General features: G+C 38.8%; 2 protein-coding genes across 4 annotated transcripts; one reads left to right on the forward strand and one right to left on the reverse strand.

Moving 5' to 3' along the window:
* Positions 1-2,259: 2,259 nt before the first annotated feature.
* Positions 2,260-27,329, forward strand: GDA (guanine deaminase). 2 transcript variants are annotated; one of them, XM_062599750.1, is made up of 14 exons: positions 2,260-2,444; positions 7,857-7,945; positions 9,638-9,809; positions 12,923-13,010; positions 13,400-13,505; positions 16,359-16,386; positions 17,821-17,928; positions 18,989-19,096; positions 21,232-21,329; positions 22,031-22,098; positions 22,540-22,686; positions 24,946-25,064; positions 25,948-25,975; positions 26,778-27,329. In XM_062599750.1, the coding sequence occupies exons 1-14, from the start codon at positions 2,331-2,333 to the stop codon at positions 26,846-26,848; spliced, it is 1,344 nt and encodes a 447-aa protein (XP_062455734.1). In that variant the 5' UTR covers positions 2,260-2,330; the 3' UTR covers positions 26,849-27,329. The 2 variants fall into 2 exon arrangements, with proteins under 2 accessions (XP_062455734.1, XP_062455735.1); XM_062599751.1 differs by lacking the exons at positions 2,260-2,444; positions 7,857-7,945 and adding an exon at positions 8,825-8,880.
* A 28,725-nt stretch (positions 27,330-56,054) lies between these two features.
* ZFAND5 (zinc finger AN1-type containing 5) lies at positions 56,055-71,394 on the reverse strand. Of its 2 annotated transcripts, none has more exons than XM_062598966.1 (6): positions 71,232-71,394; positions 67,332-67,489; positions 66,849-66,960; positions 66,328-66,425; positions 57,890-58,015; positions 56,055-57,707 (listed from the first exon to the last, which is right to left on the reverse strand). In XM_062598966.1, exons 2-6 carry the CDS (start codon positions 67,480-67,482, stop codon positions 57,559-57,561), a joined length of 636 nt encoding a protein of 211 aa, XP_062454950.1. In that variant the 5' UTR covers positions 67,483-67,489; positions 71,232-71,394; the 3' UTR covers positions 56,055-57,558. The 2 variants fall into 2 exon arrangements, with proteins under 2 accessions (XP_062454950.1, XP_062454951.1); XM_062598967.1 differs by lacking the exon at positions 71,232-71,394 and adding an exon at positions 70,612-70,761.
* Positions 71,395-72,089: the final 695 nt, after the last annotated feature.

A 72,089-nucleotide genomic window follows, 5' to 3' on the forward strand; every position in this document is an offset into this window, starting at 1 on the left:
GCATAAGTGGTGAGTTTACTTCTTCAGGGCTCTGACTGTTTCTCAGCTTCAGTCCCTCTACCTTTCTGCATTCAATGGCAAAAACACCCTAGCTCTCACTCCTTATCCTTAAGGCAGCAAAATACCATTTCAGTTGCCTGGAGTCACAACTTTGAATACAGATGAAAGGTGTTTTCAGCTGCTGCTTTAATAAACATAGTAGCACTACCCTGAGAAATAGTTGTAAAGGGGCTTTTGTAAATGTTAATTTGAAAGATGCTTGCTGCTATTTTTTAGGAAATTATCCAGAGTTGTTTTATTTCTCTGTTGTTCAAGGAAGCAGGAAGTATCACAATCCTGTAAGCCAACAGAACTGACATGAGAACTGACATTCTCATGCCAATTTCTTCTCAAAACTAGATTAACCTGTAAGATTAATATTTGTTTTACTGGCTTCTCATATCAAAGAGAATAGAAATACAGTGAAAAATTGCAGTGTCTTTAAAAGAACTCCCCCAAATCATTATACTCTTTTTCAACTATGAGACCTCTCACAAGAAAGGAACAATCTCAGCATGTAAGCAAGTCACTGACTTGTCCATTTTATTCTAAACATTCTTTATGGCTTGACTGAACTGCTAGTGAAGTCAATACAAGAGTTTTCAGCAGGCTTCAGTAAGTCTACTTTTTTTTTAAAAAAAAAACTTACCTCACATGAACCTAGACATATTCCCATTCAAAGACAGTATGACAAAGATAGATGATATGCGTGGAGTAGATTAAAATTACCTTTGCTCTGTGCTTTCCCATTGCATCTTTCTTCTACCACTGATCTGGAAAACTTAGGGAAAAGATTATCTCTTGTTCTATGTTTGTATAGCGTCAGTAAAGCAGGACAGCAAAAGTCTTTAAAGGTAAACTACATAATAATAAACTTGGTAATCCATCTTTGAAAATGACAGTGCTTCGCTGCCAAGTTCATTCACCACTTTTCTATCTGATGAAGAAAGCTGACTTTCAGTGGGAGGACATTTGTAGTGTTACACTTGATGCTGGCTTTCTCACAGTAAGAAAGGGGTCCTACTATGTCCCACAAACTGTTATCTTAATATTCTCCCTAGATATTTCTTAGCCTGTGTTCATATATTATAGCATAATTATAAATAAACAATGTACATATAATATATGTACATATATAAATGGAACAGGAACTGCTGCCCCAAAACACACATTTAAGGATTTTAGTATTTTAAAGCTTCTTTTGTTCTTCTGAGACTGTCCAGTAACATGCAAGGCAAAGGGAAACAGCTGCAGTTACAAGCCTAACCAAAGGCACTTGGAAATGAAATGTTTAAAGCTGGTTATGATCTTTGGTTTAGTTGTAAAAATTAGTCACTGGATACGCTATTGTGATGCTGTTGTGGATATGCTATACTGTGAGCCATTTCGTGGTCTAGTAGGGTCTATTACCACTTTCCCCCCAAAGTTTTTTAAGTGCTCTGAAGGCAGCATTGATACTGTTTCTGTAGCTGGCAGTCTTCCTAAGAACTATTTCTTGTAAACTCCTTATTTTGTAAATGAAACAAATATATTAAAAATATGTGTTATGATTTGACCAGGTCCATGACAAGCTACCTTCTACTCTGAGAAAACACACACAATTTCTGTGTGGCTTATTGTGATAATACATTATCTTTCATGAGAAGAACACATGCAGAAGTGCTGCTTACAAGGTTACTGTTTTCCCTTTGCTACTTACTCTTTGCTAGTTGGTTAATTATTGCTACTTTGGCAAACAGTAGCTACTGGTCCTGACAGGAAAGTTTTAGTTTCAGTAAAACTGTGTGCTAAACAAGCCACAACAAAACTCGGGTCTTTGTTTGATCGAATATTGTGTTTCTAGAGGGCCTGGAAGGTTGTTTCACGTCCCACTCGGCCAGAGCACACCTCGGCTGCTGCGCAAAATCTAGAAGGAGGAGGAGGGGGAAAAAAAAGAAGACATGAAAATAAATAAGTCGTCGGCGTCCGTAACTGTGCGACCGAAGACCCCCGGGGAGGGTGCGGGTCCCGGTGCCGCCGGGGGACGAGCCCGGCCCCCGCCCCAGGCGCGGCGCGGCTGCCCGATCTGCCCTGGTCGCCGGCGCTGCCCGCCCGCTCCGCCGGCGCCCGAGGGCCGCGGGGCGGCGGGCGGAGCCCTGCCGCGGCGGGAAGCCCTCCCCGCGGGGAGAGCCGGCGGCGGCGGCGGGGAAGGGGTGGGCAGACGGTGACGGGTCCGGGAAGCTGCTGGCGGCGCCGAGAGGCAGCGGGAGGCGGCAGCCCGCTGGGTGGCCGCTGGCAGCCTCCCCGCCGCGATGGGCTCCCGGCCGCTCGCCCACGTCTTCAGGGGCAGCTTCGTGCACGCCACCCGCGCCGCGCCCATGGAGGTCCTCCACGGCCACCTGCTGGGGGTGGACGAGAGCGGGAAAGTGAGCGGCGGCGGCCGGGGCCGGCGGGGCGGGGCGGGGGACGCCGCGGGGCCGGGGCGAGTCCGCGCCGAGTCGCCGCGGCGGGAGAGGGGCGCAAAATGGCGGGCGGGAGGCGCGGGGCGCCCGCGCCCCTGCTCCGGGCCGCCACGCGCCTTCTCGGCCCCAGACCCGCGCCCGCCGGGGGACGGGGCTCGCCGCCTGCCGCAGCTCCGCGGCGGGAAGGGCGAAAATCCCCCGCGCTCAAGGCGCCGGGGGGCGCGGGGGAGGGGGAGCCGGGGGGCGGTAGGGGTTGGAGCTGGCGGCGCCGCGGCACCTCCTGGCCCCGCCGGGCCGCCGCGGAACCCGCACCTGGAGCCCCCCGAGCTACTTCCCGGGCGCCGGGGAAACCTCTCTGCTAGTCTGGGGGATTTTTTTTTTTTTTTTCTGTTCCTGGTAATACATGTCAAAATAGGACAAAATATTTTTAATCATTGCAGCATATCTGCTGCACGTGTATGCTGCCTTCTGGGTCTGCTGCTTCTCTTGTCGATTTATTTCCTTGTCACAAGAAAAAAAAAATGGAGTAAGCCTGTAAAGAGTTACGAAGATGAAACTTAGCTACGAGCTAAGTTTAAAGTGGGCGTTGACGTTGGTTTCGGATGGGGAAGCTGTATGGTTCTGCCGACGGTATCAAGAGTTTCTCAGGCACATCCTGTGAGTCGGTTGGTAATACCCTGGAGACTCAGTAAGAGATCCAGCTGCTCCGTGAATACTCCGTATGCAATCAAAAAAATCATTCTTTCTTTTTTCTTGTTTCTTCCTTTTTTCGGTGGCTAAACAGCTATGTCGGGCTTCGGTAGCATTTGGAAGATGTGTAAAGCGCACTTGGGCTTTTGGGCGCCTTCAGGTGTTTGCTTTCACCGTCCGCACAGGTCTGCACGGGCCTGCCTGCAGGTGGTTCGTGACTCGTGTGGCACGTGAGGAGTGTGGTACAACGCATTGCAAAGTCTACAAAAAGCTGTATCTTGACTTACAGGAGTGGGACAAAACCTTACAAAGCTATGTGTATTGGCTAGTTTTTCAACTAAAAAAAAAAAAAAAAAAAAGCCAGGGTTGAATGAATAAAGGGTTTGATTTCTGTAATTCCAGTACTGGAGGCATTCACACTGTCCAGCTCCCTAATGGAATTTTCTAGGAAAGTACCACTGCTCTGTGCCCTTGGAAGATCAAAATCTTTAAAAGATCTTCTTGAAAAACAAACACCTTAATATGCTGTAGCAATTTGTGCTCTCACTCAGCCACTCTCTCCCTTTCTTCTAGTGAACAAGGACTCACTGAATATTCTCTTCTCTGCATAAACTGATGCATTCCCACAGAGTAGTTTAAAAGTAATTTTCCAGTAGGACACTTGGCCAAAAATGAAATTCCCACCAGAAGGGAGTAACATGAAGTTTCTTCTCTTCTTAATACAAATTATTGTGATTTTACCATTCCAGTGCAATGAATTTTGGTATCATTTAGCCTCTTACTTGCATACATACCTCATACAGAGCTTCCATTAGAACCACTAAAGACTGGCGCTACAGGGATGTGATGGGTAGAAAATTGCTTTATTGTTGAAATATACACCCAAACTGTTTCAGTATTACTTCCAAAGAGCTAAATTTAACTTCACTGTTACTGTTCTGGTGCCTCATGTTGCTGACTCCATCATGGGGAAATATTGCATGGTCTCTTACAAGGTGAATAGTGAGCTTTTGTGAGCAGGCAGATGCTGTTCCCTAGTATCTGTCTTGGTCTCCCCTCAGAATGGCAAGGGCATATAATTAGTGCATTGTAACACTATAGTCCATATTACACTGCACAGTCCATATTTGCCTGGTAAAGGCCCAAGACCAAAGTATTGGTCCTCTCTGCTTTGCTGTAGTTGAAAGGCAATTTTAGGAAAGGAAATGTTGTCAGGTTTGAGACCCAAGTTACTATAAGCTAACAAAACCTTGGTTTTATTGAACAGTTGTGATGTGGTATGGTTCTTGAGGAATTGCTTTTAAAAAAAATAGTATTCTTCAGGGTAAAGAAAATAGATTTAAAATATCAGTTATCATTGAAATGTTGGAATAATTAGCAGAATAAAATATTAAGTAAATGGAATGAATATTAAGATAAAAGCTGCTGTTGTTGAAGACTTGGAAGGAGCAAGAATTACAGAATGAGTTTATATTGTTAAGTATTGCCAAGCATAGGTGTTTGACTTAAGCCAGCTGAAATAGCCTAGCTGAGACATATGTTGCACTTGGTTGCATTTATGGCTGTACAGAGGGAAGCAGCAAGGCAGCAGCATCCTTGTGGTGTTCATTGCTTCAGCTTCTCAGCAGGTTGTTGGGCTGTTCATCTGAAGGCATGTCTAATAAATGAGCCTGTCTTTTATCTCACGTTGTGTGTTTGGGAAATCACGCAAATGATGGTCATGTCTAATAGGAAAATTGGTGAATACGGTAAACTCATTAAATAGTGGCAGCAACCCAGTGAGACCAAAAACAGGACATCCATCATGATCAGTGACAGAAGAGAGCTCCATGTTACTGCTGGCAGCTAATCATTGCAGATTAGAGGGAGCAAGAAGGATGTGGAAGGGGAGAGCTGGATGAAGCATTTACTGACGTGGTTAAGATAAGTACAAGCACTGCTAGATCCAAAAAAGGCATGTTCCTTTGGCCAGTATTGTTCACTTTCCATTCTTAGGGTAGAAAAGTTGTTTATAGGCTGATGATTGAAGGCACTCAGATTTCACTGTAGTGTGTGCATATTTGACTAGGGAAGCCCCAGGTTGTGGCAGGGGTTTGAGCAACTCTTGGAATAAAAAAGGACTGAATTGGGACTAGGGTGGGGAGATCTCAACTTTCATCTTTGGATCTTTAGCCCCCATGACATGAGCACCCTGAAGTCCACGGCAGAACTGATCAAAGCATTTGGGCACTGGTGATAGCACCCATTGATCTGCCTGCTCTTTGTGATGTGCTTAGCCCCAAGTGCTGGTTGTTGCCCTTCTTCTGTTTCCTTTTTCATAAGATGGAGGTCTTAGCTTTGTCTGTGCACTTTCTCAGTCTTTGGTGACTCTGGCATAGAGTTTGCTCTTAATACCTTTATGGTATTATGCTCCAGAACTAGTTTGAAATAGCAGGGCAGTTATCCTTGAATATACTAGTAATCACTCAGGAAAATGTCCAAGTCTGGGACCTCAAAGACCTTAAAGTACTCAAAGTTAAAAAGAAGTAGCCAGGACAAACACTTCCTAAAGCAATGGACATTATCTCTTGGATGACCAAGCAGTTCTGTTGGGAACACTGTTAAGAACATATAACCCCAAGCTTGTTACATTTGAAAAGGGTGTGGATGTTTAGCTGATTCACCCACAGCTACGTTTGACAATAAAGGAACACGTCAGGTTTAGCATGTTTTATGTGCTCAGCTCCCCTGAAACATATTTCCTTAATTTCTCCGTGATTCAAATGTTTCATTTATTTGAGTCCTAAGAGTATATAATATCCAGTTCTTTTCCATGGCAACGTCTGTTTCCAGCTTTTGCCATCTGGTATTTCATGTTTCTCCCTCTCTCTCACACGCACACACTCTCTCTCTTTTCTTTGTTCAGCAACTCTAATATTAGTCATTCTGCATCCATTTTAACTTCAGTTTCTGAGTCACATTATCGCTCATCAAAAATTTCTGTAGGTCTGTAGTCTAATACATTCTAATACAGTCTAATACTAATTGAATTGGCTGAAGAGTCTATTTTTCTTTAAAGAAGAGATAGACTGTTTTATGTGAAGTATTAATAGATTACAATATTTTTGCAATTATTGCTAACACATACTTGCATAATATAGTTTAATTTTTTTCTGACTAAAAATTTGATAACATCTACTCTTAAGAGAATGTAGTACAATCAAGAAAAGTGTGTCTGTCCTTAAAAAAATATGCAGACAAAATCTTTTTATTGTCTGCAATTTAGTAAGTAGCCTTTATTTCTGTTCCCTTGTATATATATAAAAAAAGTAGAAAAAGTAGTATAATGCACATATAACAAAACAGCAGTATAAATAGCTGCTAAATATGCTAAATGGTGCTCTTCTCTTCCTCGTGACCTTCATCCTAAGTTCTTTCTTATTGTTTTTTACAACTAATTAATCTTACCTTTACATATTTTTTTAATTGCTACCTTAGAAGCTACAGTTGTGAAGGGGATACAGATCCCCAATCTGAGAATTTTTATAAAAGCAGAAGGATGCCTATAGCAGTAAGATTTTTCCCTTAAACTTAGAGGAACAAGGTCTTCATAGCTAGACTCAGAGAATTAGAAAACCCTAAGATGGTTTCAGGCAAAAATTGATTAGGCAAGAATTTGGAGTTTCCAAAGCCCAGAATATAGAGTCTTTGGTGAGGGGATCTTCCTGAACTCTATGAAATGTCATGGGAATCTGATCCTACTGTAGTCTCTGGCACACATTCTAATACAAATAAATAAAAATCGTGGTTGTTTGATTGTTTTTATGATATTTAATGATTACTCCTGCATTCTTAGATTCCCCGTTCTTTGCTTCTTGAACAATTGTCATGCCTAATGTTGCCAAATGAGATAGATAAAAAGTTTAGAATTCATCTACTGAGAATATAGATATAGATGATATATGATGTGATACATAAATACATGAGATGATGTAGATAAAAACACCATGAAATTAAAAAATGAACAACAAGCATACCAAAATTAAGAACTGGCAAAAGTTTAGCAGCTATAAAATTTATGCCTTCCAGAAGTCACATGGAAGCAAATTAGGCTTTAGTATTGTAGGTTTTTGAAATAAATAAAAATTGTAGGCATGCTTCTAGTCCGTTTGGTAAAGTTAAAAGGTTATTTGCTTTTTCTCACTCAATTTATTTCACCCTCCTCAGCAGTTAAAAAATAAAAAGCTGTATTAATAACATGAATGAAAAATTGGAAAATGCTTAGGTCAGTGCAAGACAGTCATAGGCAAAGCAATTCATTTGACCCCTCTGTTTTTAAATACTGTAATTACATTCCATTAAGGCTATCACATACTTACATCAAGAACTTAGAGCTAGCATCGTAGTACTTTACAGGAATGCCAGTGGATAGTGAAGTCTCCCTGTGCCGTTCTGCCAATGTATCAGTTCAGAGTGAATTAATTCTCTTTTTTACAAGAAATTATAAAGTGGATTGGGTTATTCACTGGTTTATAAATAGGTATTTCACAATCATACTTGATAGTCAGGTACAACAAGTATTTCAATACAAACCTAATTCTTTTGTAGCAAGTTTGTAAGATCTAGTGTAAGATAATGACTGTTACTTTGCTTTCATGTAAAGCTGGTGTAAAAATAGTATGTAACTATTCTTTTATTTTTTTTTAGATTGTGTTTTTGGAGCAAAATGATCAGCAAGAGCAACTGGCTAAGAAGTGGGGATTCAAAACATCTGACATAAGAGATCTGAGTAATCAGTATGTGTTTGGTTTGGATTATTTTCAGCAAATGCAGTTTGTTCCTTGAGTGAAGTAATGTGAGTTTATCTGAACAAATTTAGTCATAGAACATACTACAAATCCAATCTCATGGGCAAAACTCCCTTCAGTTCCATAAGAACTCTTTAATCCAAAATGCAAGTGTCTTGGATTAGGTTTGGAGTGTTAACAGTCCGTATGCTTTTGGCTTTCCCTGGGTTGGGACTACAGCCAATTGTGAGTGAACTGTGCTGGCCGATTGATACTGCACAGAGCAAATGCTACATTTTGTTTTCATATATGACCTCTTCTGTTCATACAAGAGTAAACAATATTCTTTCTTGAGATTACATTCCATGTCCACGTTGCTAGCAATGGGCTGGGACAATAGGTGCTGGCTGGAAACTCTACACTTAATAATTATGTGTGTAGCATTAATGTTGCAGATACAGGAGTAAATAGTTTGGGCCTTGGCACCTTCTGTAATAAAAACTAGTTAAAACTAGTTAAAAAATTAGAGGATTTAAATCCTCTAAACACAGAACCTTGTATTTCTACTTGTATTTTTTTTCCTGAGCTAATGAAATCCCCCACCCTTCACGGGAGATGAAGTGTTTTTGGATTGTGCCTGTTGTGCTTTACACACAGCAGTGCAGCTGTAAGCAACTAGTGGCTTAAAGTCTAGAGCTGCAACATCATTTTAGTGCTCAGTTGTTAAAACATCTGTAGGCTTTATTGGAACACTGATCATACAGAATATATGAATCATGAGATGTTTTCTTCTTTGTTTGAAATAGCCTGGGGAAAATGGAAGGCACTGGGAATGTGCATCAGACTGAGAAGGATCTTTCCGCATTTCTAGCACATAGGAAGAGGGAGATTTAAAAAAAGAAGAAACCACTGTTACCTCAGTAGCCAGGGAGAAAGCAGAACGAGTGAGAGAAATTTAATACTGTATAGAGTTCTAGCACACAACAAAATAATTATAATTATTCCCCAATATTGTTGATATTTTCATCGATGTTATTGCATGAGTACTGACAATAAGCTGTATTGCAGTTTCGTTGTTACTATATCTTTGCTATCAAAATACTGAACATATATTACTTTATCAACGTCTTCATCTGCATTTGTAGACACAGTGACTCTTCTTCCATTAAGCCTTATATTTCACTGATTGATTATATGTATAAACACATATATAATGCAGAGGAAAAATGGGATTTAGAAAGTTACGGTATTGTAAATGTAATCTGGCAACTAAAAGCATGCAAAATATCTATACTAGAAAGCAAGAGTGGGCCGGATTCTTCCCTTGTTCAAGTGTATTCTACTGTGGAATAAATTTAGTTATTGTGAAGTCAGTCTGGCTTTACTTTCTGATATTTATCCTTAGTAAATGTTGCAGTTAAGTGGATGCATCATGCTCCTATATTAACTTCTAGTCTCAGATTGTTTTCCTCTCTGCTATCTACATAGAAGTCTGTATGGAGTTATCAGTCAACTGCTTCATAAAGTTGGAGTTTAGAAATCAGTAGGAGTGGACACACAGATGTGGAAAGAATGAGATTTATCAATGCTTGCCATTTTCTTTGGTGATTTTCGTTCAAGCATACTATTAACAGCAAAATTATTAACTTAGAAAAGTTATTTGAAATTTTGGACTACTATGGTTTTCTTTTCTTTGCCTAGTGAATTCTTCATGCCAGGATTGGTTGATACACACATTCATGCACCTCAGTATTCATTTGCTGGTACAAGAGTAGATCTACCTCTTTTGCAGTGGTTAACTACCTATACATTCCCAACAGAAGCCAAATACAAAGATAGCGATTTTGCAGAAGAAGTCTACACCAGAGTTGTTGTAAGTATAGCAAATGTCATTTACTTGTTTGATTGCATTCATATTTGTGAAATATATATATATTTTCAGAAGGTTGAGAGAAATGAGAGAGCATATTTTAGTGTCATATAGCCGCTGTTCTAGTTGCTGGTTAAGACTGTCACTTATTTGTTCCCGTCTTATTCCTTGGTTGCTCATAGGACAATTCATTTAATCACATCACTAACAACTACCTTGTTTATCATCTTTTCTGATATCTAAGCACATTGACTAATATTTAAGATTGCTGTCAGAGCTAGTGCAGCTGGCTGGTGCAGACAACCTCAATTCAGAAATAATCAAATACAGTTAAAAAAATTTCCTTCTCTACGTGAAGGAAATATTATGAACATGTCTTTGGCAAAGACTACATGACAGAGAAGAGGCTTCTCACAGTTAACAGATCTGGGTTCTGGACAAGTTGAGGAAGCAGCTTTTACAGCTGAGGGCTCTGTAGCAGGAATTCTTTTCATCATAGGGGCTTTACTTGAAGTCTTTGGATGATATTTGTGGCATAAGTAGAGAAGGACTGTTTTGAACTAGGCTACTTCTAAGCGATATAAAGACTGAAAGGTCAAATTCCACATGAAGAACAATTAGCAGCTAGGTCAGATTGCTGAGTACTGATTCTGTCCTGTGACTGAAATACATCCTATAATAAGTTGTCTGATACACCTTCACATGATTAATTGACTTGACCAGCATAAGCTGCCTTGCATTTGTCTAACACTGTGAGAACATTTGTTGTCAATGTCACAGCATTCTAGGTCTGAAATAACTAGTTATACTCTCCTTGCCACACAGACTTTAAAAAATGACCTTCTGCAGTCTGATGTAGTAAGAACACTTAGAAGTAGCTAGATCTTGAACTCTAGCAATCAACACATATGACTTCAGTGATAGAAAGCATAGAGATTATCTCATCTTCCAGAAATGTTTGTCAGCATCCTGTTAACTATCTCCATCTGTTCAAATTGGGTGAGATCAGGTGGTCAGTGCTCATGGTGACACATATTTAATAATATTACCTGGAAAAGATATAAGTGAAAGCTGGAAGTTAATTGAAGGAGCTTGAACACAATGGTTAGCTTCTTCTACACATGTATCAAATAGAACAATATCAGGAAAGTGTCTTCACCTCCAGGTACTGCAGATTACTAGTAGACCCACAATACTTCATGGCCCCGTGTGTCAGAACTGGATCTAGCTGTCTGGATAGCTAGTATTTTCAGGCCAGCTTTTTGGTGAAAACTATTCTGAAAGCCACATTGTCAGAGTTTCTCCAGTCTTAGTTAGTTGGAAGACTGAACAACTTTAAATATGACTTAGACATAATTGCCATCAGTTTAGTAAAAGCTGTGAAACTATAGTCCAAGAAAGGCAAAAGACATTTGAATGTCTAAAAGAGTTTTATAAGTCAGTGCCGCAGTATTGCATTGAATATTTCCTACAGAGCTCAGAAAGGCTTGAAGAGCTCAGAAAGCAGTGGTGATGGAAAAGGATATTAAAGGAGAAACATAGGAAGAGAGACTGGAAAGAGGTGGTCTATTTAGCAGATGATGGCAGATGAGGAATAAGATAAAAGTATATAAAACAACTTGTCTGGGTGAGGTAGGTTAAAAGTTACACCATCTGGCTTACGATACAGAAACAAGGACATAGGCAATAAATTTTTAAAAAAAGATAAATAGAAGTAATATTTCACAAAATTTGGAATGGTACTGTAGATCTTGTTTTCACATAAATTGAGGCCAAAATTGAATAAGCTTTAAAGAAGATTAAAGAATTACATCAGTATGAAAAATATTCTCATATATTGCAAATAAAACAGTACATGTTTTTAAATTGTTATTTTATTTCCAATAAATTTTCTGTGCTTACTAAAAGTAAACAACCAGTTGAAACTTGGCAGAATTTTAGCAGAAACCTCCTCTTGTCCCTCAAATTTTAGAAGAGCCAATACTTTATGCTGACAAACATAAATGGAACAAAATATTTTTAGATTTCATTTGACAATGAAGTTATAAATACAGAAGAGGAGAATGTTGACTTTTAAATGCTAAAAATAACAAAAGTAATTTGTCTCAGTAGTGAAATTATTATTTTTGAGACTCGTTTTAGGCACACTTGAAGATGTATTTTTAATTAATAGCTTTAATTTGAACATTTTGGGGAAAGCACAGAGCTTGGCTTCGTGTTTATGAAGTAATTAGCTCTAGCTGTTTTCAAAAGGTGCATCGGATGGCTATGGGCTACTGCTATCTCATTAAAAAAAAACTTCGCAAATTACAGTGTAATCAGGATACAAAGAAGTAATTTAAACCTTCATGGTGGATAGGTAGTCAATGAGGTATACATTGGTCCCAAGATAAAATGAAGCTATAAATGATATTATGACTTAATATGACTTTAAATGGTTCTTCATCTTTTATGGATATTTGCTGTTTTGTCTTCCAAAAGTAGTGTGAACAGGTATCAGCCACCTTCTCCTTTCAAATTGTATGATTAAATAAGTAATTAGATTAAGCTCTAAGCAATTGTTCACAGTTTACTTTTATCTTGAATTGTGTTAAATTGCATTCAAGGGTTGAAGGTGAAGAAGGGTTTGTATACCTGAAAGCCTGTTATTTCTAGCCACATCAGATGGCCAAATGAAGGCCTTTACTTTTTCCCCCAAATCTTGCTTTACTGTTAGATAAACAATGCTTCACTGTGAAAAATCAGAGTGTCTTTCCAAATTATGGAGTAACTTAGATGACTGGTTATTTCTGTTTCTAAATTTAATCTGAGTTAAACATAAGTCAGAATTTGCTACCAGTTTGAGGAAACTAAAGATGTATTTCTGTGGGCTTAGCCATTGTTATAAACCTGTTTAGCTTTGGAAGAAAAGTTTTTGTATTTATTAACATTCACATTTTTAAAAGCTATCATAAAATTAAAAAGCTATAGTCTACCTTTCCACTTCACTACAACTTCTGTTGAATTTCACAATAACTACATGTTCTTGCAGCTTGAAATCACTGAGGGCCTGTTCTGGGTTTTGGCAGTGTGGCTACTTTTTTTTCCAGACAGTTGAAATTGGTTTCTTTTTATAGAGACGAACTCTGAAGAATGGCACAACAACAGCTTGCTACTTTGCAACAATTTACACAGATACTTCTCTTCTCCTAGCTGAAATTATAGGTAAGACTACAAGAATGAGTTTTGAAGGATGTTGTACGGACGACACTAGTTGAAGCCAACAGACCTTCGCCATTTTAGATTAGCTAAGGATTTGTCCCTCTATTCATTCTTTTTATTTGTTGTCTCTCTCACACCATGTCCCCGAAATCCAATCCAGTTACTGGATTTATCATTCATTTATCTATTTTTCTCTTTTCTTTCCTTTTTGGCTCTGAAAGTCTCATGAATGGTCCCAACTTAAAGATGAAGAAAAAAATGTAAATTCTGTTCATTCTTAAATGAAGCTGTCTGGATGGGGTGGAATTTGCTATTTTGATTTCAATACTGGCTGTGTCAGGAGTTTTTGTAGAGAATGAGGATGAGTTTTATTTTCTTAAAAATCTCAACAGATAAATTTGGTCAACGAGCATTTGTTGGCAAAGTCTGTATGGATATGAATGACAGTGTTCCACAATACAAAGAGACTACTGCTGAATCTATCCAAGAGACAGAAAGGTAAGATGATTAATTTGGTAGCACAGCCTTCAGCAGTAAGACATTTTAATACTTCTGCAAAGTGAATATGAAGCTGGTTGGGAATTTACAGGCCTAAATGTATTAGGAACTTTACTTTTTGTTCTTAAAGCATTGTTTCCTATGGTTCTGCCAATTCATACCTACCCAGCTGCTGCACAGCACATGCAGTTTCTCTCTAGCTCTTCACAAGGATTAAGGAAGCTTCAGTTCTAGACATTAGAAAGAATATGTGTATGTTCTGGCCTCCCCTTTTACCTTCACAGCTCTGTTTGTAGAAGCTATGTGACCTGATATGGGGGAACAGCTCCTTTGCCCCCATTAATGAGTGAGCTATTTCCTCCCCCAGTTAAGGTTTTATTCAAGTTGTAGGAGCCATCTTTTGTATACCCCATTTTACACAAACTCCAGTTCTTTCTTCCTCTAGCATAACACTAATTTTACAGTACAGTACGATTACTGTAATTTACAACTAAGTGAATGAAAGAAAACCAAATCGAGACAATGTACCTTGTGGGTTTATTGCAGGTCAGAGGTGAAGGCCAAGATTAGGATATGGAAGCCTGCTGTCTTAGACCTCATCTTTCTTGTCTGTGCTTGGAAGATGCTTAGACAGAAATATAAATTTGCTCATGGGAATATTTACATATTTATTTAAGTATTTCAGTGATTGTGCTCAAAAAGTAAATACATGCCACTAGATATTTGTATTACTGATACCTATGTGAAATAGTTACCTTATGTTTGCAAGTTATACTAGAAGAATGCCAGTAAAACTTATTTAAAGTTGGAAAGTGTTGTGAATTAATGGCATTTATTTTTACTGCTATTTTTAAAACATTTAAAATTGTTTATATTTTGCTAACTTTTGTTTTCCCTTTGCCTAAAAGCTATTTTTTTCTTAATACAGTGAGTCCTGCTGAATTGTCCTGAAGGTGTCAGAATTTCTAGTTCTGATTTTTTAAAAGCTTCAGAATGATCTGAATAGCTTTTCTTTAAATATTAGTCTTGTGTTGCAACTCCATTCTCTTGTGATTATGTTAACAAGTGTCCCAGAGCTTTGAAGGAGAATGTGCAACGGGTGCTCTGCGGCTATCATAGAGAAGAGAGCTGTGCATGTAGGCGGGACAATTCATTTCCATCGTGTCTGAATCTTGCCAATACATTGCTGAAGAATGAAAAAGCGCTTCCTTTTCCTTAAGAGGGACACTTTTTTCTTTTTCTTTAAGAACCTAAGAGATGTGATCTAACACAGTGTCTGCAAATTGATACACTGATTTCAGTGCTTCACAGTCAGCCTATGGAAATATTTGTATTTTATGTATGGAGATAGTATACAGTTTCAAGTATTCTGTATATTTAATCTAAATTCAAGTTAAGAATTTGAATCTACCCCTCTTTTGAGAGGATGATATTAAGTTAGATAATTGTGATCTAAAATACATTATATCCTGCTTATATTAGCAGTCATCTGGAAAGAGGAAGATCCATGTTCAAATCTGTTCTTACAGACAGCAGTGGTTTAAATCTGAGCATCCTTCTTTTTAGAGTAGTGTATGAACCAACAAGGTGTAGAGTATACACCTTGCATTTATATGGATGTATTGAGCTAGGTCTTCCAGTTTCAAAACAGTGCTGATACTTGTAATGAATGAGAAGAAGAATGAAAATAACCAGTTTGAGGTTCTGGATTATCATCTGAGAGAGCAATGCTTATGTTCTAGTTTCTGTTCCAGTGAACAGAACTAATTACTGTATCAGGTGAATCATTAAGAGGAGAGACAGTTAAGCAGAAACCTAATTTACATTGCCTTTTGACTTTCAAAATTAGGCAATGGTGGGTTCAAATTCCATTGGTCATAGGCAGAAATTGAACTTAGGTCTCTCATTTCCAGCAGGTGATCTGGTAGCAGCTTCAATATTGTGAATCTAGCATTAGTTTCTTTCCACTTGAAGTTATTTAATAATGATCAGTACTTTATCCAATGTTTGTTATGACCAAAATTACGTTTTTTAAAATAAACTGTGACATAAAAAAAAAAAAAAATCACAGAAATCTTGTCCAGAGGCCTTCTCATGCTAGGTTTTGAGAGTTCTTCATATACATGGCACATACAAGTTTTCAGGACATTGCTTCTCTTCAAAGTCAGAGAAAGTTTTGTTTGCTTGTGTATATTACCCATATTGACTGAGAGTTTTTGTAGAGAGTCTCTGGGGTAGCTTCTTTTATTTAACAAAGTATGTGAAACTCTACTTTCCATGAGGTAGATAGTTTATGCACTAACATTAATATAAGCACTTCTAGAAAATCAGCAATCCTTTAGGTAAATGAGGAGTAGATACGTATAAGTTTAAATCTCAATGTATGCAACTACTGTATAGGAGGTATGAAATATTTCAGCATTTTTTAAAAATAGGACTTTAAATGACAGAATATGTTTAATGCTGTGATTTAAATTAATGTACAGATAAAGTGTTTTTCATTAATTTTGCTGCTGTAGCAAACAATTATTTCAGTGATTTTAATATAACATGTATTTGGTTTCCGCTGAGAACTCAGAGTAATTACCACATCTGTAAGATTAATTATTACAAATAAAAAAATTCTGCATATTTAGGGCCAAATTCACAATTGGCATAATTTAATACAGTTATGCTAACTTAACTGTATTTTATATTTTTATTTTATCTGAGAATCTGGCCCAGCTTTCTGTATAAGATTGATGTATGTCAAAATACTTAATAAAATGCCTAAGTAAATATTTTCTATATTTTTCTTAATTTATAACATAGGTGACAATTATAACATTATTTTTTTTTTCTATCTGTTTTCAGATTTGTTAAAGAGTTACTGGAGAAGAAAGTAAGTAGAGTTTTCCTTTATATTCACTTCTGTGTTCAGAAAATGCCACGTGGATATATGGAATCAGCAATCCCACTGACAAGCTCTATTGTCTCAGTGACAAATCAATAAAAATAAGCCTTTCTAAGAGCAGTTCTCAGTCTGCACAAACTTCTGCTAGCCAGGTTGTGGAGAAATGGTCTTGTAGCTGTATAAATTCAGTTTTGTGCAGTTAGAGCACAGCAGAATAATGTTCTATGAATAGTCTTTATTCACTTTAAAGTACTCAGCTTCCTACGAAGGACAGTTTTCTATTAAAGAAAGGTGGAAGTCAATACATCACTCTGTGGTATATCTAAATACACTAATAAAAGAACGTCTTTTCACCAACAGAAAGATGTCTTTACAATTCAGTTACTAATTCATTACCAAATAAGTATTTTGGGTCAGCCCATGCATAAGTATGTTTCTAAAGAAATTCTACAGATACAGGTTGACACTCCTATATTAACACTCCTATATTAAAAGTAGGGATTCTTTTCTCATCAGCCTTTGTTTTCGGTGGCTTAATTTGTTAACATTTTATCTCAAGGTTTTCAAGAGTAAAAGCCTAAAGTCTAGTGCCTAAATTGGAGTAATTAGTGGAGTAATATCCTGAAATCCTGTATCTAGGAGGTGGAATAAGAAACTACGAACCAAGTTATCACATACTTTCTTCTAGTAGTGCCAGATACACAGTGATGAGAAGTATAGCCTCTGTGTGAGCGCGGAATAATGCAATTGTCTATTTTTTAATGGAAACCTTAATCCAAAAGTGCAAAGTGTAAAGTAAATGACTGCAGCTCTAGTCTCAGTATCTTTCCCACTGTTTTCTAGCTGCGTAGCATATCTGGGCCTATCCCTAATCTTCCTTTCTGTGGAGTGTAAGGACAAATCGTTGTTATCAAGGGTGGAGAAGATCAAGCAAGGAAAAGGCTTTTTGTTTTTACAGAATATGCAGTTTTGCATCATTTCCTCTCCTTGTGGACTCTTTCTTTGAGGCTCATGGAAGGCAGGACTCAGGAAAAAAAAGTTCATTCATCTGTTTCATCTCTCTTAATGCCTACTTGATTTCATCAGCAAAGATGAAATGAGAAAGCGTTCAGTGCTTCTGTTGAAGTCAGGTGAAACCTCAGTGAATTAAGAAAAGAGTTCTCATAAAAAAGCTTCTTTTCTGAAAACAATTTTAATAATTTTAGTAAAAAACTTTGATTCTCTATTCATATGATGAAGTTTCTCATAAAAGTCAGAAAATAACTGTAGAGTTTATTTATTCATGTCAGCAAAGGTTGCAGCAAGGAACATACATACAGACAAAATCTAATTGTTATGTAAATGTTTGCCATTCATTCTGTCCTTTATTATGGTTACCAATACGTATGTGCAATCTCAAGCATGTCTTTTTGATATTTTCAGTATCCAAGGGTGCAGCCCATAGTAACTCCTCGCTTTGGCCCTTCCTGCACAGAGGATTTGCTGTGTGCACTTGGCAATTTAGCACAGGCTCACGATCTCCATGTACAGGTAAATTCTGAATTTCTGAATATAATTTACATGCTGCGTGCATAAAAAGCACACAGACCAGCCAGTTTTCATAATTTTGGCAAAACAGTTAAGCTACATTCTTAACTTTTAAATTTCTGTCTTTTAAATTCCTCTGAAATTATTAGTGGTCCTCTACCAGATCACTGTGACCTGCACAGGGAATGAGACAGCTTGTAGCTGGAAGGCTGCACATTTCAGCAATCCAAACGTGGTTACTAGGAGACCAACAGCAAATATTGGAGGTTAGAGCAACCTTTAGGTTGCTAAAGGTTTCTCTCCCCTGTTCCAAGCCTATCACCATTACCACTGTCTTCCTGCCTCCTGCTGATTCTGCATAAAGCAGATTTCAGTAGGTAAAGAATTGGGTATCTTTATATCATATTTAACATTGTCAACATAGATGTGGGATTTACTCTGTGATAAAATTTCTTTGGTTAAAAGCTTATAGGTAGGTTAAAATTTTTATAAATCTCTTTTTTGGTGACACAGTTCTAGGTATATACTGTACTAAACCTACCCTACATTAGGATTATTTATCATTAGAAGGCAGGGCATTTTCAAAATACTAGAAGTACATGCTTCAATGACAGCACAGGATGAGCTGATACCAGGAACTATTCAGCCTATGTAAAGATATGTGGAGCAGTTACCTTTTATGTTGCCTTGATCGAAGGGCGCACGCTTTGGTAGGCTGGCATCTTTTGTCTTGCAGTTGTATGTATTTATTTATTTATTTATTATTTTAACATTTGCCAAGTAGCAAGTGGGTCTTTATGTCACCATAATATTGGGATAGACTGTCCAAGCATTCCTTTCCATATCAGTTTTCAGGGAATAAAATGGCTACTCTTCTGGATCCTACAGATCTCTCTGATAAAAGTAGAAACATTCAAGGACTGGATCTAACAATAGCTTTAATAAAGACTAATGTCTATCTATCATTATGCCTTTAGAACCAGTAAATTGGTCAGAAGGTTGTAATGTCAGGTTTATTGTTATATAAAGCGGATATTCATCACTGTTTATTTTACTGTTGCAGAGTCACATAAGTGAGAATGAAGAAGAACTCTTGCTTGTGCAGAGCCAGTTTCCTGCCTATCAGCATTACACTGATGTGTATGATAGAAACAGACTGCTTACCAGCAAGGTAATTGCCTGGAACCTTCCACAGCTTTATCCATGTAGAGAATATGTTGGTGAATTGTAGTTGCTGGAGAAGTATATTCTGTCTAGGTCAGGAGGCATAGTGACATCTAGTGGGAAGAAATCACACTTATGTTCTTGATTACACAGGTATTGGTCAGATATTGGAAAGGTATTGCAGTTTTAGAGTGTCTATGATTTCCCTAAACATTTTGGAAAAGATGAGTGATGAAGACATTTGATGCTCTCTGATCCAGTTTCGAAGGACTCCAAATAGAACAAGAGGGAGGTTAGGTAAAGCTGGTAATGCTGCAGCTGGTAATTCTTGAGAAATACCCAGCTGACCTTACATTACAATGTTCCTGCATGTTGTTAATGCCTGAATGTACATTATGACAGGACCAACTTTTTCAGATGTTTTCTATGGAAAAAAATGACTTGTTCTAATGTATTCTGTATGTGACAGCCAGCCAACTGTTTCTACTACCCCCAAACATTCCGATCTCATTAGCTGATTTTACCAAATATTGATAGAGGCATAGTGGCGTCACAAATTGAAATTCACTAAAGTTTTAAGCTGGCAAGATAAAAGCAGGCAGATCTTCTACCTGCCCACACTTAAGTAGAGGTTGGAGTGTGAGCTCTCACCTTACTTGATATCAGAAAGCTCATGCAAGACAGACTTTATAACCAGCTAACTACAGTTGGATTGCTTAAACGGTTAAACTGATTTAAAATGTTAGGAGAGAATTTTCAGAGGCACAAAGGACAGCTGAAAGCTCCATGAGAATTAGATACTGAATGCTCATTTCTGCTTTTGAAAATCTACCGCTGTAAAGTATATACTTATAGTCCTTTTTGCCTGAGAAGTCAATACAGACTACTTAAGTATGTACATGATACTAGCTTTTGCTTTCTCGCACAGTATTGTGCATGCTAAGTTGTTGCATAAATATAGTGGAAAGAACACCAGAGCTGCTAAATACTGGTCCCAATTCTGTCAAACTTTTATATCACTTTTATAGCACTAGAAATTATCACTAAAAATCAAGGTTACTAGTGCTTTCTGATGCCAGACTCCTTGCTTTGAGAAAGGATTGTTTTGAAGATGAACATAACAAACAGGATTCCTCCCTTCTCTTCCCAAAACCTAAGACATCAAATTAAATGTTTTTAATGTTGAAATATGTTTTAATGCTGAAATACTTCCTTTTAAAAAACAGAGATCTACAGAGATCTGGTTCAACAGATAACAAATATATGTGCTTACCTTAAAGTGTGACTACTATCATGGGTTTTTCAATTGCATTTAAGCTTAAGAGAGGGCAATGTTATAGCATCATCAGGGGATGTTCAGTGAGAATAATGTTTGTGCATTTTTGATTTCTATCACCAGATTGCAAGGCCTAATAGAGCTCTTTACCTGTCACATCCTTCTCTCTGAGTATACATTTGGCATATTAGGTAATTCAAAGTAGATTTGTCATTAGTGTATGTCCCTTTAAAGTAGATTTGTCATTAGTTTATGTCCTTTTAAATGATACTATCTTATTCTCCTATGTTTTGTGCATACTGCTTGTGAATTTATCCTTAAAATCAACTGTGTAAGCTAAGAAGGAAAAGTTAATCATTTCCATAACAAATTAACTTACATTAATCAGAGAATATTCCAGATGAGATCTACATAGTGCAGAACTTCAGAGACCATAGGAAAAAAGCTGAGAGTGTATACATCTTCCATTGTGCCTGATATGTTCCTAGCCCCAATACTTGATCTACATAGTAGCCATATAAAATACACATCATAAGGTTACTACAGTGCTATGTCAGCTGGGGAATTCGTGCTCTTGTTCCTTGCAGCTCTTGTGTGATAATTACAGCCAGGGCAAGAGTTAGCATCTTATCTTTTTGTATAAAGAAATGAAAGAAATGCAAGGAGAACGATCTTAAAGTCTGATTTAAGGCTTACTGAAGTTAATGATAGTTTCTTCCCAGCTGATTTCAAGAGATTGTTACTACATTTGTTTCTCTTGATGGTAACAGGTACCCTTTGGGCTATTCAAAGGAATGTAGCAAAAAGTCACAAGCACTGAAGTAAATCCAGTGTTGAGTAAAATCAGTGATTCTCTTTCTCGTTAGACAGTGATGGCCCATGCCTGTCATCTTTCTGAAGAAGAACTGAAACTTTTTAGCCTTCGTGGATCTGCAATTTCACATTGCCCCAATTCTAATTTTTCGTAAGTTTTTTTAAAAATTAATGGTTTACTGTTGGATAAAGCTGTTATTTAAATAGTACCCTCAAGCCACCAAAGCAGCCTGACACGTTGAATTGAGAATGACTATTCATGTTCCACTTCTGCATGCTTTAGACTGACTAAAGATCTTTGCATAGAAATATTTCTTTCTCTAAACTTTAGTTTCTTATGACTTCTCCATCCATGACAGATTCTAGTTGTCTCCCTTCCCCCTAAAAGTATACATATGTTTTTTTGAATTCTTGTAGTCTTATGACACAACTGGATCCATTTGAAGGAAGCTCTTAGGCAAGCATGAGGCCAACCAAGATAGTGTTCTAAACTTTAGCAGTGGTTTTGCCTTTAACATAATAAATGTATTTTAGCAATGACTTAACAAAGCTTTAAAGATTCATGAAATGAATTCTCATCTCCTGGAGTGTACTTTACAACACATGTAATATATTAAGGCCTGTTTTTCAGCAGATTACTATTAAACTGTGGGAAAATTCTATTACAAAATTTTGCTTTACTTTCAGTGATTAGGAAACATAGTTCAGGTTTATGAACAGAAATGCTGCATCATTGTTGCCTAATGTGTCATGTGTTCTGAGAGCTGCTCTAAAGCCGTGTTCTTACTGAATTGTAGGAATAAACTTTCCACTGTATATATCATACAAGATATGTTTCTTATTCCAATCCAGGTTGCGCAGTGGTATCTTGAATGTACAGAAGGTTCTGAAACACAATGTGAAGCTTGGCCTTGGGACAGGTTTGTAGTTTACTGTAGAATTTGTCTATTTTAGAAACAATTGGAAGATACAAGAACATACCACCTGTTTGTATTTTAAAGTCAGCATGATTCGAACCCATGGACCTGATTTTTTTTTTTTTTTTTTTTTTTACTACTTCAAATCTAGCACAGATCAAAAATGTTAAAAAATACAAGTGTAAGTGAAGAAAGTGATGTTCCTGTCATGTGAATAAGCAGAGCCTAAACTGCAAATTTTCAAGTTTGTTATGCTAAGTTGCCTTTCTGTTTACATGATCTTGTATGTAAGAGCACCTTTATTAGGAATTATATGTTGAAAGACAGTGCTTAGCAATAAAACTTTTCATGTTTACTGCATTTGCCTCTTTGTAACATTTAACTGATGCTCATAATACCTTGAATCAGAGAATTATTCCAAAAATTTATTCTGATCTCTTCTAGATGTTGCTGGTGGATATTCAGCTTCCATGCTTGATGCTATCAGGAACACAATGATTGCATCTAATGCCCTTCAAGTTAATAAAGTAAACAAAACAGGACTAACTCTTAAAGAAGCTTTTCGATTAGCAACTCTAGGAGGAAGCCAAGGTAAGAAGAAGTTTCTCTAGAATGTACATAGAGAACTACAGCTCTTTTTCATACTGTATCCTTGTCTATCTTTTTTATATTGTCTTTAAAGATGGCTGAACTCACAGATTTTCTGATGCCAGAATTAAGTCTAATAATATATGTGCTAGTTAGAGATTTCTTTCAATCTCTCAACAATACCGGACTGATTTTAGAAAAGCATTCATGTTAACATTGACAAGTTAATAATAGAATCTTAATGATTTTTTAGGGCTTTATGTTTCAGGGCTCTTTAGTCCCTGGTGGTTTTATGTTTATCACACCAATTGGAAAGATTTTGTTTTGTCAACAACCAACAGTTAAAGAAAAGCTGTGCAGTTACTATAAAATTATGCATCATATTTGTCATCTGCTGCTTAATTTGTTTTTTCTTTTGAGCCATTGGTGAGGAAGCTTGTTAATGTCTTTCCAGCAGAGCAAAATATGATGCAAGTCACTCCTCAGACAAAAGCATAACGTTTAAACAGCGTATGCATCATGATTATTTAAGATGCAGTTGCATCTACAGAATACAGTCATCGTATCTGATTCACTAACATATTTTGTCATGATCAGTATTCACAAATACTCAATTTTTGTACAATTAGCAAAGTTTTATTGGAATTTGTATGATTTTGCAGAAAGCCAATCCACACACAGATAAAAATTTATAATTATTTCAGTTAGCAGAAAAGTGGCCGCTACCAATTAAAGAACTGATCCTAAGCCTTTTCAGTTTAACTTTTTTGTTGTTGTCGAAAGCACAGGTAATGGAAACTAAAAATTCCATTCCAAAAGCAGAGATCTGTTTCCCAGAATAAATACTATGCTAATCAAACATGAGAGTAAGTAAATTCAGATGTAAAAAGGAAAACTTCAAAATCTCAAACTCACATGTGACTACTTCCTCTCCCTAACTCTTGTATTGCTTTTGTCTGGGTTCTGGAGTTTTCAGTACTACTGTGTATTTATTTTATATATTGATTTTTGAAGTATTTTATCCTTACTGAATTACTTTCAGAAAGGAGGTAGAATATAAATTACTAGTATACTCTTCCAATAGCCTAGACAAGTGCAGTTTTGAGAAATTTAAATGTAACAGAATTTTGTTGGAATAATTTCCTTTGAGACTCCTAAACACTTGTCACCCTCTTGTGTTTAATCTAAAAACTGCATTCTACTCACAACCCAAAAGAATGAGATCATTTCAGCTGAAACTTCTAAGCAGTAAGAGCTAGTATTTCACCCATTATGAGGAGTTTAAATATCTTTATCCTGTCACCCAGAAAATTCATTAAAGACTGAAGTTCAGTTGCTAGGCAGGTGCAATCTAAAAACAAATGAACAAATTATATTATTATTTGATAACCTAATTTAATTTCTGAACATTGGAGATACTGATTCCATGTTCAGATACTTTGTACAATGTAAAAATATCCTGAGTCATTTCAAAGGCGATGGAGAGGCATCCCTTCAGATGCTCCAAGTACTTTGAAGGATTTATTTATGGAGAAATTGTAGATTTCCAGTGTTTGTGGACCTGACATCTAGAGGTCATGATGAAGTCTGAAATAGTAGAGCTAAATAATAGAGTTTTACACCGTAAGACAAGCCTTACAGCTGGATATGGGAGCTTCAGATTTGGAGATGATTTTTTATTTCATCATATTGGTTTTTTTCTGACTAATTACCCTTAATTAAACTCTCAAATAAGAATAAACATACCTTATTTATTATTGTTACATTATTATGTGTTACTGTGGAAACTGTCAAGGTTGCTTAAGCAACCTAAGTGTAGCCTTACCTTAGGAAGGTGAGCATTATTACATACCTTATTATTGATCTAACTACGTTTCAGTGGCCCTTTTGGAACTTTAAAGATTTTTCAATGGAAGCTATTATTAGTCTTTAAAAAGTTAGTAGTTGATGCATCAGAGCTGCACATATCACAAAACTAAGGGAGAACTTTCAAAGAACAAAAGTAAAAAGTTATTCAGATTTCTCTTACTTTTAACAGGTGCCCTTCATCATTTCACCAACAGATACATGTTTTTACTGAAAAGTTGATAAAGCACACATATGGCAGCATAGTCACTGTTACAATTATTTTCAGGCTTTTCCATGTTACAATCTAAACTCTTTAGCTTTTCTTATGAACATCTCAAATTGCCAGATGCTTCCATGGCACCTGGAAAGAGGTTTGTGTTGAAGACCTGTTTGTGAGCTTATTTTGATTCTCAGTTCTAGGACTGGAAGATGTGATTGGAAACTTTGAGGTTGGCAAAGAATTTGATGCACTGCTAATCAACACAAAGGCTTCAGACAGTCCTTTTGACTTGTTTTCTGCTGATGCTTTTGAGGTAATCTGAACAGGATCAGTGATCAAATTACTGAAAATACTGTAGTAAAGGGCTGTGATACAACCAGAGTTATTACCTTCTCTTCAGGGTTATCCTAGTGTCAGGAATCAAGTGTATTCCACTACTGCTGTCTGTATTGCGACCCAAGAAGTACAGTACTATTGTAAGAATTGTGTTAGCAACAATGACGGTCTTACTTGTCTGTGAGCAAAAATGCATACAACATTTTAATGTATGTTTTATTAGCTCAAGTTGGCAACTGGAGTCAGCTAAATAGCAGTCAAGAAAGAACAATTTAGTTTCAGTTAACATTTTGAATTCAGACTGAAGAACTAGTGTGGTCAGACTGTCTATTGCTGCCTCTATTATGAAGGCCATCATTCTCTTAGAAATGCTGGCATAACTGATTAGGTAATTGTTCCTTAACCTCATTCAGTCACAGTAATCTGGGTTAGATTAAGCCCTTTGAATTGCAAATGTTTTTCCTAAATCAAATCATTCTGGAGAAAAAAAAAATCCAGTATCAGTCAAATCTTTTTAGCCAAGTTAGTAGTTCTTAGGACTGTAAAAATACATACAGCTTTGTGTTATTTTTAATAGCAATAAATGCATTTGAGAGCTCTAAAAATGAAAGAGGGAAGTATTATGTTGTAGGCATATATTTGTTTAACTACTGTCAAATCTGTACACATTTTCATCCTGAGACATATAGCTTCCTTACTGAAAATTAATTATTGGAAAACATGCAAATTAACTTTTGATTTTACAGTTATTAAGCATATTTAGGAAAATTATTTTTACCAACTATTTCACACTTTAAGTAATTGATTTGGGATAGCAGATACTGCTTTCTGAATTTGGTTTTCTCCAATTTTTTTTTCAGGATATCCTCCAGAAGTTCTTGTATCTAGGTATGTTTTGATCCTCACCCCACAAGAAATTCTCTTTTGGTTTCATATATCAAAAATCTTCAAAGTTGGTATGGAGATTACTTTACATTTATTTATAAATATTGAGTAAGTATTAAGTAGTGCAACTTTTGTCCTTTGGGACCTAGTAAAATACTCAATTTAACATTATCTAAGTTTAACTGTCGGATTTATTTTCAGAACAAAGTACTTTTGAAGATCAATTGATGTTGTATTTTTTTTTAACTCCCAAACAAAAGAGCCTTAAAAAAACCTCTTTAAGAGATTAGGTATTCTTTATAGGACATTGTCTGGACCAAGAGATACGGTGCACATCATAGTGCTACACAGAGATTTTGGAGTTGGCTCTGGCCACATCTGTGTGGTTCTCTACTTAGACTTTTGATTTTTTTTGAGAAGTTAGCTCAGGCAAAGCAATGTCCTAACACACTTTTACCAGTGGCTGGTACTTCAGTTAGCTCAGATAGCTCTGTGCTGCAATGCATTTTCTATACAGATGTAATTTCAGGTTTTAAATCTTATAAATATATAGAAGATCCATGACATTATTGCAAAAGCTGAATGCAGACCCTTTTTTATTTCTTAAAAATAAAAGCATGCATACTTTAATATCCATTGATCTTTATGGTAGCCTTGACTGTCCCTCTCCAAATAAAGTTTCTCAGTCATAGGAAACAGTCAATGAAAATGATTTACTGCAAAACTTGAGGACTGCATCATTTTCAGTAACTAGATTGGTGCATAGATTTATGTGCAAATTTCTTTCTCTTTTCTGTTATTTCAGGTGATGATCGGAATATTTCTGAAGTGTATGTGTCTGGAAGGCAAGTGGTTCCTTTTTCAAGCTCAGTATAAATCCATTTCCCTTTTGCAAAGCATTCTGCTGATCATTCTACATTTGGTTTGGAAAAAATTGGTTAAACACACTGATCAGGAATGGGACTTCAATTTTTTGTTTGCAAGTTTTGAAACATGAAATGTCAGAAAATTTGTTTGACCTTTAAAGAATTATTTTACCAAAACTGTCACAGTTGTAAGAGGAAAAGGGCATTTTAATTTCTCTGTGAAAATAGCATGTATGCACTGATAAGAGATTTGGTAGTTATCTTCATTAAGTAGGGCAACTGCTGTTCCTCTTAATAGTAGTATAGGAAATATTAAGATGGTCAATGAAACTTTCCTTGTCTCTTAAGCGTTTTAATTTCAAAAAAAACAAACAACCCACTACTAGTAAATCTATTTTGCAAATACTGAATGTCATGAAATAGTGCAATTTCCTTAATATTATTGATAATATAACTTTGTGGCATTTTGGGGCATTTAAAACATTTTTCATTTTCCATTAGGTGCTTAATTTTTAAAATAATGATTTCATTCAAAACATTATTTTTTAGTAGAAATAAAATAAGAAGTATGTATTTTTAAATAAGTAAGAGTGCTTGTTCTCAAAGAGTTAAGATTTGTCATTAGTATTCAGATGGAAGAGAACTGGTGGATGAGCCATCTAAAAAATGCGTGATTGGTCAAACAGGCTGAGGTGGGGAGAGCCAAAGGGCTGTATTGTTCTGTGATTCTATCAATTGAAACTCTGTATCTCCCCATTTTTGTTCTTAAGTCTAGAAGCAATCAATTTGATCTTGCACCATTTTTGTACCAGTGCAACTGAATTACCTTTGGTGGAGTGACAGCTGAATGAAACTTGTGTTAAATCAGAAGCAAGCACTAAGGCATCTGTGTGGGCTAGTCTGTGGTAAATAAATGAATAGAGTTTATTTTTAGGCCAGAGGGAATGCTTCATCTAGTTTAACCTCCTGCAGAACCCTTCCAAGTTCTTTTGCTCCTAACTATTCCTTTCGTTAGGAGCAAAAGAACTTGGGAGGGTTCTGCAGGAACCTCCTGTCCCTTAACCTCTCTGTAAGAGAAATGAGTGGGTTAAAAAAGAATCACTAGAAATGGATTATCTCTGGTTGCTACCACTTTTGACTTGAGGTAGAATTTCTTATTAGAGAAAGCAGCAGCTCAGCTTTAAAGTACTCTTCTGTGTCTCTCAGCACTGAAGGAATCATAATTACAGCTCTGTACAATTCTAGGTAAAAAGAAAAAAACATGTCATTTTTATTTTATAAGTCTGTCTGACTTCCGTTCTTAAAAAAACATACTTCCCTATTTTTTATCTGAGCCTTTTTTTTATTGCAGGGTTAGTTGGGAAGTTGCTTTCTGTTGCATTATTACTGTTTTTGCAACACAAAGGGTATAGGCTTGAATATCAGTTCCAATAGAGACCATGTTGTACAGAGTTGCTATAATCATTTATTGAGTATGATTTTAAGGCCTGCTTCAAATTCCATTGATTGCATTGAACTTTGTTTCACACTTTTACCTCTCTGCCTGACAGTGTAAAGGTGCAAGACTTCCTTATGTTCACAGTACGGGGGAGGTGACTGCATGAAAGTTTCCCTCCATGTTTACTTTCCAGGGGATGCTTGGCCCAATATCAGTAAAAAACTTGATTTGATTTTAAAAGCATTTCAGAACTTATGTGCAGTTAACGTTAGGCCTACATGGGACAGTATAGAACCATGCAGAAGTGTTCAGGCCAGCTTATTCGCTAAAGGCAGAATAGCCTGTCTAGTGTGGTGTTTTGCTGAAGTTGAGTGACCCTACTGAGGACCATGGTATTCTGGCTTGCAAACACCACTCTAATGCGGCAACACTGCTTTCTTGTTTAGCGCTAGCTTGGGTCTCTTCTCATGTCACTGTGACATATGTGTGTGCTCTAGTATAGTCTTAGTATCCATTACATTTAATCATTCCTAAGATCTTGGGAGTTAAGGTTTTTCATATTCAGTCAAAGTGCTTTTCCTAACAATTTTGGTTTTCATACATCCCAGTCTTCTCCAAGCAACAAAACTTCTTGGCAAATATGCTCTTCAGTTCTTTAACTTTGTTCCTTGATTCAGGGAGCTTTTTTCCTCACCATTTTTGACATGGATTTAAGGGACTGTATTTCAGATTCCGAAACCAAGGATCTGTGAGACACGTGTTTCAATCCTCCCAGTTACTGTTTGAAACTACTAGGATACTAGGAAGTTGCGTAGTTTTCAGCTTTGACTTTCCTGCAGGAATGTATTCTGCGATGGAGAAAGATTACACAGCCTTGTGTGCTCTGTATGTTTGTGCCACACTTCTTTGCTTCCAGAGTTATGAATTAAATCAACACTTTTATTTTAGTTATAGTCCAAATTATGCCTGATTTTTATTGCTTTCCTGCTTTTTTGTAATTAAGAATGGGATTCAGCTCTCTGAAAAAGATCTGGGAAGAGGGAAGGATTGCTTTTTTGCAAACTGGGAATGTAAAAAAGACTTTAACAAGCTTAACACTACCTCATGCTGACCAGGTTACAAAGGGACTCCCTAGGATAACTACTGCCAAAGAATTTGGTATTTGAATATTGGCTGTGTTAACGAGCAGTTTGAGTCTCATTAAATTCAGGCACAAGGTAAGAACTTAGGTATCTGATTTGACTTTTACTAGAATTTGATTATTACCCAGACTTAGAACTGGAGAATCAACTTTACAAGAATCTCAGATGGAGGAGTAGCTCTGCCTGCAGGTAGTACCATGTACTTTGCACATCATCATGCAGTGCCCAAGAAAGGGCCAAGCAAGGGCTAAGTTGAATAGCATCACACTAAACACTGAGGTGTTTAGTGCTTCAGAAAAATAAGTCTGAATTTGATGTGAGAGGAAGCCAGTGGAGGAATAAATGTAGCCATATAACAAACAAACTGGAAGGTAATTTCAACAGCAGCCTCTTATGGATGGACCAATACTGTCATGCCAGAGTGAGGTCCTCTGAGGTGCTCCCACAGACTGATTCTGTGGAAGATGGCTTATGCCCAAAATTTTAAGGTTCAAAGGGATCCTTTGTCATACAGAGGATATAGTAACCAGACTTCTCAGAAACAATTTTGGGAAAGTCACTGAGGATTCCACTTGGAATTATTAATCCTTATTGTCAAGCTATTTGGTGCATTAGGAGTGGATCAGTAGATGAAAGAAGTTAGTGCTGAAACTCATACGCCTACACTGCATACAGCTTCTGACTACATTAGTCCAATTCCCTGGATATATATCCCCACTGTACATGTGGTTTGAAGTAGGCCAAGTAATTGGTTCAGACTCTTAGAGTGCATTTGGCATGCATCTGAGCCTCCAGTGTAGTTTTCTCCAAATGAAACTAAATCCTTGTGCATCAAAACCACTCTGCAAACTGAACTAATGTTCAATAAGCGAGCATAATTGGGGAATTCACTTTAAAACAGCACTACTGCCTCAAATAAAAATGCTGATGGAGGCTAGGCCTTCTACTCTTTTCTGCCATCCTCATTGGCACAAAACTGATTAGCAGAAGACAAATCAAAGCAATCTCCTTTTCTCTTCTTTCTTTTCTCAAAAAAATGTGAAAAAATGCTAAGAGGAGATGAGTAAGTAGAAAGAAAAATAGAGCTAATTTTCAGTCAGTATAAATCAACATAGCACCATTGACTTTAGCTAAGCATCAGGCCCTCAAAATACCAATGTAAGATAAAACCTCTGGAAAAATGTACACCCAACTGCTTCCAGATGTCAATCCCCATTAGTTCTCTTGCCAAACTGTGGATGGGATCTTTGTTTTTTAATGTTTCTGTGTTCAATGTCAGCACGCCTTTCAGACAAAGAGGGAAAAAAAGGGTAGTTTGGAAAGCTTACTTCTTAGTACAATATACTTAATATGTTCTATGTTCAGATCAGCATTTATTTACTATAAATGGAATCTATATGAATTATTTTTATATGTTGATCTCATTGTGTCACTTTAGTTTTTGATTATTAATGAAATGGTACTAAGTATCGCCTGTGCATTATGCAGCATTATTTGAATTATTCATGTGTGGCAAGTGGATTTCTGCACTTTAAAATGTTGCCTTGGCCTAATGTTTGTATTTATTCTGTGTTTTTTTTTGCAAACAGAAAGTTTTATAGGGAAAAATGTGCATTTGTTCACTGTACTGAACATTCTCATAAGTGGAATTTCTGCCAGAAGAAGAAATGTTAAAATGACCGTACTTAAAAGTCTGTGCCTGATTATACACTCATGGATGAAAAGTATATGATTTTATGAAAGCTGACATGAATAGGAATGTTTTAATTAAAAAAAAGGAGATAGGTTTTACTTTAATCATGGTTATGCAATGCAGATTAACAAAAGCCAAATTGTTCGTGCAAAACATCTACTGTTAAACTGAGCAAACAAGAATATAACGGGTCTTGTTTATACCCTAAACAAGAATACATATGTTACTTTGAAAAATAAAGAGTTTTTTCAAAGAGTATCCCAACTTTAAAAATAAGGTATTAATAACATTGCTCAGACAAGGTGTTTAAAATGTTGTTTTAAGCATTTCCAGAAATAATCCATAACAGATGACAAGGTGAATAGTTTTTAGTATTAGACTTGGTGCTGCCTTATCTGCAGCCCTGTGTGTAGTAGTGGCCAATGCATCTCTAAAATGATGATGCACAACTAGATGACACTTCAAAAAAGTCAAGGGATTTTGATAATTTGAGAAGGGCCTGGAAAAAAATAGTCTGGAAAGAGATTAAAAGAGAGAGAGAGAGAGAGAAGGATGGCAGCAAAATACAAAATGCTAAATAGAAAGAAGCTAGATCAGAGGAGCTCATATGAAAAAGGAAAAAGAAAACTTTTTCAAGCAACATTCCATTAAATCACGGACACCATTCCTTTCCAAAGTCATTCAAGGTCCACCAACTGAACAGATTTCTGAAGGGCAACAGTTGTTCATAGGCATGATATCCTTTCTTGCCATGTTTTTTGTGGTGTAGCGATGACTGAGTCCAACGCAAGAACATATATATCTAATGTGACTGGAGTTCCTGAAAATAAGCTGTTTCAAAAAGCAGATCATTCTGAACTTCAGAATACTGCAGTTAACACAGCACTTCTTAAATTACGTGAACATATGTCCAGTACTGATCTGGATACTAAGAACTTCGATCAGAAGGTTTTTTTAAGTGCTTATACTGTAAGTGCAAGGGCTTCTGCTTCTCTCAACAGAGAAGGTAGAGCAAATGACATCTGCAAGGCTCTGCACATGTACACACACACACACACGGCAACTAAAAGGACATCATCTGTTGTTTGAAATTACAGGAAAAATTAGTTTTCCTTGAAAGGCTGAGGGAGGGCAGTTTCCTGGAAATTTCAGTGGTAGCTTTTTCTTGCAAAATTCATTGAATCAGAGCATGCTCTGACCAACGGGATTCCCTCTGGCTTTGGCAGTGTCAGCATCTTGTGCAAAAGTGAATGCAGTAGTCCTACCTGGACTCCCCAGTCAGGATTCAGACTTGTGTATTCGATTTAATTCTGGCTTTAGTTACTGATTTCTCACACCATTCATGTTAATATGAAAATAATTCTGAATGAGTACAGTTGGGAGAAAGATAAGCCTAAATTTTCTTATAGCTATATATATCTTATACCCGTATATGGGGATCTTACACTCATCTACCTAATGCATCAACTAAAAGGGTTTGTCTGCATCAAGAAGGCACTAGTGTGTTTGCACAGCTTTTGCACTCAGTGATTATGACTTAATGACTTGAGTTATCCGGTAATAATTAAATTTAGTCAAGATCAAGACGTAAACTGTGAATAGTTGACATGCACATAAAAATGTTTTGTCTTTGTCTGCACTTAAGTCACCAAAGGCTTTGCTTGGCCAAGTGCTCCTAGGTGCATTTAGATACAAAAACTCCCAGGAGATGAGCTGTCAGTGGAAGGGACTAGTGCTGGCAGCAACTGAAGGCTTCAACCTTCCTGTCTCACCTGACCTTGTGGCTTCTGAGTGTTAGACATTCCTTTAAAGGCTTTTACTGATGAAGCTTTCCAAAAGCAGCAGCACATACACCTTAGCTGAGGAAGGTTGTGGCAGGAACTCTATCAACCCTTGCTTCGAGAGGACCTTCTTTCCCCAAGGGAGAACTGACATCTCCCCAGAGTGATCTTTATTGATCCTGGTTCTTGGTTGTCTGCTTATCAGCTGTGGTGCATAGGATCTAGTTCCTTCTTTTGTGAAAAATACCTAGCTGGAGTTGCATTGTGGAGTTCCTCCTTCCTGTTGTACTCATGTATATTTTAAAAGAGGAATGATATATTTGGAATAATGGCATATGCGATTTGCTCTTTTCTGCTTGTTTTTGATTGTGCTAGCTGGGAACTCATGTACTGTTGAAACAAAATAAAGAGGCCTGTGTTTACTTCAACTCTCATCTTTTTCTGTGTGTGACTTTGGAGGAGAGAGGAAAAACATGTCAAGCTGACTAACAAAGATGTACAGTGAAGACCATAGCAGATTCCAAAGTGTCAGAACTGCAGAGAACTTACCTGTTCCCCAGGGAACGGGGGTGCAGCCATTGCAGAGATTTGTAAACATTGCTTAGTATGTATGGCATTATGTTAGGGGATCCTTCTCCAGATTCAAAATTCTTGCAGCATTTCAAGTAACTTTATTACTAGATTTACTGAGTGACAAATCAAAACAGCTGTTTCAGTGAGATTTTTATTATTCTGTGCTTAAGTAGACTATCTTGAACTGCTTTCTTATTGTGCTTGGCAGCCATTATGTAGAGTCACATCTCCCTTAGTATGTTTTTCTTCACTTTTTAATTTTTCAAAGTTTAGGCATGAAAAAGTTCCCTATTTAAGCAACTCTAAAACACACTATAAGTGGATTTTCTTAAGACAAAAACTCCCACAGGAGAACCATAATTACACACTGAGGAATTGTATGCTGAGGTTTTAAGAATTATGAACAAGTTTTTACCAAATTATGCAAAATTATGTGCACATGAAATAAAGTTGTTTCATATTTTCATCAACAAACTTATCAGCAGAAGTTATGCAAACTAGAGCAAAAATAAAACAAAACTCCTTTATAGACTACAGTTCTTAGTAGAAGGGTTCATTTAAACTGTTCATCATAGGAATTCTGCTGCTTAACATTTTATCTTGGGAAATAGCACTAAGAAACACTTTTGTAACATTTTGCTCTAATACTGTGTTAAAATTTTATCTAAGACCTATCCATTTAAAACAGTACAAACTCCAGATGTGAGCACAGTTGTTAGGCTATAAAAGGTATGTAAGCCAGGCTGAAAATTTGAGAGCCTTTGAGTAAGTTGTCAGTAAATCTCAAGCTACGGTTAGCTGTTTCACTGCAGTGAGTTGATGCAGACACAGCGTACACAAGTGAACACAGAATTTGCAAGCTTAAAAAAAAACCCTACTGAATAATCATGAGTGCATTACTCGTCTAATTTTCATTGGTCTCCTCCCATGGCTATTAAAAAGAATACAAAGGCTCTTGTTGGTTTGGGATCAACTTCTGAATTATTTATAAATTAGCTTTAATAGGTCTATAGCTTATGAGTAGAGAACACAGTTAAAATGCAGAAAGAGCCTTGCCCTATGCTTTTCCTCTGTAATTAGCTGTCTTACTTCCAGAGGAATGAGTTTATGACTGCATTCTTGCTTTTAATTCTGATTAAAACTATGCTTTAGGAATTACCTAAAGGAATCCCATAAAATCCAGATGAAAATACCAGCAGCACTTCTTCCTCTCATATTTTGTTCTAAAGGTATCATTTTAAAACGCAGAGGATGTTTTGCTTCCTAGGATCTGGAAGTATTAAAATGGTAGCTAGAATCTGATCTCAGCCTCCGGTTAAAACAAATCAAAACCTACCACCACGCTGGCCTAAGTTCTTAGCTGTAAGTAGCCCAAATCCTCTGATATTTAGTAAAGAATGTCAATTCCAGCCAGCTCCAGGTAGTCTTAACTCTCATTATAGTATGCTACATTTCTAGAGAGATTGTTCCCTGAGCTTTTATTTTTGAGGAGGTAGGAAGAAGGAAATGATAGGACAACATGGGACTATAAAGACAGAACTTTGTGAAGTTTTACTGTTAGATTTACTGAGGTTGTTTTACTATGTAAGATTCTTCTCAGTAATACCAGTCTTCTGATCAGTATGTGGATCATGCTTACATGTGAACATCTGTACATTCAGTTTTTCACTGTCACCTTTTGTGTGTACAGATTACAGGTCTTAGATTTTACACAAACAATTCTTCAAATGTGTACATTACAAAACTTTGGATAAATGCTTTTGTATGTGAAAATGTACAAGATTGCTCAGATGGTTATTTTGAAGATTTACATACACAAAATACATACACAGGTATTTGCATAAGTAAGCTTGTGAAAATATTGTGACGTTCATGACTCCTTTTGATATTGCTTTCAAAAAGATTAATTCAGGAAGAATCTTCAAACAGGCCTACTTGAGTATGTGCAAAACTGTCTTTAAATAAATGCTCCGTTTTGAAAGCCAGTGGGTACATCATCAGTATTTTAGTTCAGAGGAGAAGTGAGCTGAGTCTCCATTCCACTTTCTGCATTTTGCTTTGCATCATGGAGTGGTGCTGGAGTGCACAACTACATTACTTTCAAATGAAACAGAAGATTTGCTTAGGTAGTGTACCTACTACATGCAATGGATATTCAGCCCATGAACCAGAACTAGTCCATAATAAATGCCCCAAATGTGTAGTGTGAAGGTCAAGTCCTCAGCACCATCTGTTCTTTTGTATGCTCCTGCTGCACATTACAACTTGCTAATGTAGGCTGTAAAATACATTTTTGTTACAGAACTCGAACATATTACATAAATACTTGTAATCGCTGAATTGTAAAGCCTATCCCTTGAATCAATTCTCTTGTTGCAATTTATTACTGCAATTCAGTTTATGTTGTTGTTCTACTTTAAAAGATACATGTTTGTTCCTTCTTGACATTCTTCTAACCAGCACATTCCTCATGAGCTTAAAAAGTGAGAAATTATTGCCAGAACATAAGTTACAGAGATTTGGTTAAAGAAAGCCTCTGAGAATGGAGATAAAGCATAGCATAAACTGAGGAAAGTGAACCTTAGAACAGCGTGCTGTATTCACCGTAGACTAAATAACTGATAATAGACTCTGCTGCCACCCCCTGAACAGAATGGAGTAAGTGCTGTTCCCCAGCTCATCCTTTACTCAGATTTGTACACACAAAAAGAGGTCTTAATGATCCCTTAGCACAGCAGAATGGTGCAAGGTCCGACAACTTCTCATCTCATATGCTAATTACACTAGATGGCCCCATGAACTTAAAATTAACTAAGGCCAGAGGTGTTTAAAAAGCGAGTTATTTCCCTAAAAAGGCACAGCCACTCTCTGCTCTTACTTAAGGAGTAGTTCATAGAGTAGGCAGGCGTTCTCACGTTTAGCTATTCTGCAGTTGATGTTACATAGCATGAAGGAAGTCAGACTCTTCATATTTATTAAAGTTACTCCAAGATACATTTACTTTAAACGGCTTAAAGAAAATGAAATTACCCCCTTCCCCCCTGCTTTTCTGGCAGTCTTCCCAAACACATACCAGTAGTGCAATGACAGAGATCTACAGGCCTACACCTTACCACTAAGCCTCCACATGAGGGCCCTCTTGCTGCTCAAACACTTTCCAGCCCTGGCAGTTCACCTTTTGACACTCACCACTTTTTACTTCACTGTGGAAACAAGCATCCTAGGTCACAAGCTGTTCAAAAGGACCCTCTTAAGTCCAGCCCTGCCTCATGGGGTCCAGCATGTTGGCCCACTGGCTGGCCCAACTATGACTGCAATTTCCCATGTAACGCTGGGGAGAGCTTTGCTCTGGTGAACTGTCTGGTTGAACATGTCAGGAATCTGGTTGAATACATCAGGAATTTGTAAGGATAAGACCTGCACTTTTTTCCTTATTGCTAGTACAGAGCCCATCATTTATATGGCGGCTTTGCGGAAACTCTACATTTTAAGGAAATAGTACCACTTCTTCTGTCCTAAGGAAGATGTGATCTCTGAAAAAACACAGATATAGATCTCTGAAGATTTTGCCATATATTTTTCCTTTCTTTTCAATATACGCCAGAAAATATTGTTTCTTATGTATTTAAGCAGAACCCCTTGCCCCACCATGAACTATTGCTGTCAGGGAAAAAATGGCAAGGGTTGCTAGTTGAAGGACAGAAATAATACCTGACCGCCATGCAAAGAATTCATTTTTTACTTTTCTGTTGCATTAGTAACTACATTTCTAGATTTTAACCAACATTGTTCAGAACTGCAGAATTAAGAAATATATGTTCCTCTGCTACCGGCATTGACCCACAGGCCGTCTTTCAGATACAAAAAATAATGTCCATGGTAAATTTTACCATGTTATTTCATGAAATCAGTCAGGTTCCTTTGCGTTTAACAAATCATTTAACTGCCTTTTTCAAGCAAGTCGCAGTGTCTTGACTGTAGATGCCTATGTGTGCTCTGCCTGGGGGCTCTCCGAGGCCTGGGCTGCCTCCAAGATATGCCTCGCCACTGCACTTCCCAGCCTCCCTATGTAATCTGACACAGCTTTATATGAAATGTATTGTCATATTTTTATGGCCTGTGAAACTGCAAGCAGATGTGGCAAATGAGAGCCAAGCGCGCAGTGTGCACCAGCCAGCACTGAACACTGCCTTGTACTGAGCTGAAGGGCTACATGTGTCAGTGATGTTTCCGGCATAGTTGTATGAAGATTCACACGCTCCATCTGAGCCTACCGCTGGGCTTGGTTCCTCAAGGATGGCACCATGCCAAGTCCTGGAGGTCGCTTGGACCCCTCGCCATATGGATGACATGCATGGTTAGCCCAGACTCTCCCAGGAGCAAATTTTCTGCACCCCTGGGCAGATGCCTCAACTGCTTGAATATCCTTGCTTTGACCCTGTCTCAATTTTTCTGCAATAAAATCATGTTCAAATAGCTATACTTACACTTCTTACAATACAAAGGCCATCTCAAGTGATTCCTGTGCCCAACCAGTTCTGGGCAGCAGTTTGGCAGCTGCACTGCAGTGGTTTTCTACTTCTGGCTGAGGGTGCTGATGTGGGCTGGAAACAAGGTAAGACAGTGAGAACAGGCGTGCTAAATCAGCTCCAAGGAGTGGGTAGTGAGGACAGGGTACTAAGGTTCCAGGAGGTGAGACAATGTTGTGTTTGGGCCACATGTGAGAGGACATAAGTGGTGGTCTGGGTAGAGAGCACATGCATGCTGCTGTTGGGAGCTACTGCTAATGGCAAGAACCTTCAGTGCTGGGCAATATTAAAAAACAAAATTTTTTTCTTTCTCTCTCTCTTTTTTCTTTTCTTTTTCTTTTTCTTTTTTTTTTTTTTTTTTTTTTTTCTTTTTTTTGGTCTTTTGAGGCTTTTTTTTGGTACTTATGAAATATTTAACCATGAAATCTACATGCCTGCATGAGAAAATTATAACATGCCAATAAAAGAAAGGGACAGGGCATATTGGAGGATACTACTCCATGCTCGAATTAGCTGATTTTGTCCTAGCAATGTTACTGACTTTCTTTGCAACCTTCATAAACTTCTGTACTTCAGTTTCCCTTCTTTAAAAAAAAGAGGGATGATGGTAACATCCTCCCCCTCTGCTTTGTAAAGCCCTTTGAGGAGTCACAGCTGCAGCCATCACCCTTAATTGCAGTAATGATAAGAGGTTAAGGGGTGGACTTCTGCCACTCTAGGTAGAGTGAAGAAGGGCAGAGGTGGTGGTGTTGAGCATCACACAGCCCTAGTGAGGGTAATGTCAGTGCCTTTCCCCATCCTTCAAGCATTTGTGGCACCCAAGCAGCTGCTTCATGCCCCATTTCCCCTGGCTCCTTCCCAGATGCTGCAACACAACCTGTGAGTCTCCCGTTCCCCACACACACACGCCCACCACTAATAGAAAGAAAAAAAATATCTTTGGCTGTGTCCTGCAAGCAATAGGGTGAGCCCTGATGATTTCAAGCTGGACATGAGAGGCAGCATGAAGAAATCTCGACATTTGGAGGCTCAGCGTCTGCTCAGACCACGATGGGCTGCCACGAGCTGGTGGGCAGCTGCAGTTACTGCTCCATAGCATGGCAGGGGGTGCCGCGGTGTTTGCCTGTACTGGGCCACAATTACTTTTTCTTTGACATTACTATGGTTCGGCCATAAAGCTATTCCCACTGCAAAAATAAACAAGGTAATGGGGAGGTAGGGAACAAATAAATAAGTCTTTCTTTTATTTAGTTCAGAAAAATTAATGGCACCTCTGTTGCTGTCACAGGCTCATTATTTATTGTTTCCCTCTAGTGGTGGTAGCAGCCCCTGATTATACAGGGAAAATGACAAGTAAAGAAAGAGAAATGTTTCCTTCCAGGAAATTTTCCTGATTACTTCATAAAAGAAGTCAGAACAAATAGTTAAGATGATTTTCACTTTTTAAAGTTGTCTTTCATATCATTGCTACACAATTTATTGGACATAACGTGAAGGCATGCATGTAAAGAGTGTATGTCTTTTTCATATGCTAGATGTTAGCATCTTAAGGGCAATGTATGTGTCTATAAATTTTTTGTATGTACGTGAAGAAGCAACTTTCATGTTAACTTGCATGCGAAGTAACAGAAAATTTCCTAAAAGAGGCACACTAAGTACATTAAGTACTACTAAGATGCCATTTTAGCTTGCAAATTGTACATATTTTCCCATATGAGGCAGAAGCAGAACTGGTGAGTAATTATTCAGTTCTGGAGTTGAACAAAAAGCTGGCAAACAAATGAAAATGTCATTTCTGATGGACTCTAAGGTTATATTTTTCAGACGATCTTTTTTTTAGAGTAATCAAAATGATTTTTTCCCTCCCTTAAAAGCAAAAAAAAAAAAAAAAAAAGACAGTTTTTAAGCAAAAGCATTGTTCATAGCTAGCAGATTTCTGTTTGACTATACAGAGAAGAAATGTTTCTATTTTTCCCCAAACCTGCTTATTCAGGATAAATGTATATATTTAGGCCCTGAAAATTGCATTTAGATTAAAAGAAAAACCCAAATCCTGGTAATGTGGACCCTCTAGGATCCATGGAGTTACCTAACAGTTGCGCAAATGCAACCTGGCTGCAATGCTGAAGGCCACAGCTGGTGAAAGTGAGAAACACATTGAACTCATGAGTGTGCAAATCACCTGCACTGTTTTTACATGTGTCCTTGCAGGACTGGTGCCACATTAGGGGGCTGAGCAGTGGTCTCAGGTGTGTCTGTGCTTGGTGCTGACCTTCTTCGCAATTTTCTACATATTTCCTGCAAAAACATGAGTTAATTTAAGATGTCTGGAGCAGCTTTGGTACTTATCTTTTCTCAGAGAGATATGAAGAACATAGATGTGAGAAGAACAAGAAGATCGTAGATGTGATTTTAGCGTGATGGAAGGAGAAGCAAACAGACAACAGCATGAGCAATGGGTGAAAGGATGGTAAACCCCATTTCTGCTTTTCTGTCTTCTCCTCTTCTTCATCTTTATACATCACAAGTGCAGTTCACCTTTAAAACAGCGTTAGGAAGTCTAATTGTGGATTATTTTTTCCCTTCAAAGATTGCTTAATCATGGCTTGTGAGTTATTATTAGAATTACAGCAGCACTAGGCAGCCAGCAATAACTTGCTCCCTATCTGTCTCCCAAATTAGTCTCAGTAATACCACAGATTTCTAGGAGGAAAAACAAGAATGAACCTGGACTCAAGTTGCTAAGAATGTGGAAATACTACCAGGTATAAATTGTCTTTTGAAGTGTTTTATGGATTGATTACCACTAAAAATGAAGTCAGAAGGTGGCACCAGCAGGTTGGCAGACAAAGCAGTTCTTCCAGCAGGTCTGGTAGTCAGACTCCTCTTCATTTCCAGCCTCACTTTCTCTGTAAAGTTTAGACCCCTTAGTCCAATGCCAGTGTGGGTCTTAAGTACAAATAGATCTTTTGCTTCTTGCTTACTTATCCCCTCTCTCCACTTACTGATCCACAGCCCTTCCATACACCAGCCCTGTGCCAGCTGCCCTAGGTGCAAAGATACCTCCTGCAGCCTCTTCACCCCATGCAGTCATCCCAGAGCCTCCATGCAGGGACAGCCTTATAGTACATTTCTATACTCCCTTTTAACCTCAAACTCCCTTTTAACCTCAAACAAAAAAGAGAAAGTCAAAAGAAAAACATGGATTACAATGGAATTTATTTCACATGTGCTTTCAGGAGCGTTTTTAATTCTCACTTGAGTCAAGAGCATCTGTTGTTCGTGCTGGCAGGGCTGGTTGTTATATCCATACATGGGGTAAGTAGTAATGGAAGATGCATGTGCTCAGGCACAGCTCTGTGCAAAAGGGATGAGGCACACTAACAGTAATGCCAAAAATGGGCATTTGTGGAAATGGGAAAGAGAAAGGAAAGGATGTTACCTCAGTACTGCATGGCATCATTAAATAGATGCAGTCAACGATGTTGTTAAGCACAGTGTATGATCCACAGGGGAAGCATTCAGGACATCTTCCTGTCCTTCTCTGTGGCCCTGGCATGAGGCAGAGAGGAGATCGCTGGGGTTAAGATGGGGACTTTGCTGGAGGGATGCTTCAGAAGGGGCAGCGCTGCACAAAGTCTGGCCCCTTCCCACCACACACGCTGCTGGGCATCTCGGAGGACTGTAAATACAAGCAGTGGAGATGGGATGTAACCTGCAAGAGTGTCTCCTCCCTTACACAATAATTCCTAGGACATTGCAAGCCCTGGCATACAGTAATCCTGTGACATGTCAGGAGAGCATAGGTTCACAACTTCTATTTTAGAGCATTTTGTTTAGGTGCCTGAGCTCCTGCTATAGTCAATGGGGAGTGAAGCTGGCATTTCTAGGCAACAACCTGCAGTTGCAGCTTTATTCATAAAGTAGGTAGTGTGAATCTCCTTCTCACACATACACACTCTCCTGTCATGTCACACCTCATACTACTGCCACTGACTTTAAGGGTAATGCAACAATATGATGAACTATGAAAGCTGAAAAATTATGTTAATGTATTGTTTACTCTTTTAGTTTGATTTAAAACACATTTCTCCCAGTATGTGCTTTCCTGAATCAATATTATCTTATTTTCAAGGTCAAAATAGATCCTGTATGGGCTTCAAATGAAATAATTCTTGTTTTTGAGTGAAAAAGCAAGGTAAGTGCACAGCTCAGAGATCACAGGAGCAGTGGTTTCCAGTATCTGGGTGTGAGTCTGGAATCATTTTTCTAGGATGCTGAAAACAGCTGTTCCTATAATTAGCACATGGCCTGTCACTTCTAGGGTATTGGCTAAATCCAGCTTAGGCGGTCAGCAGTAGAAAGCTACTGCAGGCTAATGGCTGTTTGGTGGCCTCTGTTAACCCAAATACAACTGAACAAAGGAAAATAATAATAATAAAAAAAACCGAAAACAAAAACAAACAAACCCACCCATTGCAAATGGAGACAGTTTGCTCCTGGCATGGGTTGCTCTGTAAATCCTGATGGGTGCATTCTGCTGTGGTAAGACTAGCTAGGCATCAAGGTGGCGAGAAAGGAGGCTCCTGACAGTCACCACCAGTTCCCACATGTGCACAGGGGACTTCAGCTGTCAGGCAGGTGAGCCTGGCCCTTTCATCTGGGAGGGTTTGGAGGAGGAAAAGAAAAATCTACCCAAATCTATCCAAAGAAAGCTGTGGCAAAGGGAAGGCAGCTCAGTAACCCAAGAGCTGTTTACAGCATCTCCCTCTTTGCGTGGGGAACTGGGATGCCTTCGTTGGCATGCTGACCGCTTCCCACCGCACCATCCCTCTCCGGGGAGCACCATGCCTACCCTAAATAACAGCATGAGAGTGACAGGGCTGGGCCAGACCAAATGGGTGCCTGGCATCCTTCTATTTCTAGCGGGGTTTATAGCTGTGGATGTGTAGGACGAGAGCAGAGACACCTGCTGAGCCTTCCCTGGTGACCTTGTCTACTTCCAGCAAACAAGTGAAGGAACTTTTAAGCCATCGTTGCAGCAGAACAGTGTGGTTTAGCTCCTAGTTTGCCTAATTCCTTTTTGAATCTTTTTACTTTTTTACTCTCAATAGCATCTTGTGATAGTGAGTGTTACCTGTTCTCTGTGTGTTGGGTAACACAATACCTTCTATTTGCTGCTGTATGCTCCTCTGGTTCCCATGCTGTGAACTATAGCAAAAAATTGTCACTTTTCCGTTAGTGCTGATGTTTGTAAAATTGGTTAGAAGGAGAATCAGGAATCTTTTTTTCTTATTATTAGTTTGGCTTGCATTTACCCCACCTCTCTTCCCTCCTCCTTCCTCCTTACCCCCCCAAAAAAGGCTGTTTTCATCCATTTATTTTGCAGTTTGGCCAGAGGAAGCTTTGGGCTGGACAGCTAATTAAATATGAAGTGGCTCAGGCTAGTTTCACAGAAAACATGCAGGGCAACAGCCAGCCCTAGCTATCCAGACGGCACAAGCCGTTTCCTAGAGCTGGGAGCAGCAGAACATATTATACGAACTGTGATAGCTTCAGCTGTGCCAGCCCCCACACTGGGGACTTGGGCGCCCTCTCCTCGCTGGGCTCACAGACCTATTCCAGAATCATATATCTGGAGTTTCTCTTTCCTTCATAAACAGGGTGGGTGGAATAGGGCGTGCGAAGGAGCAGCAGCAGGAGCACGAAGAGGAGGAGAGCCATTGGGAAGAGAAGAGCTGCAGCTGTAGCAGGAGATTTTCTTCTCTTTCCTCTCCACCGGCCATAAAACCTAAGAGTTAAAAAGAGATCTTTTTCCGATAGGAATACAATAAAAAAAAGATTATTTCATCCCCATAATAGGGACATGAGAGGAACAGGAACCACATCTCGTTGTTATTTTGCTCTTCACAAGCCCTTCTAGAGCTGTTTTCTGAATTCCCGCTGACGTGCAGGCCCTGAGCACTACCAAAACTTTATGTTCTGGGATGAGTTCAAAAACCTGCACAAAATCATGGCTGTACTTGAGCTGTGACCCCAGCAAATTCAAAGTTAAAATGATTTGATTGCAAATAGATGTACAAAGTGCAAAATGTCTCTTAGCATTGTTATGCATACTCACTGCCACTATTCACAGGAGCCCTCAGAAAGATTACATTTTGTTTTCTCAATTGTCCTCCAAGTACAAGAATGCAAACATGCAGATACCATGGTGACGAGCGTGGGATGCATGGATGAATGGATAAGCAAGCTGCACGAAGTTAGTATCCAGGAAGGATGAGAGTTTACAACTAGTTTTCTAGATCTAAGCTTGCAATGCAACCTTGAAATTCCCACATGCACTCAAAGACCCTGAAAATTACAGCTAGCCTTCTCTTGTGGAAAAAAGTTACAAACCGAGGTCGCACGTGTTACGTAGAACTACTCTGCTGTAACCACTACAGTGCCTTTAATAAGACTTACGTATCCTTTTATACTAAAGTTCAAACACAAAACTATTCACTGTCCTTGGCCTTCTTAGGCCATGGGTTTGCAGATGACAGTATCACACCTGCTATCCTCATGAGGCACAGCAGTATCATTTGTTGTTAAATAGTTTCTGGTCAAAGCTTTCTGCAGCCATAATTTGCTGCAAAATTGGTCTGCTTTCAGCCTCAACATCATGGAAAGGTGTTTACGAAGGGGACTCTGGCTGGTTCAGCAAAAGGTAATCTGCCCACAACTCCAAAAGTCAGAGGCTGAGCTAATGGATTTCCGAGAGGTATTTAACAAGCTAATTCCTATGCTGCCCACACAAATGCATACTAATAATCGGGCAAAATTAAGCATGAGTGTGATTTGTGTGGTGTCTCTCTCTGGGACAAACATCTCCCATGCTCCCCTCTGCCTTTCCCTGGTCCACTTCCCAGGCGGAGGGTCCTCACAGTTACTCAGTCAGTGCCCCTTTTCAGTACTGAAGTAACAGTGAAACTCGACATCAGTGATTAAGGTATCTGCACCCCGAACTGCACCGAGTCTCAAATTTAACAGTTTTTTTTCCTGTCATCATAAAACTAGAACAAATGCTGTTGTTTAAGCTTACTTGCATGTCAGATCACCTTAACAGGACATGTAATTCCAAGTTGCAAACTTCTACTATATCCTAAGACACTGAAAAGAAATGCCTCCCTCCTTCTGCTCTTCCCCTCTTCCCTTCCCCAGAGAAATAGTTTTCCTTGCAGTTTCCCTGATTTTCTTGTCTTGTTTCCTGGCAGATTGCCTGGGCAGCTGGGAAAATCTTTGCTTCAAAAATCTTATATATGAGCTCAGACTCGGGCAAAATTCAATTGGGTGTCCTATAAAGGTCAATGGCATATTACAGAAATTCTTGCTTTTAAAAGAACAATTTCAAAGCAAAAATCAAAAGAAATCTCCCCCCCCCCCCCCCCCCGGGAAAAAAAAACAAAAAACAAAAAACCCACAAAGCTGGGGAATTCCGTCTCCCCTGGGGACGGGGTGGGTGCGCGTCCCGCCCAGGCCGCCTCGTCGGGGCGGCCGGCGCGCAGCGGATCCGCTGGTGCGCGCAGAGCGGCGCGGGGGCCGCGGCAGGCTGCGGAGGCGCCGACGCCTCTGAGAGGGCGAGTACGCCCGCCCGAAGTGTTTGCTCGGCCTTGAAGCTTTGCTCGGCAGAGAGCCGATGTTCCTGAGGCTTTCCTTAAATAAACATGTGGAGCGGCTTTGTCCTTGGGAAAGGGGACTCTTAAATCACCTGTTATATATTTTATTTGGATTTCCCTGTAAAGGCTATTTCCTCGTATTGAATTTCCTTATAAATACGGGGAGGGTGAGGGGAAAGCTGTTAAACGAGCTTAGTCGGCTGCTGAGTCACCGGGCAGCGGCTGGCGGGGCCGGCGGAGGCGCAGCCCCGGCGGGGCGGCGGCGGCCGCGGCAGCGCGGCTCGGGCTCCCGCGGCCCGGTTACCGTAGGCTGACTCCAGCTTCCAAGTTGGTTTTGTTTCCAGCTCTGCAGGGCTCTTTCCCCGAAGCAGAAAAAACAAAAAACCAAACCAAACCAAACAAACAAACAAACAAACAAACAAACAAACAAACAAAAAAAACAAAACAAAAAAAAAACAAACAAAAAACCCAACTGTAAGCCATGCTTGCAGCTGCAATCCAGCCTACAGGAAATGTTTTAGGAAAGTGAAAGCATCACGCATTTGATCTCAGAAAAAAAAAAAAAAAAAAAAAAAAAAAAGAAAGAAATCAAGCAATTCGGTTCTTGATGCAGCGCTAGCCCAGCTCAAGGGGGAGAGCAAAAGGATGGGGAAGACCCAACTTCAGACCTAGAGCAGAGCCAAGACTGAAAGAGGATCACTCAAACAGCACAGGCATCGCTCCAGTGACTACAGACTCTTAAACTCCCCTCCAAATTTGGGAAAACAGTGATTTCATACAACCCTTTTGCCTGTATTGCACTTAACAAAAATTGTATTTACTTGAAAAGATAAACAGAACCCTGTAGCTTGTGATAGTGAGACATGCCCTAAAAATAAATAAATAAAATAATAATAATAAAAAGGCATAGTTAGCAGAAAAAAGAGTGGAAGTTACCCTAACTGCTTAGGATTTACAGTCAATAATGACACTCTTAAATCAGCCATTTTCAAAAATAGCCCTCAATTTTTAGCCCAAAACAGCATACTACTTATATGCACAAGCTGCCTGTGCATATATTAAGTTTCTTTCTCTGGTACTAATAAGCTCTGTGAAGATATGTTCTTGGCATAATCTTCAGCTTCAGTTAGTTAAAAAGTAACCCCTGCAGCAGCTTCTCAAATCATGCAAACTGCTGTGAGTAAACTGCTGCAGGTGCTGCTAATCTGTGGTGGGGAGACGGAAACGAAGGAGGAAAGCAACAGGCAGCGGGAAGCATCGGGGGGGGGGAACGTGCTGTGGAGCGAGGGCGTCTCTGTGATTGGAGGTGGATATTTGGGAGCAGAAAGGTAACAACTGCACGAGTAAGGGAATTTCTGCATATTGCTGTTTTTATTGCTTGGTGTGGATGTGACACAGCAGTCTCCCGAGCTGTTCCCCACGGAAGCACCAGGAATTGAAGCTTTTTACTGGGCAGGTTGAGGACCAAGTGTGGTCACAGGTGTGTAGGGGGTGGATTTTAGCCTCCGCAAAACCACATGGGACTACACAGATGTTTCGGAGCGGTGCTCACTGCAAGTGGTGGCCGCACGTGTGGTCTCTCCCTCGCCCACGTGCTCCGTGGCCTGGCTGCGTGCTCCTTCACACGCACCTTGCTAGCTGTGCTCCTTCGGATGGCAGCTGGCCGGGGGGCAGCCGCACGCGCTAGGGTGGAGGGGGCGCAAAACGGGGGTGAGGGAGAAGCAGGGTCAGCAGCTGCTGTGCTGACCCATGACCCAAACCCCTCTGGATGGCGAACTGTTAAACACAACCACCTGTGCTTACAGGGAGTGCCTAAAGCTGTGTTAATTAACCTGTACCTCCAGGACATTTCCTAACCTAATCTAATTTCTAGATGAAATTTTCTAATTTCTAGTGCAGAAAATCTTGTGGAGGAGTCAGGTCGTCTCATGCCTATTCCCACTGTAAGTGAGTTACTGTGTCAGCTAAAACCCCAGTGTAACTCAAACGTAAACCACTTTCTGCTCTTTGAACCAGCCTGCAGGCAGGGAGGCTCCAGCCTGAGCTAGGAGACCTTGCAGACTTTGCTGCCTGCTTGAAGCTACCAGTCAGTAACCAAGTTTTTGGTTAGTTTGCAGAAATGGTTCAGCACTGGTCAGCAAAGCGCAGGGGCTTTGGTAACGGAAGAGGAAGGAGCAAGTGCCCAGGAGCACAGCAAGGAGGTAGCCTTCGCTACACAACCAGAAACTGAAGCTTCCTCTTGGAAGGGTGACATCCACACTTGGTGGCATCATGGCCCAAATCGCTATTTTGCCACCAGCTGTGCATGGGACTATAGCTGAAAGACTGCACTCTCTGGGCAGGTTCATGAGCATTGTGTGTGAGCAGCGTGGCCATTTGGAAGGCGGGCTGCTAGCGAAAACACACAGATTGACGTGGATGTTGTCCATCAGATGAGTCTGACGCATCAGTCAAAGGAACCATCTCAGTCTTCCTCTAGCATTGAAGGCTGGCAGGGATCAAGATTTTTCCAGGGTAATAAACCTACTTTCCCTCCATAAATCTCACAGTACTTAAAATGCAACTGAGGAAAAGCTACTTTAACGTAATCCTGTTTAAACCTAGCCTCACCTGGTCTCCCAGAAGTATTATCAAAAACCGGCATGCAAACTATTTCACAGTCTCCTTTGGGATCCTGCTGTGTATCTCCAGTGTGCCAAACTTCCTGCTGAGCTACTCATGCAAGCCTCAGTCAGAGCTACAGTAAAAATGCTGTTTGGCTAGCTTATATAAAAGGGTCCCTTCCAGAAAAAATGTGCAGGCAGGCTGGGCGGGCTTAACATGTTAATGTAAAGGTTTTTTAAAACTGTTAATGTAAAGGTAACAAGACTACACTACTGTAAAGTGTGGATAAAAGGGAATGAAGGACAACGAATGAAATTGTTTTTTGGCTTCTCAGATCTGTGCACCAGTCTCAGTGATATTACAAGTGAAGATTCACAGGGGGACTTCATCCTGTTTGTCTATACTGCAAAAATCACCAAACAATCTGACAAAAATAATATAGAGGCAGGCGTTACAAGTCTCTGAAGATGCGTGGTCTGAGCTATAGGCAGCCTCTCCCACCTATGTGTTTGTCCTGTAGCAGCTTAATTTGTGCTTGTAACAGCTATCTCACAAAAGGGTTCACCAATAAACTGATAAACGCCGTCACTGAAGTGCTTTGAGGAAATAAAATATATTAACTATATGTACAAACCATTGTCAACAAAATCAAAAATTAAAATCAATCAGTCAAGAGGAGTCCTAATACATATATAAAAAAGTGTTGCATTTTTTAACTCCTTTCAGAAGCAAAAGTACACTTTTGACAAAGGGTCTGAGAATCATTATCTCTGTTGTTACAATGGGAAAATGAAACTGAAAAAAAGAGAAACGATATGTCAAGAAAGTGTGGGGAGGTCCATTCTGGATTTATGGTCTCCTTTTGTCTTCTGGGTCATGTTGGCTTCCATTTGTATTGCTCTTATTATTAAGCCATTAAAAATTACTGTAAGAGGAGCCTGAAGACAATATGAGGATGAACCAGGAGGAGAAAAGTAACTTACTATGAAGAGTTCTCACAGCCCTGTAAAACAACAGTAACACCTCCCACTGTACCCTCCCCCCCAAAAAACTAAGAACTCCCCCACCATCAAAACATTTCAAAATGGTGATTTTCCCTAAGAGGAAAAGAAATCATTGCAAGACTGCCTGGTTGTGGGACTGAAGGAGAGCAAAACAAGTTAAGATGCAGCTCTGGCTGGAGGGGTAGCACATGAGTGCTAGGTATCTAAGGAGCCTTGAGCCCAATCCCGTAAGTACATTCAGCTATTACAGTCAGTGATTATAACGCTTTCCTTTAATTTAAACATTTTTCACAAGCCACCTAGCTTCTGTGATTCATTTAGTAAATATGGCCCTGATCTGTCACAGCAGTCTATCAAATACACTGATGTTTGGGTTGGTCTTACACAGAAATGGCTGTTTTCTAGCTACGTTATATTATATTGTAAGTATCAGGCGTATATTCAATTGAGCACTTTGAGATATGGGCTATTAACTAGAAGAAAAAAAAAATCAAGGAACTTTGTATCCTATAAAATAAATTTCTTTATACACACACACACACACACACAGAGATTTAAAAAGAATACATGCAGTTACAAAAACATACAGAAGACAGACAAAATAAGAGTTTTCTCTAGGGCAATATGAAATATTGTCACCTATGTATGGATTAAAAATAGCATTGTACTCAAAGACTAGTCATTTAATCATTCAGACTGGAATCCACAGTCTGAAGGACATGCTTTAAAGAGAGAAGATACTGAAAGGCTTTGTATTGCCACAGGTTGTGGGTAACCTCACTGTGAAATGCAGCCAGAAAGAAGGGACTTGACTACAGCAGACCCCACTCAGGTGCCTGTAAACTCAGTTAATACAAGACTTAACCAGTGCTGACTCAAGGCAGATTACACAGTTCAACCCTGCCTGTAGTCAGACACGAGTCTGGATACAATTATACTACTTACTTTTGATTTTCTCTATATATGCAATAAAGCTCAATTTGTGACAATGGGGCTTACTGCTACTACAAAATTAATGTTGCAACCCAGTTTTAGAGACAAGGAGAAACTGACTGAGAGTACAAAGTAGTTTAATAAACATACCCTACTTAGAGGGCTTCAGCAAAAAATAACATTGACATGAGAAGCCTAACTACAAGCACTACTGCAATACTGGCCACAAGCCTATGAGGAATATACAAATATACACTGAAAAGAAAAAAGCATCAGAATATTCTCTATCTATATGTTATTGCATAGCACAAAAGAGAAGTACTAGACACAGCTACTTCAAGAAATTGTGACTCTAGTCATTTCTAACAACTTTACTTTTTTTTTTTTTTTTTTTTTTTTTTAAAAAAGTACAAATTTGTATCTAGAGCAAAGAAGCATTCAAACCACAGTGTTTGGTAAGTGTTGATTCTTGCGTTTAATAGTGCCATCTTGTATCAGTTTTATACCTCTATTTTCATTTCATTTAAATTAAAAGCTGCCGCTATTCTGTTGTTTTGCATCCCATACGCCAATGCTTGCTTCTTCCACCAAATTCAGTTCTTTATCAGAGTCAAGGATCTGGTCTTCAGTTCTGTCTCTCCACGCTGATGTGCCCTGTGATAGGTTTACTCTCAACTTCAAGCATAAACTGTCTTGGTATTTTCTTCAATCAGACATGGCAAATAAAAATAAAACCTGTTTCTTTTTTTGGCCATTGCTAAGTTAGTATTAGCATGGACAATTTAAAGGCTAAAGTACATTTTGCTGAGTGTTTATGGTAGACTAAGTGGAAAACCAAAGCCTTGAAACCACATATAAAACTGTCTTCTGTTGGACATTGCCCTCACTGTGGCAATGACTACTCCTTACTGCACTTAGAGGGAGAACTTTGCTCTCGGACCATGGTTTAACACTTCTGCATGCACTCATCTCTCTTGCTCCAGCTCAGGTTTTTTTATAGGCTGTTTCCCTCAGTTAACTGTTCAGATTTGCCACTTATTAATTCTAGTACTATCCAACTACTTTCAGAAGTAATATCAGAGCCCTTTGTGTGACATGAGTTTGAGAGCATAGTCCATAGTATTTAAGTTTAGTCACAAAGAACATAAAAGGAGTTGCAATAGGTTTTCTGTGAGAAAATACATCATTTGGCTGGCTGAAAAACTAATACAAACTAATATTAAAATCGCATACATCTACACAGACAGCAAAACTATTTTTCTTTCTGAATCATTGCTACTTAACACACTTGGATACTTGAACAAATTGATTTCCTTATTTGTTGTGTGTTTCCTCCTTCAAGCACGTGTCAGGTGATATAGTAGAACTGCTTAGGAATACCAATCAACTGACATACACTTTGTTCATTAATGACAGAGGACAAAATTCATATTAAGCATTTATATTCATATCATTCATGTTAAGTAATCTTAGACTAATTGAGACTAACGACACGACAAGTACAGGCAAGAATGTAAGATGTGTCCTTACACTTGTGAATAAACAACCTACCCAGACTTATCACATATATATCAGTATATAACTCAGATTGCCCCAAAAAAGTTGAATCCACCTGCAGTATTTTGTACCATCAAACAACAGGGATGTAGATTTTGCAGCAAGGATCCTATACTGTTATTAAAAGCATCTTAAAGGGGCAAATTTCAGCTCAAATTTAATCCAAAGCTGAAGTAAAATCCTGATCAGGTTTGGATCATTACATTTTATCAGATTGCTAAGTTACACATGTGCAGAATCTGGCAGTATTCAATTTGGATTGTCTGCTTTGTGCCAACTTTCCAAATACAGATAGTTACCAGCATCCGTTATGCCTGGATTTTGAATTCTCTGATGTGACCTCTTGCTCTCAAAACATCTGTAAAAAACCTTCTGTCTAGTATGACTAGTAGAACGTAAGATATACTGCCCTACCTATATGCTGTGGCATATCAAAAATCAAAATCTGCAGCTAAAAAGATGAAAAAGTTGATACTGCATAGGAAGTTTCGCATATGCCTCATTCCTTCAAATCAACTTGTGCAACTCTGCTGATTTCTGTAAGAATTCATTAGTATCTTCCCATACAGATTAATTTGTGTCACTAGTGATCTAACTGCATTAACAAACATTGGAAATTCTTTTCTTACAGGAATTAAAATCCTATTTCTTGTAAGAGTAGAAAAACAGGTGTTTCAGTTTTGATGTGCCCTTCAGCTTGAAATGAGATCCTACTATTATGTGAGGACAAGCTTCTTCAAACAATCTTCTGCCCAAACACCATAGTCAGGTAAGTGCTATGGATAATTTTTTCCATCTTCAAAGCCATGAAATGTTTTTGAAGACATTCAAAACATTGAATGGCCAGAAGTTGTTACTTCTGGCCTGTGTTGCATGAGTTTCTCTGTACTAATGGGGTGGGCTAGAAAAGAGGCAGGGGTAATTAGGCAGAATACACAGCACTTGAAGGCAAAAAGCTCTATGCTACAAAATTCAACTGCTCGTGTTTTGTGCAGTACTACTACTGCGTAGTAGTACTTCCCTAAGGATGTTTACACTATTCAGGGGATTGTGTACAGCATGCAAAAAATACATTAGAAGAAGGCATTTCATCGCTGTACCTACATCAACAGCAACCCTTTTATTAAGACAGCTATTAGGAGGGAAGGGGAAGAGGAGGGAGGAAGAGAGACCTTGTGGAAATATTCCACGTAACAGTTATTAGTAGCTGGAGATGGCTTGCACATTCCCAATATCCTTACAATACCTTGCTTCAACAATGCAAGGTTCCACATTCAGCTGCTTATCTTGCTGTACCTGAAATACTGATAGAGTAACTCTGTCAGCACCAGTACATTCTCCACCTATCCCAGGGAAGATTTTGCTTACTCTCTGCCTTCCTCCCCCCTCCCCCCCCCAATACAGAAAGAAGGCAGACAGGAAAAATAAGGTAGATATAAATTTCAGGTCTGATTTCAAACAAGAAAAAGCTAAGTACCTGAAAATTTAAAATCATTCCTCAGTTATTTTCAGTACAGCAAAGCACACACGCACAAAAAGGTTACATTATCTTAATGCAATAGGAAATAATTAAACTGAAGAAATTTTAGAAGTATAAATTTGCCAGTGCCTCACAAATACTTTATACCGAAAATCTTTCTTCTCTCTTGGCTGATTTTTTCCATAAAAGTACATCAAACATCACACACAAACACAAAAGCCTTATTATATTTGCTAAGCACACCAATTATAAGATCAGGAAGGAGATAACCAGTGACAATTTGCTTGTTAACACCAAATCAAATCAAGAACTGTGGTCAGAAACAATTAACAAAGCATGAAAAAGTTAAGAGCAACATTTAAAAGCTAAATTCATTTACATATTGATTTTATTGCAAGAGATGCATGTAAAGCAACACAACAATTTATACACTTTATTATGCTATTCTGTAATGTGTCATGCAGCTGCATTAAAAAAAGAATAAAGGTTTCAATCAGTTATCCTGTTATTTAATTGGTTTAACATTGCATCTTCCCTTCTCAGTTGGATGGGTGATACATGAAATACTGGAAGAAGGCTCATCAATTACTTCCATAGAAGCAAAGTCAAACAAATGCTTTATACGTAGGTCTAAAGTACCAAACTGCTGCTTCTGAGTCATTTATAATCCAAAGTAAGCATTATAACTGAAACAGCATGCCTGGTATTTAAGTTCAGAATAACTGATCATCAGAAATACCAAATGGGCCAAACACCACCAGGATCACAGGTTATAGCCAGGGCTTCTCAACCCTGTTACATTCCTATCCTTACCACAACCAGCCAAGTCATCTGGCAGTTCATCAGCCTTAAAGTGACAGCTTGGAAATACCACTTAAGCTTGTCATTCATCCTCCCAATCTGGGGTTTAACAGCTAGGAGTAAGTTTGCACAGAATCCAACGAACCATCCTTTTGTAGAGCTGTAACACTAAGCTAAACATTTATAAAACTAAAGACTACCAAATAAATCTTTAGTCACCTAACTGCTTTCACCTACTTACGTATTCATTATTTTTGAATGCCCTAAATAATACAAAAACCCCTATCATCTGCTCAATTTATCAGGGGCATAGGAAGAACCTTTCCAGAACAGCATGTTTAAGTTAGTAATATCTCAGTGTAACAGCCAAATGTTAAATAAGGACTAGTGTCATGTGAAGTGATCATGTTTCTTTCTTGGGCGGGGGGGAGGAGAGAAGGAGGAGGAACATACTGTTTATAGCCGTATGTCACTTCAAAACTAAAGATCAAAAGACAGCCCATCTACTGCAGCTTTATGAATGGCTTGTGCTTAAATATTATAGAAAACAAACCTTAATCCTCTTTTCCTCAAAGCATTTTACTGCTACTTCTGATCATGTACCCAAACTGACTGTGACTGGCAGTACAGCTGTTTATTTTAAGAGTCTATACCTGTCTCCAGGGCTATAATTAGGGGTGTCTGGAGGGGGGAGAATCAAACACTCTGCACCTGTATTCTTATCCCTTTTTGCCAAAAAGATGTACCAGTGTTTGCATCAAGGCTTAAATATACATTTTTTATACTTCATTACCTGCTCTTACTGAATAACCTTCCCCCTCTCTGAATTCTTGATGAGCCTCAACAGTTAGGGCTCCTGAATGATTACAACCTTTTAAAAATTATTAACAGAAAGCACAGTGGAGTTTATAAACTTAATTTAGAATATAGGCTCATACCCCACCTGGGCAAGCTACATGAGACAGCTTGTGATCATACGGAACAACGAATGGTTTCTCAACCCATACTTTCTTCCACAGATCTACTGAGATCAATGGTTTCAACAAGCCTTCCCAAGTACCACCTTTGTTCAGATGAAAAAGCAGATGAAAAACCATCAGAATTACTAAGTACCAGTATCAGTACAGCTAACCTTCCTCAAGTACGCTAGCCATGACAGTATCACGAATATGGACACATTCTCTTTAAATATCCAGTTCCAAAGTGTTTTCAGATCCAAAAGCAAAAAGCATTTTATGCAGCAGTTGAGTAGTTCATTTTACTTTTGTACAAAAGGTGAAATTAAAAAAGTGCTTTGAAGCAGTCTCACTGTTAAAAGTTATACAATTTATCCAGTCAAATGAAGGCCCAGAGCATACCCTTGTTCCCTTATTTGAAGTATATGTAGTGGCAGCAGCAGAAACATAGTACTTGAGTGTTAGTTTCAGCCGACTGGTGGGATGCACATTATCCATTTCTGGTATAAACAACTTTTTTATTTTATCCAGCAGTGATGAGAGCTTCTTCCAAGTCAACATGTGCTGTGTGCTCTGTACTGTTCTTTGTCAGGGTGGGTAGAAAGGGTAGGTCTGGCGTATTTGACATCCATATTTAGATACAGACCCTGACAAAAACTCTGCCCAGGTCTGCTGCTGAAGATTTGGACTGAACAATGTAGTCACTGTACTGGCTCTGTTATAATAGAGCTGTTGGAAGTAACACTTGTAGGCAAAAGGGAATAAAAAGCCTTTAAAGTCCACTGCAAGTGCTTTCCCTTGTTCCCTTTAAGCACGTTGTTTCTCTCTTTTTTTTTTTGTCTGGCCATCAAGTAGTTATCTGTATTCCAGATGTTCATACTTCTCTGATCTCAACAAGTTATCCTAGACAAGTTGGTATGTCAAAATAAGAAACAAAGGTTAGAAACAGGCAGGATAAAGCAAAAAGACATCTATACAAAACTAGTACTAACTTTGTAGCCCAATCTCCGCAAGGCCAACTTCATGTTCTGGCAATAACTAAAACCAATGAACTATCACAAAAGGAAGTATTTCCTTCTGTACATGATTTTTTATTATTTACATAATACAATATAGCATAGTTGCTGGGTAGCATGATTATGTGCAATACATAAATATGAACTATCTGTACATGTTTGCATATCTAATAACTCAATTGAAAGAACAAAGTTAAAGCAAAAACATGATGCTTTTAATAGTGAAGTAGAAACTAAGACTGAACACTGCAATAAAAATCAGAAGTAGCGCCTTGTGTACATACATAACTATTTACAGATGAGAACAGGCATTACCACAACACTAGTCTAAACTGTACTTGTTTATATAAAAAACACAAGTTTCATACATCACAAAAAAAACCTTCCATTATAACACAGAAGTGATATTACCAGACAAGCATCAGTGAAGTATACTGCCTTTTCTAGAGTTGTTATTGTACAATGCTGTAGATAATGCAGCCCATGCAATACACCCAAGAACACTACAGTCCTACACCCAAGTACAATTAAAAATGATAAAGCAGCCCTCCAAGAGTGGTTCCAGCTACCACGTAAGTCTACAGCAGCCATGTTGGGTATGGTTTTCCATGCAGAATGGTGCAATTGTTACAGTTAAAACTAGAAAAAATAAAAAAGCTTCTAATATTCCTTTGAACCCAGAACACACTGAACATAAGTAGTACATGAATAATAAAACTCCTCAGATACTCCTGTAACTTACTCATCAGATGCATATGTGTTGCTTGAGCTGCTGTGGTATGTCTAAAAACATATGTTGCTTTTGTTTTATAATCCAATCTTACAATATTGTGTTACACATTTTTAGCTATGCAAGGAAAGGCGGACAACTCTGCTGCAGGCCAGTTCATAAGTTTCTTACAGGTCATTTCCTTTAGGAACCTATTTTCACAATTCTAAAGTTAATATAATTGGTTCCAGAATAGTTCTCTTCTCATACATGTCAAATTTTTTCACTTTTCCTATTGCAATTGTCAAGCAACAGTTCCTTAAATACAGCACCAGCACTCTTCTTACTGGAAGATGGACTCTGCATAACTTACGCTCTGCTGGAAAACGGAGTGCGGAAACTAAAATTAGAATGAGATTTTAAATGATAGAAGTAGACTGCCAACCTTTCCGATTTATCCTTCTCCCAAACAGGCACATAACACTAGCCAAAGATTACACACTTCAAATACACCTCAACAGGCAGATCTGCTGCAAACTTGCAGATAGCATACATCTGTTTGGCACATGTGAACTAGAGTTTGTCCTCTGTGCATGTGTATTCCTGTGTATATTCTGATCATCCAATTATATTCTGGGGAGGGCATATACATTTTTCAAGGGCTGTATCTGTCCAATTCTGCCTGTAACAAACACCCAAACATTCTGAAATATCATTAAGACAGACAAGACTAAAAGTAAAACTTTGGAGAACATCAAAGGAAAATGGCCATGCATCTGCTCTTTAATGTTTTCCTAGGATATATTAAAATAAAACAAAGAAAGTCAGTCTTTTCACAAGTAGGTTAGTTTATATTCTCTGGATTTTTTCAGCCACCACCACTGGGTTCTCTTTCCTGATTTTTGCTGCAGCTTCTGCTTTGTAATCATATGGGCAGTTATGCTTGTCAGAATAACGGTGAAGTCCACAAAACAAGTTTCCACATCGGCAGTCAAATCCTGTACAAACAAGAGGAAGCAACATCACTAGAAAGCATCAAATATAAAAGTAAGCTATACATTAAGTAACACTGTATTTTAAAGCAGCAAGTAAGTTCAATGGCTAAAGATATTTCAATTTCAACCTGTAATAGGGAACTAATCATACAGATCTGTTCAATGTTTACAAAGTGCTCTCATACCTGTAAGGCCAACCTTCTTTCTGCACATAAAACATCTGTTCTTCTTTGGTTTGGGCAGTTCAGGAGCTCTCTCTTCATTCTGTGAAGTACTAGGTTGAGAAACTGATGGGCTTGGTTGAGTAACAACTGTTAAAATAAGGAAAGAAAATAGAAGTTGAAGTTCTTCTTGACTTCAGTAAATATTTAGTACCAAGCATGTATTTACCACTGCTAAAATTTATTGTCTAGAGTAGTATACAGAACAGTCTATGAAAATGCAAATCAAGAATAGAAATTTTTAGGTATTGTAATAGCTTACTTTTTGGCTCCAGAAGAGACAAATTTTCCCCACTGTTTCATCAACTAGAAATTACAAGATATCTTATAATCTATCATTATAAGGTACCTCTAAGATACCTATACAATGTTAAGTGCTTATAGAGCCCTTCAGAAGTTCCCTGTTCATAGTTAATGTTAAATCATATGATCAAATTAAATTTAATCCAAAACAGTAACAGTATTGTCATGGCTGAAGTTGTTGAACAGAGGGGATACCAGTAGAAAATGTAATTAACAGGAGCATATTTCAGAAAACATTTCCAGTAACATATTACTGTAATAGTACTCGGTTATTCTGCTGCTATATTTGCAGAGTCTGATGATCTAAAACCCCAGTCAACCAAAACAACAGCTAGTTTCCTTGAGCTTCAAACCCACCAATTCTGTGCTACATCCAGAACACAGACAAAAACCGCACAAAAATTGAGATCATCTTTTTGCTTGTGATTTTTTCCACTATTTTAAAGAACAGAATTATGTCAAATACCTGTATCCTTGTATTGTATTTAGCCATAATGTTCAAGCAGGCATAGTCAAAATGACTCATTTTTAATTGCCTTTGTCATGAAAACCTTCAGTCAAATTTGACTCATGTTTTAAATAAAAAGTTCTCTAGGATAAAAATTTTAACTTTTCTGAACTTTTGTGAATCTGTACATTTTATCTGAAATATTTTCCCACCAAATGACTATTTTTTTTAAATCATCTTCAAACCCTAATTGGCATAGAGGAAAGCTGAGGGAGGTATGTTTGCATACAAACAAATACATATGAAACACAGACCCTGTTCCTCAACAGCTTTCCTGAACACTCCTGCTTGCATGGTGGTATCTATTACTCTAATAGATAAGAAACAAACTACAAAATGCACTCCAGAATAAATTGAGGACATAAGCTCAAAAGCTCTCAACTGTAATCAACTAATCCACACAAGCAGAATTTCTTAGTTGAGCTCCTTCTGGATCTCAAGTATTAAATTCTATGAAACGTGGATTTTTCCAGACATGTAGTTAGGTTGACTAGTTTTCTATCTTTATTACCTATCTTTGGTTTTAAAAATTCTGTTTGTATTGCCATCATAAAATAATCATTCTGTTTGTACTGTTTATCTTAAAAAGCAAATCCAGCTCACGATTAATACTAACTCCTAGAAAACCTCGAATACTCCAGCTCCATTTCAGAATTTACTGTAGTCAACTTTCCAGTCAGGAGTTCATAATCTAAATTATAACCCAGATCTAAAAGTAAACTCACAGCTAACAACTTTCAGTGCTTGTACTCAGAAAGTTTCAGAGTAAAACAATGGTTGCTAATATTTTGTTATACTTTACAATAACAATAGCAGTCCTTTTGAACCACAAAAACCCATTTACCACCTCTATTTTTGCAATTTTACATATCAGTTATCTGAAAACAAAAAAAAAAAAAAGGGAAGTTCACAGTCAATGCTATTTTGTTAAATCTGAAGATAACAAAGCTATACAAAGTCTTGGAGGCAAAATACTTAAGTGCATTAAGTGCATTATAGGTTTAAAGACAAGTATTTTAATTACTACTCCTACTAATACTTCTCCGACTGGTTTCAGCTTTTTGTTTCAAAAAAATCTTCTATTTTTACAATTAGTATTTTATTGATCTGTAGACAGGATCCCCTGAATTTATCCTTACATACCAAGAAAAGCAGTACTCGATATTTGGTTAATCTAATTGAGCACCTGTGATCACATACCAGCTTTTTAAAAAAATAACACTGCAAACAGCATAACACACACCTTGGCTCACAGGTATTAGCTATGGCATTAAAAAAAATCAAAAAAAAACTCCCAACAAAATCCCCCAAAACTTCCAAAACCAGAAGTATGTCAAAGTATAGCTGGCCAGGGTAAGCTTCATCTGCATCAGAACTAACTCACATTATGAGTCCTGGGAGTGTACATGTTGTTTCAATTAGATGGAAAAGAAAATGGAAAGAAGAGGAAAAGCAATAGTGAACTAAATTTTGTCATTCGCAACACAGCGCTTAAGAAAATGAAAACAAGAAAAAGAACAAACTTAATACTTCATCACTACTGAATATGTTCACAGGTAAACAAAAGCAGAAATGGCAGTTTCAGTCATGGCTCACTAACACAAAGAGATAGTCTAGTAGATCATTCTGTACCACAAAACAAAATTATTAAGAATAAATCCAGGAAAAAATAGTATCTAATGGGAAATGTTACCAAATACTACAAAGGTACTTCTTTCTACATATAAACTATGAGAAGTGTTCACTGCCACAACCAGCAGCACGAGATCGGGAAAGTGGTAAGAATAATCCTGAGAAATGAAAATGGCTGTTTCATGTGAATGCTGTTAAACAAGATCCTTCCCCCCACAACTAAAACATATTTCAGTACGGAAAAGCAACAGATAACATCCAGAAATGGCCACTTAGAAGGTCCATGACAAAGGTATGTTAGCAGAGCCACCTAAAAATGAATTAAAATGTTCAATTTATTATTCTGCAGTGGTTATACCTGCAAAAATAAGGCATTCTCCCACTTTTATGTCAGAATTAAATCTAATGATGAGTATTATCTTAAATCTTCATAAAGTCCTTTTCTGATAACTGCTGGAATGGGTACAAAGCTGACTACAATGCCCTTATCTAAAGCTTACAGAATACAGCAACTTTCCTTCCCTCTTCTTACCCCCTCCTGGCAAAAACCTGTGGCTCTAATGAAATATATTGCTGTTCTGGCAAGATGTCAAAAGACGACAAATTCAGATACTATCCTGACAACTGCTTGGCTTCCTTTAGCATAGAGGCCAAATCCAGCTGAGCAACCAGAATGCTAGTCCACAACATACTAAACTGATTTTATGTCAGAACTCACACGATGTTGATGAAAGCAAACTGCTGTAAATGATTCCCATGTAGTTATCATGGAATAAATCACTGGACAAAAGCTGACACAGTGGTAGGAAAATGGTAGTTACTGTTGCCTCCAGATCCGCTTCCTCAATACCAACACTCCTGTTCGAATGAAGCAAACTCTTTATCACTAAAACTGATATTCTCTCATCTTAAGAGTTCCTGTTGGCATGTACCCTCTGCATCACCTTGTCATTTTCCTTCCCAACAGCTGGCTAAGAAAGCTATGAAACTACATTTAGTTCACTTCAATTTTACCAAACCACTTCTCCTGCTTTAAGATTGAAAAACTTAAGAGCAATGGAGATTTTCAGAACTGAGAAAATCTATATTAACAACTTAAGACAAAAGTAATAGTTATTTGTAGGCACTGGAAAATTCAGTATTGTTAGGAGTAACAAGCTAGAGGGGCTTAACTAACACAATCCTAGCACTAGGAAGGTGCCTGGGAGGAAAAAAAAAAAAAAAAAAAAAAAAAAAGGCGCACAAATACAGGTGTTGTTGCATAGTAAATGTGAAGATTTACTTCATGTCAGTCTGAAGATGAGACGAATTTTTAAGAAAGTCAGGTAGGAACAGCAAGGTCACTGATAATTGAAAGGAAGCCACAGACCACAGCACAACTGCTCCATCTATACACAGAATGGTCCTACAAACCAGAAAGACAATGCTCTTTTTCACCCCAAAGTAATAAGCCACAACAACCACGTGAGATTTCTACTCAAAAGTAACAGCCATTGTAGTAACCGGATCTTCAACACTGATCACATTATCTTCTTCATATAAACAAAATTGGCTGCTGCAAAAGATCATGTCTACTCTAGATATTCTGACTCAGACTTATACTAGAAAGGAATGACTCAGCCAGAAAATTTTTAGGAGTTTCTTCTATGACCAAAGAAGTGTCCCAAATAGAAACCTGTCAGTTTAACAAACCACAGGATTTCCAAGGTAGTAGCAAGCAGTAAGAATGCCAGCAGAGCAAAAGTCATGACAACATTAAAAAAAATCTCAGTTTTACATGACATGACTCTCTCCTCCATTCCCACCACAGAAAAAATGGGGAAAAAAAAAAATAGAGAAAAGAAGGTAACACAAAAATGGAGCTCAAGACAGCAGAAGGACATTAGATCACACCTCTGCAGTACCAGAGCAGGAAGATATACTACAAGTTGTACAATCCTTAATATATTGCATATTAACTTCTATATACAATTCAATTTGTGTTAAGTCTCTGAAAAAATGACGGACAGTATTTATTACGCAAGTCAAGCTTCTTGGAGATGGATATTTTACTCTTCAGAAACCACAACTGCTATGCTGATCTAGATGCCCAGGAAAGGCTGAAGAACAAATTACATCATTTTTAATTTCATGCCAAAGAAAAGAGATAAAGCTATTTTGCAATGTGTAACTTACCTCCCAGATGCCCAGTTTTTAATGGGCATATTGGATACCTTTACTGTTACATCAATACAAAGCACAGACATCTCTGTTTAAATATCATACTGAAATATAGTTTAATTTAGTCACCATAAAAACATGATGTCTGTTGTGTACCTCTCTGTTAAAAAGATATAATAGCATCCTATCAGCAACAAGCACAGCACCAGCAGTTGCACCCTCAGTCTCACTTTCCAAGAAGGACAGCTTCAAGGGTTAGAAAAGATTATTGGTTCCATTTCAGAATTGTTTGAATCAAGGATTTCTACTCAAGCTTCAGTGGACACGGGAAACTTGAAGAGAACTATTTTGAACACAAGACAACAAGATTCTTATGTCAGATGGCATTACAGGCAGCCACAAAGGCACTGTTTATAGATAGTAACATGATTAATTACTATCAGAAATAACAAGCCAGTTATTAAAACAGCAAGAACCAAGTAATAACATCTATTTATCATCTTGAGCATACACTATCTAAAGCTGTCTGTCTATTCAGCATCTTACACAGAACATTATCTGCAACATAAACTGTACACATCATGGCTACTGGTTTTGATCCAAAACATGAGTAAGGGCAACCTATAACAAAGTCTCAACCTTCATGCAGGACAGTTGTGTTGTTTAACGTTAATATAATTCTAATCACATTGGCTTGATACCTAGCCAAAAGACAAGTGAGCAAACCATCATCTCCCATCTCGTGAAGTTCCTTAAATGTCAGCTTTAAGGAACAGAAAGGGTTACTTACAAAATTGATGGAATAAGGCTGTATTTAACAATAAGTAAGTCATAAATAGTAAGTTAAGAGTATTTGGGGATTATTTTTAATACGTATTTTACAAATACAGACCCTAATCATTTCAAGTTCTGGTTGGCTTTCTTTACAGGCAGTGCTCTTCCACAACTGTGGCTTCATAGAGTGATAAAACAACTCATCATACTAATCCCTAGAACACTGCTTTTCTCGGGTTTTGGCAAACACAAGCCTCTGATATGCATGCTGATACTAATTAAGTCTGGAAACACTGACAGATCTGACAGGAGACTCATCATTCAGAAAGGTAGTGACCTACAAATAAGCAAAAAAATGCTAAAAACACACTATCATTTAATACAATATGATTAAATATCCTTGTTTCTCAGATCAATTAATTTTTAGTGTTTAATATTTAACTCTCTTTCTTCTATGGATCCTTTATTTCCACTTAAAAACCACTAAAACAAACCAGGTTTATTGAAGAAGGCCTTCAATTATGCCTCTCCAGCTTGGCAAAGGTATTACTCTGATGTAATAACATAAGGAAAGAAAAGAAGTTAGCTAAATTTTGCATTTAATTCCTGTAACTCAGTGTGGGAAAAAAAAAAAAACTAACTATGCACTACAATTCTAGAACAGGAAGATTTCAAAGCCAGACATATTCTGACTTTGGTCAAGACTGTATCAGAATTCAGTCCTTCATAAAAATTTCAGAAGCATATCAAAAGCCTGTGAGAAGTACGATATAATCAGTAACTAATTATAAACTGGAGTTCAGACAGAAAGGTCTTTAGATTTCACTGACTTTTACGAGCAGCTCATCAGATAAGCAATTGGACTGAGCATAAGTCACAATTCAATTATAAACATACAGAAAGTAAGAAATTTGACTTAATAAATCGTAAGTTACAACAAAATATAACCTGTTTTAGACCTGTGAATTACAACAGGGCCAGTTAAGCCTGTCATGTCCTTCCTCCTTCAAATGTTAAAACGAAAAACTGCCTTAGGATCTGACTTATTTTGAATGAGGATCCAGGTTACAACCTCAATCTGGAAAAAACAAATGAATAAGAATAAGCTTGTTGCTTCATTTTTCCTCTCAATTTCAGCACCTTCTAGAATCAGATGCTTACGTCCCAACGTCAAAAAAGCACACTTTAACTCCAGATGGAAAAAAAAACATACATACAAAACAACACCCAAAAGCAAACAACCAGACAAATTTGTTTACAGCCTTCCGGTTTGTATGGGAGATAGCTAAAGTTTCTTTTGCTAATGAAAAGCTAGCAGAAGATAAGGGAGAGTGTCAAGGGGATGGGGCCGAACTCTCTTCCGTTGTCCCATACCAATCCTTTGCAATCTAAGAATAATAGCTATCCTATGCTGTCTAAGATGTGCCCCAAATCCAAAGAACACCTAAAAAAAGGTGCACTTTAGAGGAGCTGAAGGTGGTTTCAAGAATTATGGGTATGTACTCAGCAAAACTCTTTTTCACCAAACTTGTTTACATTCCAGAAGTTTTTTCTAAACATGTTTATGCTTTACTGTAATCTTTCCAGTGATCTCTGCACACAAGCTTTAACTGAGCTTTTACTGATTTAAATTTGAGTTTCCAGCTGTACTATTTTTTACAACTATAAATCTACTGATTTGCTTTTAGGTCATCCCTTCTCCCCCCAAAATCAATAAAGAGAATTGTGTGACCACCATGTAGTTGCTTGGTTAACAAAAAGAAGTAGAAGATTGCCATTTTACATCTGGCAAAAACAAGAAACCCCTATTAGCACTTTTAGTTAAGACACAAACTGCCTATTACTTGATCGTTGCTATCATTTTATGTATTTCTTTCCAGCATGTCACCTTTTCAGGTAGGTATTCATAAAAAGACAATATGAGTTTATAAATATTATATCAAAGTATGAATTATTTCTCAGTTACATACAACAAGCTTTTTCAGATGACATGAGTTACAAGAAGCTGAAAAATGTAAAAATCTCCTCAGTCTGTACATGACTAAACATTTCAATACAATGTTGAGTGGTACATTCCGCAATTTCCAACTTACTGATTTTCAAAATTGAAAATTATATATATAATATATATTTAGTGAAGAGATTTCTTACCAAGCATCAGTTTTCGATGCTTTATAACAAAAGACTGAAATAGTCCTGTTTGAAGACTGCTTCAGAACTGTTAAAATTAATGTACTTGTTCCGTATCTATAGGTACCCACGTTTTAATATAGCCATTTGAATAAACTACTGCATAAGAAAATACAAATTTAGTTATTTACTACTTGTAGGTAAGAAAGTACTCCCTTTATGCTTCCCTACAAGAAATACTTATACTTCAAATTTACTACAGCTACAACCTTCCTGTAAAAGAATAAAACTTCTAAACTGAACATTCTCACTAAGCAATTAACGCCATTAAGTACTCTACATTTGCAGAACAACGCTTTAGTTGTATCTACTGATTACCTGATCAGTCTAAATAATCTTTGTAAGTCTTTGTTAGTATTTCAAACCAAGGATTCCCTTCCACCATGCTCACATCCTTCTGTAAAATGGAATTTATTAAGAACATTGTTCTCTAAATGCAGCAAGCCCTTTTGACTGCCATGAGTCAGCAGAAATTGTACTGCTAGTTTTTCACACAGAAATCTCAACACTTTCACTTTGAGACTGAACATTTGCCTAAATGCAGTTATTAACAGTCTTGTTTGTAAAAACTGAAGTTTTAGAGACAAAAATGCCTTCACAGGCATCAAATTCTCTACTAAAATCGAACTGAATCTGGAAATGAATTGGATCTGAAAACTATATTCTGGCACTAGTCATTTTTCTTGACCTCAAAGGTACCAGTACTCAAAAAGCATCCATAAAAATCATCTTCCTCAAGACCATCACTACAAAGGGAGATGCCATCTTAAAAGAAAGTAAACTGGCAGTTTCTGGTAAATCGACAATTGTACCCAGTGTTACTCTGCAAACGTACCTGGCTCAGTCTCTGTTTTCGGTGTTACTTTTTCCTCTCTTGAAATGCTCATTTCTGTCATTTGCTGCGTTACAGGCAAAGCGGCAACAGGCACATTTCTGTTTAAGTACAGTGAAATAGGTAATTTGTATTAGTTTTGAGTTCATAATAAAAGTTTAAATTGTCCAAATCCATCCATAACAGTAGATTTCCTGTTCAATTATTACTGACACAGGTGCCTGATCTCAACTTCTACTCTATCTAAAGTGTACTTTTCACTCTTATGTCAGCTTCCCTAATAGGAAATAATCTGTAGAGCATATTTCTCCAGATAAACCAGAAACACCCTTGTGAATGCATTAGTCTAGCACCAAACATTGTAACTAGTTCCTATTTTAAAGATTCATAGAGCACTGTTATATGCACCGTCCCTTTTTTCCCCTCTGCAGAAACTCGCTGTACTAGGTCAATATTATTGCAGGTCTTTAATTTGCTGCACACTCTCAGCTCATTCAAACCTCAAAATAGTACTTTCATCTTACCTTGACTTTTCAGATGTGCTGCCAGCAGCACCTTCACAGTTGTTTAAGCTAGTGTCTGGTCTTTGTACAGATGCAGAGTCTGAGGTAGGACTGTTTGAACCATTGGTTGTTCCTATGCAATAGGAATTCGGGAAGTTAATTATAAGCAAACTGTAGATTATAAGTTAATCAAATACTCTTGCATACAATAACAATCTGTTTCTCTAAATTTTTTCATTCCACTGCATTTTACTTGTTAATGACCACATACAGCAATTGTATAAAAACATACTGGTAGTGAAGGATATGTAGAAGTGCAAATTAAGGCTTAACACCAAGTTGGCCAGAATTTATTACGTAAAAATGCATTTTTATTTTTACTGTGTTTTAAAGTAGTATTCGCTAATGTTTGTAGTCTTAGTACACAGCTTTCAGAAGTTCTCATGAAATATGTTTTTGATTCCTCTCTTCATTTCATTTTCAGAGAAAGATCTAAACTCTTACCCATTGGGCTGATTCTGCCACTATTCTGCTGTCGCTGAAGATGCTCTTTGTAGCAAACAGAACACATCCCATTTGTCCTAGGATTTCCATAAAACCCACATCCTGTACTACAGAGCATGGGCCCTGGGGTCTGGTTTGTCTCCTGAGCCATCTCGATGCTGTAAATAAAACCAAGAACTGCATTAGGAGCTGGCACGTCACCAAAATGAATTACAGAGTTATAGAACTAAAGTGTGTCTGCTCACCCTGCCCCCAGAAGTCATACCAGCATTTAAGAGAGCTATATTGATGTTAATATACCATTCAATACTGCAACTGTATTGATGAGTAGTATCTTTAAAAAACTAAGAGAAAACAAGTGTAATTGTAGTAATACTGAAAAGTAATATACTTGTTGGGACTGGGTTGTGTGTGCGGGTTATGACCGAGTTCAATTTAACAGCCAACAAGCTTTTTTTACCACCTCTGAGCGCTTACTGAATATGAAAAAAGACACAATTAGATGTGCATAATAAATAAGATCAAGCTTTTTCAGCCTTCAACAGAATTCTACTCTTTCCAGTGATGCATCATTTTGATGCTAATTCCATTAATTATTAGAAGTTTCCACTTTCAAAATATATGTGTTAAACAGAATAATAAAGATCACTGAAGGAATTTGTTAAACAGGATAATAAGGATCATTGAAGTACGGACAAGTCAATTTTAATCTATATTGCTATCTTTAGAAGCAGTCTCCAAAACAAGGCCCTCATCTCCGCTTAGATTGAGTATGAAACTTGATACTGAATATTAACTGGCAACAACATGTGTACAGCAGGCCTTCAAAGTCAAAGAGCATTTCTGAAGTAAGTTCAGACCTGATCTTACTCTTCCAAGAAAAATAAAATAAAATAAAACCGGAGATTGTTAAACACATTCATTTACACAGCCTATGCATTTCCAAAAAGCCAGTTAAATCCTTTGTCTTAAAAAAAGTTATAGCAAGTCTCCCAAAGGCAGACAGTGCTAACCCTCTCTCTCATCAACGGCAAAATGAGGAATAAAAATACCTCACCTTCACTAGCATTTAACCTCTGCAAAGCAATGTTAGTAGAAAAACTGATATAGCAACCAAATTCTTGATTCTCAAGGGCAATAAAAGTGGAACATAGTAATCAAGTGATCTACTACAAATTGAGGACATGTAAGAATATTGCACTTGTCTTCCCAAAACTTAGATTCAGTAGAAGCACTATGTAAGTCTCTTGAAGACATTTTGGAAAAAGATTACTGTCTTTCTCTTTAGAAACAACCATGAAGGATATTTGACTACTAATGCTCATGAGAACTCAAATGTATCAAAAGCAAACTAATTCCAGTGTGTACTAGAATTTTTTCTTAAGTCAAAAAATATCAAACTGCAACTTGTATATACATCTCAATAGTATGATGACTAATTGATAAAAACTAAATTTCTGAGATCAAAGTAAATCAGTAGCAGGAGAAAATAAACAAATAAATTTAATCTGCTTGTCTGCTGATGGTCATGGGACTATTTACACTTTTGTTTCAGGATGAAAAGCAAACTCACATATTTTGACAGACCTCTCAACAAATTGCAGCTTGACAGTTGTACACCAGTCAAGACAGTTAGCAAAAATGTAATTTAACTACATAAATTTAAAATCTAAAAAATCTTATTATCCATATTCCAGCTTTATGTTTCTATAATAGGAATAAAGATTGTACTTCTGTCATTTTATTAAGCAGATAAACCCAAAGTGCAATCAAATATACCGTCACCATCAATCTCAGACTGACTTCCTCCACTTTCAAATTACTATGCTATAAACATGTTTTTCCACTTACTAAATCTAACTTCAGGTGTTAAATGCTGGTATTAACATATTACAAACAAGAGTCTTCATGGCTCCTTTGTCAGCACATTCTTTCACTACTTGAAATACATGCCCTTAATTGAAAGGTCAAGTTGTTGTTATCCAATGCTTATGAAATTGTGCTTTATCATGCTCTTGAAGAAGGTCCAAGTATCACCTATGTCTCTTCTAAAAGCCTTTAACACCAACTGGAAAACAGTTATACACTTTCCTGTACTTAATCTAATACCCAGGATGCTAAATCAGGTTGTTTAATCTTTGAACAAACAACAGCGAAAGTGAGGTTCTAATGAAAGCGAGATTACAGATTTCTCCAATTCTTCATTTTAGGAACTTTTCTCCTTACAACATCAGCAACTAGCTAAAACCTGCTTACAAACGCAGTTCCCCAGAAAACTAGCTTCTAATACCATCACATGCGTGTCTGCTTTCCTTATCGTTTCTCAGAAACTTGGGTCACATGGGTGAGTGCATTAGCTTCCGCCTGTCACAAGGCTGCAATGTGACAGGCTGAGCTAGAGGCTCAGACACAAAACCTCGTCAACAGGGGCCTCTGAAATCAGCTTCTATTTATATCTCCAAAGGCTGCCAACTCCTACACAACCCACAGAACTAAAGCAGCCGAGCATACACCCACTGTTAGAGGAAAATATAAAATCCGATTAACACGGCTACAGTTTCCTTTCTAGCGGGAGAGGGAGTGCAGATACTTAAATTCAATCAAGAAAATGCAGCATCATGAGCTAGTCATCTCAAACAGCCATTTTCATCTCTAACTCTCAGCAAGAACAGAAAACAACTGGGCGTGATCAGAGGCCTAAGAGACCATTACCGCTTCATGGGCTTGCAAATACACCCCCAACCTTTTTTGGGTGGGTGGTTACAACGACACTAATTGCCTTTCCAAAATATAAAAGATCTCTTCTACCTCCAGAAGAAGAAAATCAGCCTCAGGGCTATTCCTATTTAACCTTGCGACTTTCCCAAAATAACAAGAATCTATTTTATTCAGTGTGTTAACTCAAAACAGTAATTTATGCCATTTAACCTTATAGTTACCGGTAAGCTTACCCAGAGAAACTAAAAGCGGAATAGAAATACTTACAATCTTTGACCTAAGGCTCATGATCAAGCCAGCTTTTTCTGTTCCAAATTACAACTAAGCTGAGGAATAGCAAATTTTAACAAAGATAGGTATCACAACTATTTCAACGATCAATGAAAATATGCTCCTTCTTCCAACACTTCCAACAAACTACTGCTGAAGCAGTCACGCCTGCTGATCTCAGGTTTTAATATAACCTATGGAATAAAAATCCGAAGTCTACTTAAATCGCTAATAAAACCTGGGAACCGTGTCAATGGCAGGACTGAGTTCGCCAGTTGACCTAAATACTTACTCCTCTCAATATCCCAATCCCCTTCCCCCCAAAACAGAGATCGATCCAGCAAGGATGTTTCAGCCTCTACAGCCCAGGGTTCTAGGTGAAGTGATCAGGCAAAAATGGAGCGCGCGGATCAAAGCGGGCATTTCCCGGTGACGACGAAGCCCGGCTCAGTGAGTCAGACAAAAGGGAAGGCACTGCCAAGCGCCCCAAGCGCGCTGCGCTTTAACCGCCTCCCCCCCACCCCCGCCCGCCCTTTCCCTTCTCGGCCGAGGACACCGGAACACAAAAGCCCCGGCGGCCGCCGGGCGGAGGAGCCCGAGGGGCAGGCGGGCGCCGAGCCGCGGCGCCGCGGGGCCCGGGCCGCTGGCAAAGCCCTGAGTCACGGCGGGCACCGGCCGCCGCCAGGCCCGCGCCGCCCCCCCCCGCCCCGGGCCAGCCTCATTGTCTCGCTCCCTTTGTCTGCCCCGCCGAGCGGCCGCCGCCAGCCCGGCCCGCGGCCTGTCCCGGCCCCCACCCCGCCGCCGAAGCGGGGAGGGGGCAGCGGCTCCCCCCTCACCGCCGCGGGGCCCCCGCCGCTGCCGCCCCGCTGACGGAGAGACCCCGCGCCCCCGCCGCCCTCCGCGCCCGCGTACCTGCTCCGGGGCGGGGGGAGGGAGGCGAGGAACCCCGCGGCGGTGTCGGGGGGGCGCCGCGGGGCGCTCCGCGCTGCTCCTGCGAGGGCGAAGGGAGGCGGGCGCGGAGCTGGCGGCGCCGCCGCCGCCGGTTCCCTCCTTTGTTCCCGCAGCGGCAGCAGCGGCAGCAGCGCGGGGCGAGACGCGCGGCGCGCAGGGGGAGGGCGCAGGGCGGGCGCGCGGGGGAGGGCGGGAGGCAGCCGGGCCCGCCCGCCCCCGGCTCGCGCCGGCTCCGCCTCCTCCCGGCCGCCGCGAGGCGCCGCCGGCCCGCGCGCTCCCACGCGGACGCGTCTGCCGCTGCTCGGGACGGGCGGGGAGGGGCGGGGGGGGGGGGAGAGGGGGCGGGGGGGGGAAAGGGGTAGGGTAGGGTGGGGTGGGCGGGGCGACGCGGGAGCGCGCGCGCGCGCGGCGGCTCGCGCTGCCACCGCCCGCGGAGTCGCCGACCCCCGGCGGCACGGGAAGGGGCGGGGCCTGCGCGCGTCGTCATAGAGCGACGTCTGCTCTCCGGGAGGGCGGGGCCGGATGGGGAGGGGGGGGGGGGAGGAAGGGCCGTGTGCAGAGCCCGCGGGGGGACCCCCGCCGCCTCGATTCGCGCACCGTCACTGGGCTCGCCCCGCCCAACCGCCCCGAGGGGCGGGGCCCGGCCGCGGGGGCGGGGCGAGCGGCGGCGCGTGCGGCGGGGGGGGGGGCGACCACGTGAGCACGTCCCGCGGCAGCATCTCTTCACCACCCCCCCCACCCCCCGTAATAACGGACATTCCCGCCCCCATTTAACGGTTGCTTTTAAATTCGCACGTGCGGCGGCTATTTGGTCTCGCA

Source organism: Rhea pennata, chromosome Z (genome assembly GCF_028389875.1).
Source record: "Rhea pennata isolate bPtePen1 chromosome Z, bPtePen1.pri, whole genome shotgun sequence".
Taxonomy (NCBI): domain Eukaryota; kingdom Metazoa; phylum Chordata; class Aves; order Rheiformes; family Rheidae; genus Rhea; species Rhea pennata.

Bases quoted from the DNA above. Each gene is read 5' to 3' on its own strand.
- GDA (XM_062599750.1), top strand. From the start codon at position 2,331: ATGGGCTCCCGGCCGCTCGCCCACGTCTTCAGGGGCAGCTTCGTGCAC. The intron at 9,810-12,922 runs GTAAGTATAGCA...TTCTTTTTATAG, and splicing joins AAGTCTACACCAGAGTTGTT to AGACGAACTCTGAAGAATGG. The intron at 25,065-25,947 runs GTAATCTGAACA...TTTTTTTTTCAG, and splicing joins TTTCTGCTGATGCTTTTGAG to GATATCCTCCAGAAGTTCTT.
- ZFAND5 (XM_062598966.1), bottom strand. From the start codon at position 67,482: ATGGCTCAGGAGACAAACCAGACCCCAGGGCCCATGCTCTGTAGTACA. The intron at 66,961-67,331 runs GTAAGAGTTTAG...CCTATTGCATAG, and splicing joins TGGCAGAATCAGCCCAATGG to GAACAACCAATGGTTCAAAC. The intron at 66,426-66,848 runs GTAAGATGAAAG...GTACTTAAACAG, and splicing joins AGCACATCTGAAAAGTCAAG to AAATGTGCCTGTTGCCGCTT.